At 44.9% G+C, this 68193-nt stretch overlaps 6 protein-coding genes and 1 long non-coding RNA gene across 11 annotated transcripts; 3 read left to right on the top strand and 4 right to left on the bottom strand.

Moving 5' to 3' along the window:
- Positions 1-5279: 5279 nt before the first annotated feature.
- On the top strand, positions 5280-7894 carry LOC115246938 (uncharacterized). Its single transcript, XR_003886037.1, has 3 exons — positions 5280-5503; positions 5611-5738; positions 6557-7894. It is a non-coding gene; the product is annotated as an uncharacterized lncRNA (long non-coding RNA).
- Positions 7895-28529: 20635 nt separating this feature from the next.
- On the bottom strand, positions 28530-34787 carry LOC101071294 (rac GTPase-activating protein 1-like). Its single transcript, XM_003973604.3, has 17 exons — positions 34411-34787; positions 33962-34070; positions 33508-33710; positions 33254-33408; positions 33019-33088; positions 32871-32924; positions 32333-32410; positions 32078-32192; positions 31860-31996; positions 31604-31768; positions 31418-31513; positions 31131-31329; positions 30932-31037; positions 30696-30828; positions 30498-30600; positions 30300-30408; positions 28530-30151 (listed from the first exon to the last, which is right to left on the bottom strand). Exons 2-17 carry the CDS (start codon positions 34044-34046, stop codon positions 30079-30081), a joined length of 1881 nt encoding a protein of 626 aa, XP_003973653.1. The 5' UTR covers positions 34047-34070; positions 34411-34787; the 3' UTR covers positions 28530-30078.
- A 610-nt stretch (positions 34788-35397) lies between these two features.
- Positions 35398-41197, bottom strand: minar1 (membrane integral NOTCH2 associated receptor 1). 2 transcript variants are annotated; one of them, XM_003973581.2, is made up of 4 exons: positions 40540-41197; positions 37906-39913; positions 37372-37590; positions 35398-37241 (listed from the first exon to the last, which is right to left on the bottom strand). In XM_003973581.2, exons 2-4 carry the CDS (start codon positions 39901-39903, stop codon positions 37047-37049), a joined length of 2412 nt encoding a protein of 803 aa, XP_003973630.2. In that variant the 5' UTR covers positions 39904-39913; positions 40540-41197; the 3' UTR covers positions 35398-37046. The 2 variants fall into 2 exon arrangements, with proteins under 2 accessions (XP_003973630.2, XP_029682347.1); XM_029826487.1 differs by having other exon boundaries at positions 37132-37241; positions 37372-37586; positions 37906-41197.
- Positions 41198-41331: 134 nt separating this feature from the next.
- Positions 41332-46834, bottom strand: evc (EvC ciliary complex subunit 1). Of its 3 annotated transcripts, XM_029825900.1 has the most exons (21): positions 46777-46794; positions 46345-46646; positions 46159-46269; positions 45944-46030; positions 45588-45811; positions 45394-45478; positions 45187-45279; positions 44797-44925; positions 44540-44701; positions 44239-44455; positions 43959-44107; positions 43774-43872; positions 43479-43691; positions 43305-43414; positions 42934-43135; positions 42637-42852; positions 42370-42505; positions 42207-42297; positions 41999-42125; positions 41793-41889; positions 41332-41713 (listed from the first exon to the last, which is right to left on the bottom strand). In XM_029825900.1, exons 2-21 carry the CDS (start codon positions 46522-46524, stop codon positions 41571-41573), a joined length of 2871 nt encoding a protein of 956 aa, XP_029681760.1. In that variant the 5' UTR covers positions 46525-46646; positions 46777-46794; the 3' UTR covers positions 41332-41570.
- A 235-nt stretch (positions 46835-47069) lies between these two features.
- Positions 47070-55303, top strand: evc2 (EvC ciliary complex subunit 2). Of its 2 annotated transcripts, XM_011614164.2 has the most exons (24): positions 47070-47322; positions 47412-47561; positions 47691-47763; positions 47863-48029; positions 48148-48204; positions 48283-48475; positions 48573-48673; positions 48748-48813; positions 48897-49031; positions 49201-49340; positions 49434-49758; positions 49907-50146; positions 50218-50393; positions 50557-50716; positions 50795-50971; positions 51043-51356; positions 51438-51612; positions 52088-52231; positions 52369-52596; positions 52680-52885; positions 52968-53055; positions 53153-53328; positions 54628-54729; positions 54863-55303. In XM_011614164.2, the coding sequence occupies exons 4-24, from the start codon at positions 47955-47957 to the stop codon at positions 55239-55241; spliced, it is 3657 nt and encodes a 1218-aa protein (XP_011612466.2). In that variant the 5' UTR covers positions 47070-47322; positions 47412-47561; positions 47691-47763; positions 47863-47954; the 3' UTR covers positions 55242-55303.
- A 351-nt stretch (positions 55304-55654) lies between these two features.
- Positions 55655-57459, top strand: cytl1 (cytokine like 1). The gene is made up of 4 exons (XM_003973603.3): positions 55655-56042; positions 56117-56161; positions 56581-56727; positions 56843-57459. Exons 1-4 carry the CDS (start codon positions 55902-55904, stop codon positions 56939-56941), a joined length of 432 nt encoding a protein of 143 aa, XP_003973652.2. The 5' UTR covers positions 55655-55901; the 3' UTR covers positions 56942-57459.
- A 3653-nt stretch (positions 57460-61112) lies between these two features.
- msx1a (muscle segment homeobox 1a) lies at positions 61113-63034 on the bottom strand. Its single transcript, XM_003979543.3, has 2 exons — positions 62464-63034; positions 61113-62306 (listed from the first exon to the last, which is right to left on the bottom strand). Exons 1-2 carry the CDS (start codon positions 62894-62896, stop codon positions 61888-61890), a joined length of 852 nt encoding a protein of 283 aa, XP_003979592.2. The 5' UTR covers positions 62897-63034; the 3' UTR covers positions 61113-61887.
- Between the last annotated feature and the right edge of the window lie 5159 nt (positions 63035-68193).

Below are 68193 nucleotides of genomic sequence, written 5' to 3'. Positions count from 1 at the left end.
CCGCATCACTAACGGACATCTCAGAAGCTAAGGGAGCGTCGTAATTTTAAAGCTCCCACAGTGGGACGGTATTGTTGCAGCCGATTGCATGTGCTGCGTGTGTGGGGGACTCTGGCCTCGAGGCTAATCTTCAGCATGCACGTGCACGTGCATAAGCACATATGTATTCCACACATGCCTCCCGCTCCTCACTAGCGGAGCGACAACATGACTACTGCATGCAGCCTCTCCATTATTTAACAGCATTAAAAGGGAAGAAGCGAGCGCACGTATGAGAGGTGAGGTAAGGCGACAGAAAGAAGACAGGACGAGACGTGGCCACATGTGTTGGTGTCTTATTACTGATGAAAAAGAAGGGAAAACCAGTCGGGCCGGTGCTGGAAAGGCCGTTCAGTCTGAAATGACTGACTAAACAGAAGCGGCATCACAATAAAGCACACAGGTGTTAGGTGGAGGAAGGTCTGAGTGTTAAAAGATGGAGGTGGGGTCTTTCTGAGAGACCCCTGTCTCCACATCTGATACCCCGTCTTAACTGGAAGAGGAGCTCCGGTGTTTTCCTCCCCTGATGCTGATCTCAGTGATTAAACGCTTGGTTGTTTTTAGGGGTTTTCTTACCTTTTGATAAACCGTTGCAGCTCCACCCTGAGGGCAACACTGTCTGTTTCCACCTACACCAGCATCCCAATTTAACGTGCAGGAGAAGTTGAGGATCGTGGGAGGTGGAAGTGGCACTTTGGAGCAGGAACGCATTCCAGATCTGATCAGAATTTAAGTTAAACATGTTTGTTATCATCCCCGGCTGCTGGTTGTTCCTACATGACAGCCATTACAGTCTTTATATTTCCATAGAATTCCCATAGAATGTGCTGCATTGTTTTTATATTGACTTTGACTCTTGGACAAATTTAAATTTAGGGTGAGACCTTGACGACGACCCTAAACAATAGTCACACAGTCTCTGCTAAAGTTATGGCGCAGAGAGTTTCTGAATATTCCCGCCCTGTTTATCATTTTTGCCTCATCACCACTCCCTCTCTTATCTCCATAAAACCACCACAAGCCATTTCTGCTGAACAATGCCCCCTAAAATAGGCTTTTGTGTCCCTGTAATTGTGCATAATTGAGAACACTGTACACAATATAGTGGTGTGATTTCGCTGTGGTCCCCTAGAATGGAAAAGTTTCGAGCATGAGAGGTTTAGATTGGATCGCAAAACTAAAACCTACTCCACAGCGCTGCAATTATGCAAATGCAATGGATGTTTCAATCAAATCATGTACATAAAGCACACTCATAATGATCTGAATTAATCACAAGGCATTTAAAAACTTACCACCCATGATTGAGTGCCTGAAGAACAGTTTGAGAGATATAATGAGGCACAGTTTGGCTACTATACTGGAAGAAAGGAAACAATGCTAGAAAATTAGCTAACAAGAAATACAATCTGCTCACACTGTATTACACTGTAAATTACTTCACCCGGAGCGTTCTGGACAGGTGTCGCTGTACAGCAACACTGTGTGCAAATCTCCTACTTGGACTTGGACTGCTGCAGCGTGGACACGTGAGCGCAGCGGCACTTATGCGGAAATAAATATGCGGCGGTTAAAACCCAATTAAACCGATTCAAGTTAGGAGAAAATGATTGTTCGTTGCCGTAAACTGGACTTTTCTTCTCAACACAACGTGGAGATAATGCAGTGTTTGTTGTCTTGAGCTCAAATGCAGCGTGTAAATAAGGTCTGCAGGAGTAATGGAGGAAAGGGTGAAGACCAGTGAGCTAATGGTAGCAGCAGTGACAGCGGGGCTGTCATGGCAACAGCAGATGTATTTCTTTGGTTTAGTGTTTAGTGCAAATGTCAAATTGGCTTTTTTTCCCCATCCGTGTGATGTGTTTGCTGAAGACGTGGAGAAACTATTGGGGGTCAAAGGTCGACACGTGTTTGAGGATTTGATGTCCAGGACCAGCTGAAATCTGAGAAACTGTGTTCAATCTGGGTTTCTTGGCGGCGAGGAAGTTCTCGTTTGATTTCCAGCTTTTGTTTTGCTTTTTTTTTTGCATTTTCCTCCATGAAGTCTTTGCATCACAGCTGACTGAGCAAGGAATATCGATTTCCCCATTTTCACCGGGCGATAATGAAAAGGAGATCGTATTTCACCTCTCTGACTTTCAGGGAGGGATTGAAGTAAACCTCGTTGCTTCTTTAATATCTCACAAGAGCTCCCCGTAACCAAATCTGGTGTCACGTTAAATCCGGTGTTGTATATCAGCGGCGTCTACCTGTTGTGCAGCGGATATTCCCCTGCTGTCACAACCTGCTAATTAGCATCAGTTCGGTTGAGGAAAACTCTGAATAATGTTGCCTCTGGCTCCAGTTTAGAATCCAAACACATGGGCTCAGCGTGGGGTGGATTCCGAGGTTTCAAGGCAGCAGCGACTCTTGTGACCTACGCACGACAGGGCAGCGTCTGACACTTCTCACCTTGTGAGACGCACGACGCCGCCATTTCAGATGAGGCGCCTTTCCTCCGCTAAATCCTTCGCCGCCGGGGCGACGCGCATTACCGGAGTCGCAACCCCCGACGCGTAATTTATGGGAAAGCAAAAATCCTCGGCGCACGCAGGTGTCGGGCTGCGCGTTCTAATCAAAAGACGCGCGGCGACAGAAGCAGCCGAATGAGGTTCTTGATGTTTTGTCAGTTGGAGTGTTGCTGGGAGACGTCGGGAGAGCTGCACGCTTTGGTCGTGTAGGTGCCTCTGTCAAAGGGAAAATACAGAGGAGAGGGATCCAGAAATACAGCGTGTGTGTGTGAGTGTGTGAGTGTGTGTGTGGGGGGGCGGTTATATAAGCACTGTTTTTGAAAAAGTTGGGGAACTTTTCTTTGTGAACACAGCGGAATGATGGACAGGTTAATGATTGTTTCAACACGACTAAGCTGCAGTTATGATGATGGCAGGAGCTGCTCGACAGCACCTTTTATAGGTCACCACCTATAACAAAAAGTGGAAATGACTCATTGATTTTCTTACAGGAACTGAGCACCATCAGGTGGAGCTGAGACCCGAACATTAACATCAGGACGCTGACGAAAGGGCTTTTTTTATTTCTTTTTTCTGTTGGTGGTTGGCTTCAATCAGCTTATTTTACTCTAAAGTATCCTTTTGAAGACGTGGTCAGTGGTAGGTCACATGGCAGTCACATGACTGGCTTTTTTCCCCCCAGTGTCCTTACTGGTTTATTGCTATTTACTGGAATTGCTGCTTCCATTGCTGAACAGACCTGATCACAGGCTCCTTTTTGGACCTGGATACAGAAGCTTCCTTAGATCTCCACCTCCCACCTGTATTTATACACCTTCAAACAGCATTGACTCACACGGCAGCAGAGCGGGGTGATTCTCTGGATTCAAGAAGGAAAACTGAAACTTTTAAAGAGTTTAAAACCATCCAACCTTCAGCTCAAGAACAGGGATGATGCATGGCTGGACTAGCTGAAAGCCTCTGCACAGCACCAGCGCCAGGCAGAGGAACAGTGACCGCCGACTGTTCTCGATGGATGAAACATTCAAATTTTCCATTCATCTTCATTTTTTACTCCCGGCATCAGGATATTAACGTCTAGTTCACACAACTGACTTTGGCCATTTGTGCTGTACCCGCTCAAGCATCCTGGTCATAAATATCTTTATCTCAGACAGCGATATAAATTAGAGCTTCCTGTCTGTTTGAAATGAAATGCACAATATTATTCCCCAGATTAATAGAGAGAATATTGACTCCAACGCAGTTCAAGCCTCCTGCAGTATTTACCCTCGCAGACATAAACCGACGAGCTCATACAGAAACGCTTCATTAAAAACATGGATTTAATCTCTCTGTAGGAACAAGTATTCTTAATACCAGCTGCCCTGGAATCAATGCGCTTAATAAATAGTAGCTTACAAAGGCTGACCCCGGGGTCTGAGCTGATGAGTGCATTTGTCTGAGCGAGGAGGCAAACAAAGGGAGAAGCTAATCTCACCATCATCATCGTCGCCAGGATCAGATAGAGGGAGCGAGTGAGAGACTCAGAGACAGACAGAGGAAATGAAGAAAGAAGACTATGGGTATTTCGGTCATTATTTACAACAACTCAAAGTAAAGAAAGAGGGATGGATGCTGGCGCGGTAGAGTGACCAAAGATAATACATTTTCTTTTCATGCTCAGTCATGTCAGAGGCAATATACGAAGACAGCGGTTTTCATCGAGGAGATCAAATCAACACATTATATCCTCAGTAAATGTTCAAATGAAAGTCGCTTTTATCTGCAATTCAACGGGAAATCAATGTAATTCAGCCACGAGCGACGGGGTGTCTGTTTTTACAGGCTGATGGTATCTCTGAAGGTGCCACATTTAAATATTTTATATTAGAACCATCCTGATGCACCTGCAAAGACCAGAACGTGCCGACGTGAGTGCAAACGTCTCCTCAGACGCGTTCTGGCAGCTTTTTAAAGGGGTTTCAGACAGATTTGTGTTCCTGCCTCCCCTCTGGATCAATCAATAGTTTTGTTAACAGATCAAATGACAACGTGTAATGTGTAATGAGGTCAGTGATGACCTGTGACAAACACACGGGGGAATATTACTCCATCCCATGTTCTCATAGTGTTTCACCGCCATCGATCCTGTCGCTCCTTCTCCAAATGAACCGATCCGATACACTCAGGACAAAATCCCTTTCCATATTAATTGGCCTCCAAGAGTGAGAGAACATGAATTTAAGAATTTTTTTTAGTAGAGCCGGAGACTGGGATGTGCTTTTCTGCCTGGCAACAGCAACGCTGAAGAAAATAAAAGATGTTTGTATTATTTAGGCTCTAACTGACCCATCAGCTGTGTTACCGAAGCTTTTAGTGATAGAAATTGTCATTTTTGTGGTGGAATTAAAGAACTACGGGATCCCAAAAATGCTGGAGAAAACGGAGAGGGAGGGTAGAAAACAGAAAGCAAGAAAACCGCAACAATTTTCATGCTTCCTTAATTTAGTAAAAAAAAGAATCCATTGCTGTGTTTTGACAGTTGTGTCGTGATGTTTGTCCCAGGATCAAAAGTCCCGATCAAAATCGTCCCACGTGTTGACAAAACTGTGAATTCTCCCTTTAACTTGCAGTTAACCACAGTTTTGCACCTCTTCGGAGGAGCCTTCAACACCCCGGAGTTCCCTCTTCTCGCTGCAGACATTTTTTTCCCATCAACTCCAGTTGATGATTGTGGGTTACTTTCTTTTTTGGCTCCGCCCACCGCGATCAGAACGTCTAATTGGCATCTGCCTCGGTCCTTCTACGGGCTGTGAGGCACTAACCAGTCAGTGACAACAAAAACAGGCTGCGACTCCTTTCTATATGATTCAGACCAGACACTGACAGCACCGAACGCAGCTCTCCTTCAAACGACCTGCAAATGATGCGGCAATTATGGCGGAACAAGCTGCTGCCGAGCCTTTCCTCATTATGTGAGTAGCAGACAACGTTGGTCTGACTCTGCATCCCGCCCTGATCTCCTCTGTGATGATTTTATGCAGGTTTCTCTGCAATCACTGCTGTGAATATGTATTTCCAGCACCTTTGAGCCGGCGGGGTAGCCCGCCGCGCCGCTGCAGCCCTCTGGAGATGGCCTACATGGCGCCCTCAGGTACTTCTTACATCGGCTCAGCCACCTGCCGCCTCCACCAGGTTCCTCGCTTCTGTGTGAGTAATCAAGCGCCTTCACAGGAACGACTTTGGCAACCGGGATAAATTTTTAAAAAAAATGAAATTGATTTTCAAAAGTTTAATATTTAGGAGAGGAGCGAGCACGGGGTCTTATTGAATAATGCATTTAGTTATTTGGAGTGAACGAGGCGGAGGGAGAGCCGGCCGTGCTGGAGGAAAGCACAACTCCAATGGGTTATATAATGAACGGCAGATCTTTTCCTCTGCCCTCTTGTTTGAATTTCATAACTCGGGATCACGCCTTGTTGCTTTTAGCTCAGGCACTTTCTCTGGCTTCAAACATGTCCACATTATTCATGCTACTTCGGCTGCACCTCCACCTCGTTTTCAATAACCTCGTTTAAAGTTATTTTTCTTTGAGAAAAGCAATTTTGGAGCGTACCAAACAGACGAGTTTCCTTCAACTTCACTGTCACGGTACAACTCATAGAAAAGAATCAGCATGGTGCAGCTGCTCGATGGTGTTTAATGGTAATTTAACATTGCAGATGATGAAATGTGATCCTGACATCTCATTTAGATCTTTCCTCCTGCTTAGACTGACAACTTCTCCTGGAATCAGCAGCAGTTAATGCTGAAATGAGAGCATGTTGACATACCTGTGGCCTTTGTGACTGCTGCTTAGCAACAGCTTTACCACAACAGGAGATGGAAAGAATAACTCTGAAAGCTGCAGATCCAAAACCATAAGTTGAAACTGAAAGCAGTGAAGAACATCACATTTTAGACTGTCTCCCGTGTCCTGTTACCTGCCCCTCTCTGATTTATTCCACCTTCTGTCTCCTCTGTGTCAGTTTCCAGGTGTTGTCCCAAAGCTCCGTTTCTCCATCTGACGGAAGTGTGTTTTTTTTTTAACCGCATTGTTTGGCGTTGCTTGTCTACAGACAGGCAGTCAAAACTGTCCTGCCTGATTGACGCTGGGTTGTCTGGCTCTTCTGAGGCTGCTGCTCCAAAGGCGTCGTGTTGGTTACCACAAGAAGCTGCTATAGGAAAGAATATCGAAGAAAAAACAATGTTGTGTCAAAGGCTGTTCACAGCAGGAAGAGAAAAACACAAACCTGGCGAACATGGCACTTGGTTGCCGGTAGCAACAGCAAGTGTTACTGTATATTGCGGTGTTTAACGATCATCCACTTCCTGTTTTATGATGCTGATGACTGTGAAATATAAAGGCAGATTTTTTAACTTGATCTCATCAAGAGTTTAAGACCGACAGAATGAAAAGGCTGAAAACTTTAAAACCCCAGGGTGTGCAAATGGTTGACTGTCACGGGGAAATTCAAAATGGCTCGTGCACGCGTGCCAGAATTCATTTTAAAATTCCTCTGTCGCTGAAGCACCAAATGAATCTGCTCCTGGCCACACGAAACCTCTGCTTGTGCAGCGCGAGCCAAGGAAAAAGGCTCAGATCATCAGCCAGTCGTCTGCTGGACGTCCCCGGTTGGGTTCTAAAGCAAGCGAAGCTGTATTCTACCACGCCTCTAAAGATTTGATGCATTTTCAGCTCTTAGGACGGACCAAACCCTATTAGAAAGTAGACTCAGAATATAATATAATAATAATATGTTCTTTCTACATATTCAGATGGATTTTAAATGGGTTTGGCTTTTCAAGATAATCTGCAGCTCTATAATAATCCTGTTAATAGAGAGAAGCGCAGAAGTAAACAGTGATTTCATGTTTTTCAACACCTTTTCTAATGCACGTGACTGTTCTACAACCTCTCGCCAGAAATCAGCTCACAAGTTAACAAGAAATAAACAAGTTGGAGGAAACAGTCTGGAACAGGCAATATTGGAGTGTAATTGTCCTCTTTGCAAAGCTCTCATTTCTCTGAAGAGCACGTTGTCATGTGAAGAGCGCTGGCTTTTGTTTCCCTGCGTGCAGTCCTCCTCGTTTTATCCTTTTAGTTCATCTCTCTGCTGATCCCACTGTGCAATCAGATATACAATTGTTACAGTTCCTCAGACAAAAACATGTTTTGAACGGCTTCTGCAGATGTGGTCCCTGAAAATTAAACAATTGTGTTCTAATTGCTTCTCTTCTTCTCCTCCTGCTGCAGCAGCTTTTTCTATCCTCCATATGAAAACAAAATTGGCAAACATAGAAAAGTGCTGTACTTTAACCTTTATCGCTCTATCCTGCCTTCGCCACAGCTATTGCCGTTTTCTGCCTTTCAGCGTGACATCGTAGATCAGGTTCCATGCGCATGTGTTCACGTGCATGGTAGAATCCATGACCATGTTAGCTCATCTTTGGCTCATTAGATCATATATTCTGAGGTTCATGTCATTTGTCTCTGTAATCCAGTGGGTGTAGTTAAGCTGAAGCCTGCAGGAAATCAATAAAAGCCTCAAGAAAGCATCTTTGGGGGCGGGGGGACACATGAGTCAACGCTTTGGTCATTTGTCTATTGTCTCTGTGCAGAAATGTCCATTAGTTTGTTAGTCGTGTATAAATTAAACCTAGCTGCTAATTGTTGACTCAGGTAATATATTCACGTGTATGCGTTTTTCGCCCCTCCTGAGTGGCTGTTGTAATGCCGCTGTGACACCAGGTGTCGCTGTTTCTACTCAGAGTGAATCTTTGACCTTTCAGCTGAACTGTTGGATGGACATTTGTCCTGCGCAGTTTTCACCACGGGGATGAAACAGCCGAAGCAGAAAACCTGTAAAAGTGGAGGTTAAATATGCCGTTACAACAGCATACTGGCAGCACTTCCCTGACTGCCTTCAGATGTGGTTGGTACATGATGTGTATTTTGACCTATCTGCCACCCAACCATAAATATTAATAATTTAAATAATAAATGGCCTGTAGTTTAAAGGCATCACAGAAGCCTGATATAACTCGATTTGAGTTAGAAATAGTGGAGAAGTTGGTCCTTGAACTCATCATAATAAATCTACAGTAAGCTGAAGCCTGGACACTGCTGGAGTGAAGGTAATTGCTATGCAGCAAAGATGCCAGAAAAATAATAAAAAAAAGAAAGTGAAAGAGCTGCAAAGACCTTGAACAGAGTGTCCTGAGTAACTTCCTGTCTTGGCTCAAAGCTCCTCTCAGTCTGGCTGATAAGGTTAAAGATAACGCGACAACAAGGATGTAAAGAGATGACTGAGCTAAGTCATGTACAAGTCAGGAACACACAGTGGTGATTACACATATGCATAAAACATCCCGTGCAATCATCTGCACGCTGGTAAAGTGTTGCTTTATCTGCCTTTGCACCTCATTTTGATGCATATAAAACAAATCCTGCTAAGTGGAGGCATACACTGAATGGCGATTAAAGGAGCTCTTTTTTCCCCAACCACGGGTGCGTCCATCTCATGTCGCCGTCTGCCTCCGCAGTTCTTGTATCTCTGCTTCTTGCAGGTAACGGGAGACAGGAAGAGCACATCCACACTGCTCTCCTCCCAGCTCGACTGTTCAGAAGGTCCCTGGTGGGTGCTGCTAGATAAAGTGAAGAGGAGGATATAAAGGAGACCAGCTGCCGATGGATTAGCAGCCGTGTTTACACAGTGGCTGATTTAGTCTGCTGCAGCCAGCCAAGAATGATTTATTGATACTGAGGGACTGAGAGAGTATTGGATGTAGAAGATGTAGGAGATATAGAGAGACGGAGAGAGGAGTGAGAAATGGTGAGCATGAGCAGAGAGAGAACCAAACAGCCCAACAGGAAGTGTGCATGTTAAGCATTTCCGCCTCCCTTTGAATTCCAGGACACACGTGGCGTATTTCTGGTGGCATGGTGGACAAAAAAGCCCAGTGCAGAAGAGGCTCCAAAAGGGAAGAGTGGAGGAAGCCAACCCAGATCTGTCATCACTACACCGTGAACATCATCGTTCGGTGCACCTTCAGGGTGCACTGAGCGCGATGGTGAGTGGTGTAAAGAAGAGTATGAACACTTCTCAGGGGTTCACCCTGCCATCTTGACATCTCACCGCCAGCTCGGCTCTTAAAACCTGCCAGAGAACGAGAGGCGAGTATTCACTGATCGAGGGAATCAGTAGCGCGGTAAAAGGTTGACTTTAGGAACGAGGAAAACAGCAGTTTTGGTTGGTAGAGCCCATGCTGAGAGTCAGAGAGAGCCAGAAGTACGACTTAATAAACCCATCTCAGATTGGAGAAGAGATATAAATATGCAATCACACATTAGCTACTTAATTAGAATAAAACTGCCTAATAAAAAAGTCAAATACTGCTAAAAGTGGCTGATCAGAGGTCTGCTGAGAGGGTTTGAGTAATGACTTTAATGTGAATAATCATGCATAAGTCAAATAGCAGGAAAGCTGCTCGCATGTAGGGGGACGATCAAACTGTGGAAGGACGTGTTTGAACTTTCTCTGGCTGCATTTACACTCAATAGCCAGGGAATTACTGCCCTTTACGGTACACACACAGCACATTTCATCACTACCAGTGAAATAACGTTCATCATCTCCAACAGCCCCTTCGGTGCGGCTGCACGGTTCCGGGGGGCTCCGGGGGGCCCCACCTCTCCCGCCTCTTTTTTAGCAAATTAGACCGTTTAATTAGGAAAAAGCTCATTTGGATCAAATCATTTACATGGTGCAAGGGTATTGTGATTGATGGCTGTTGCCTGGGGTGATCCTGCAGTGAGTAGATCTTCATGTGTTTCCCCCTAAAAGAGTCAATGACGTTATGGCCACAGAAAAGGAGAGAAACTTTATCCCTGATCTGATGTAGAAGCTACTCTAATACTTGATTGTGGGTTAAAAACCACTATTTTCACACAATTTGTCAAATATTTTCAGCCGGATTGTCCTCCGTGTTGTTTTATTTCATAATTGCATACAGTTCAGGCCCTGGAGAGATTCTCTGGAGCCTCTTGTGCTAAAAAAATCCACATTCAGCCGCCCACTATCAGGAAACAAGATTTCTTGATGCCACGGTTCCCTTTCAAAAAGCTTTATGTATCAGTGTTCCCGCTGAAACCCGTCTGCCGAGCTGGGTCCCGTAATGGGCCCATCTACTTTCTCATTGAGCCTTACAAATGATCCATTGATGAGGCTGCTCTTTGACCCCGACTGAACAAATGGGAGCTGCTGATGTTTGAAGGAAATGGGATAAAGAACAGGAACAAAAAGGATGGGGGAATATTAGAATTCATCCAGCGGCGCAATGAACAGCCTTTCAGAGCGAAGTTGTGCTCCGCAGCTGCACAACAAAGAGGCAAATGGTTTCCATGGCACCCCATGTGAGCGAGCCTCCCGGTCCTTTGCAGTTCTGGTTCTTTCAAGGAGCCTCCAGTAATTACAGCCAAAGTGAACCTCAAGATGTCAATAATCCACATGACTGTTCATCACAATGAATGTCATTAAATAACCGATTCTAAAGAAATAAATCATGTGATTCGCTTTCAACTGTGCAAACACGTTACATGTGAGACTTTTGCCTCACATTTCCCCTCTGCATCTAGCAGAGCATGTTTAACCTGGTGTAGCGGTGCATCTAAACCTACACGCTCGCAGCGATTCGGTCCTTTACAACCCTCACTTTGTCATTTTTTTAAATCTGTGAACTGGTAACAATAATAACACGGCTCAGATGCCACATGTAAATAGACTCTGACATCAACTCGGCCTTGTTTTCACGCTTCCTTGCCGCAGGATTAGGAATTACCGCTTCCCCGAATTGTGTCTGCCTCAAACTTAAACAAAGGGAACACGACGCGAACTTTGAACCTTGGGATACAGCGTGTGTTTACGTCAAGATGCTGCACATTCACGGCTCGGAGTTCTGAACCTGCCGTGATTTCAGAGTCACAGTCGTATTTTGGAGCGCGGCGAGTGGCTGCTCCTCTGTTCCGCCTTGTTGATTGCATTATTGGGGACGGACACAGAAGGAACAAAGCACATGTTTCCATCTCTGATGTCTCTTGTCGACTCAAAATGCCAAAGCCAGCGTGAGCGTGTCTGCAAATCTGCCCCCCTCCAAATCCAAACCACATACATCTGTGGTCCGAGCAGTGACAGTGAGGGACCGAGGAAGGGAAGTGTTTGAGGCTGCTGTCTGAGTCTCTTTTGGGTTTGTTTGGTAATGATTTGGGTGAGGATGAAGGGGACGAGAGGAGATAACAGCGTTTTGGCCTCTGTTTTAAGACCGATGTGAGCAAACGCTGGATTCTAACAGTTGAACAGCAATGAAAGCGTCTCGACTCATCGTTTGAGCGTAAAGTTGACTCCAGCTTCAAAAGCACTCATTTAAATTTTGCAGGTTAAAATTGAGAAACCCAGAAGAAATAAAGGAATATGTGAATCCTGTTTTTAAAAATATAATATATGTGCATAACTACCCAACTCCGACTAGAGAAATTAAAAATATTTTGGTTGCATTACATCTTAAAGATGAGAGATAAAAGCTTTAAAGGATTCTTAGTCCAGAATGGGAATGCGGCCGCTACACCATTAGCTCTGTTAGCTGAGAGGGCTGTTTGCAGGAGCTGTTTTAGCCAGAAATGATAAAGTAATTGCAGGTGATTTCACAGATTCTAATTAAAGTGTCATGTCCTGCGAATGGTCTACCTCGGCAAATGGAACTGAACCAGAATCAATTTCCAAAGAGTTCACTGAGTTTACGCCAAAGTCTTCAGTGAGGACAGCAGCATAAAGGATTAAACTGACATCTGATTCCTTCTTTCAATACAATTACCGGCCTGATGGAAGACGAGGGAAGAGCCACGTTTGTGAGGAAATGAATGAATTCGTGGAAAGAGTTTACTCCTTTACTGTTGAGAAACTTCGGCCTGTCAGTAGGTCACATGGTATAAGTCCCACAACTGTATTCTGGTAGTTTTATATAATTTTCCTATTATTTCTCTGTCTGATTCTCATGCTTGACTTGTGCAGAGGATCCCTGGGTGCTGAGAAGTATTGACTCCGTCTGAACCTCGGAGGTCAGGCGGTCTGCTCCGCTGAGCACCAAAGGCCGGCTGCAGTGTGGGTGGAGGAAGTGCAGAAAAAACCAAGTCCTGATTTTCTGGTCAGTTTGCTTCTCTTATCTCCTCAATAGTCTCATCACTGACAGCGACCTCAGTTCCTGTATAGTCGGCCGGGAGATCTTTGGGTGGCAGCTATCGGAAATCCTTCGGCTGATAAGTAGGAGCTTGTAACAGTCTGCCAGTTCACCAACTCTTCATAGATCTTCATTTTTCTGTCTCGTACTCGTCTTTTACACGGTATTGATCCGCGTGGTTAAGAGTCCTGGTGTGTTTGGTTGAAGTGCGCGAGGATGTTCTCTCCTCCTCAGCCTTCAGTTTTAACAAAGCTGTGCATTATTTTGTGAAAGTGAGGATGAAACAGGGAAAAATAAAAAATCCATAACCCTCTTTGGCCTCCATTCTCTACTAAAGGCACTATTTTCAAATGGACTTGGCCCCCAGCTCCTCCGGGACCACCGTGACTTTATTCCCAGGCATGCAACAGGTGCACTCTCTTCCCATCCCTCCCCTCTCTTGCACAGAGCTACAGGTGCCCCCCCCCCCCTGCATTGTTATTCATCAGCCATCCGTCTGTGAAGGTCAACAGTTTGAAGGAGGGCATGAGAGGGAAAAAGCCAATCGGAGGGGAGAGATGAGATGAGGTGTGATTGACTGGCTCGCGGAGGGAAGGAGGGGATGATGCAAATCCAATATGCACACCCTATAAGGAATCGGCAGATGAGATGGCCTTGTTGCCATGGCAACACACCTTCTGCGGTGGAATATTGGGTGTGACTTTGTTGATGCGAGTGCTACAAGATTTTGAATTGGGTTTGATCCCAAACCACATGACGCAGTCTCGTATGGAATGTGCAGCTACCTCTCTGCCTGCTGCACACTAATACTCTTCTTCTCGCGCCGTTTTGCCATTTTGGCAGTAAAATTTTGGTTTTTAGTGCTACATAACGGTGTATGGAAGACACCGACGCTGCAGATGCTTTTGCAGTTTCAACAGGGCCAAAAAGCAGAACAAACTCGTCTCTTATGGTTCCAGACTTGCTAAATATCCAACAGAATTCTTAGATTTGAGCTGCCATTTTTGTGACGCTCCTACGGGATGTAACAGGAAATTAATAAATTAGGGCCATCATTTTTTTCCTCGTACAAGGTTTAGCTGTTTAGGACGTATGTGTCCAGCTCTCATTCTTTTTATTTAGCAATGCGGCGGTGTTATAACTATAAAACACATTGGTCAATAATTATTAAATAAGTACTAAACAGATTGATATGTGATGATTTGGTCGAGTAAAGCACAATATCCTTAGATTGCTTCTATGTATGATGAAAGAAATTCAATATTTCATTCATTGTCCTATTTCACCAAAACTATAGCTGCATAAAATAAAGTAAATCTGAGTCAGACTCTGCATGACAGTAGGGAGAAAGGGTCTTCTCCTCCTCCTCCACTTCCCTTTTCCCCACATCTCTTCTCCTCTCTCCCTCTCTCATTTATTTCAATTTGTCATGCTTTACTTTTCCCCTAAGAGAGCACGCTTGTGGTGCACGGCCCCATATAGGCCGCGAAATTGTGTCTGCGCCTCGGCAGTAATGAGACATTTGCAGGGGAGAGTGATGCTTGCACATTAATACATATGGTGTTGCCAATCTGAGCCTCGGCTACAAGCAGCCGCCTCAGCCTGCTGCTCCAGAGGGCTGAGAGATGTTTCTTATCTCAAGGCAACTTTTCTTTCTTTCTTTCAGTGGGTCAAAGGTTTTCCTACCAGCGCGTGATGGTTGCGCTCTTCTGATGAGGTGATAACAGCACCAAGGAGCGAAGCGTGAGTTAAATATTAGCAATACTGCTGGCACTGACACAGTAATTAGGATTCTACTGCTTGTATAAATCTTATAATGGAAAACGACACCCTTCAACAATAGTTATGAAGTCATAGCTAGATTTGAAGTGAGGCTCAGTTGCTTTACTCCCACCTGATTATTGCAGGGATTATCTTTTTCATCTATGTAAACTCTCCAAATGTGTGCCACAAACTACAGATTTCATGCTTTGGCTTGACTTAAATTCCTCTCTACTGTCTCCAATTAATCTCCAATGCTAACTAAAGAGTTTAAGTATTTTTCTGCATGCCTAAATAAGTTACCGTGGCAACCCCTTGCCTTATCTTTGTAATTAAAAGCCCCTACAGTGTGTATGATTGCCGAGCAGCTACTTTGCCTTTTGTACGTCACCTTCACATCTGTGTTAAGATCTCAGCAGCTCAGTAAAGATACGGATGTTAAATTAATTAAAAAGGTTGTACCGTGACAGGTTGGGTTGCTAAAATTTCAGCAGTGTAGTTTGCATATTTCATCCGCACAGACAACCATAAATTCTCTGAACGCTGAACTGTTTCCATTGTTGTTGAGCATTAAATTCACTGCATTTTTCCATTTAAATCAAGATGCATTTAACTTAACTGCACTTCCTTCGGTACAATGCCAACACATTTCCCACTCTTCTTTCCTGAATTGAGAGGGGGGGGAAATCCAATAAATTTGACGTTTCCTTTTTTTCCCCTGTTTTTATCCAGGCTGTCTCTGGCTTCAGGCATACACACTTTTCATTACATTCATAGCTCCACTGAGACTTCGCAGACATTTTCAGAAGCAAGTGTGTGTTTGTGTGTTACAGAAGGGTTTGACATTGTAAGGCAGTGTGTGTGTGTGTGTGTGTTATTCAGAGATCAAACAAACTTCATTGTGGCTGCTCACATGTGTTTGATTTTGGCTGAAACTGGGCCGACTTCTCTGTTCTGAATGTGCGACGATGCTTCTGCAGGATCCAGTTTCCACATTTTGTTCCACAACAATTACTGTAAAATGGGAAATAGTTCATATGAAACAACCAGCGTGGAAGTGTGAATGAATATTATAGAGAAATTGCACTTTTATTCTAATGTTTAAAGCCTATTTCAGTGAAACGCTGCTGCTGCTAATAACATTATTATCCTCAAAGCTGAGGAGAATCCTAGCTACTAAAATTAAGGACATGCTTTATGGTAACCCCGACAAATAATTCAGGGCTTTTCCCTCCTGACAACAACTTAATGTTAAAGAAAAATAGCGCTACCGGCAAGGTCACAGGAATTCCTGTAGAGATTATCAACATCAGCAGCAAATCTATAACAACGGCATCTTTACAGCGCACCGCTAAATCACACCGCGCCCGGAGAGCACGGGGAGAGAAGAAACCACTTTCTATATTAGTGGTACAGCATTAAAGGCAAAAATTTGTCTCTGCAGAAGATGAAGGCGGCAGCAGCAGAGGGCAAGGCCAGCGGAGTTGTTCCGCTCAGAAGAGGTTGTCTTATAGCGAAGGAACAGCAACAAAGCAGCATCAATAGAAAGAAGAAAAGGGCAGAGACAGAGGTTAAATTAGCATTTGATAAAAGACACCAGAAATGAGCTTGTAAGACATTTACTCCCTCACATGAATAATGCGCTGCTAGTGGGACTAGCCTGTATGATCATCACTCGCGTCAATCCTGTAACCTCGAGCCATAGCATAACTTATGTTCTATAGCTCATACATTTGCATTATAGGTTTCCAGAACCAATTTAAAAATGGCTCAAATCCTTCCTAGTAAGTCCATTCATTTAGGCTGTGCAAGCAGCATGACGGACTTATGACATAACCATCTTGGCTAATGTAATTAGTCTATAGTTATAAAAAGAAAGGCCGTAATGAATTGTTTAATTCTGTGCCGAGAGTAATCCGTTTTCCTGCATAAAAGTTCTATTATCTCACTGTAACACATCCTCTCAGAGAGGGAGACGATGTCGGACTTCCCTGCTGAGCATTCTCATTGTACGTATGCAGTGATGAATAAATCCTGCTTTTACAAATACAGCTGTACAAAGTTCTAATGATGTAGCTGCCACACAATGATGCACGTTTGCAAAGCTGTCTTGTTGGACACGTCGGCCTGATCTTCCCTTCAGGTGATGGGAAGTGAGGGCCTCAGGTTCCTTACAAGGGGGGGATATAGACTCTGCTGTCTGCTGGAGGGTGAAATGAGCCCAGGTAGAGCATACTGAGCAGCGAGACCAGATAGAAGGTTCTCCAACCTTTAGCCCTCCCGCATGTTTTCCAGCTGATAAATTGAATATCTGGTTTGGGAGTATGGAGCAGGGACGCTCTGTCAGTTTTATGAGTTGGGAGGTGCACGGCGTGTGTGTGGGGTGGAAATGCTAATAGTGGCGATGTGGGTGACAGCTTGAAATCCACTGATTCGCTTGCAGCTTGGCCGATCATGAATGGCTGAAAAACTATCAATAAAGCTCCAACTGTATCAAGAATTAAACACACTCACACCATTAAATCAAGAATCAGCACACTATAAATGGCCTCTGCAGCGGGCCAGCATGTTGAACCGACCCCACATGGACGAGAAGAACAAAAACTAGATGCATCACCTCCTCATAAGAGGACAAAAAAACAAATTTTACCAGATTGATTTACTTTCAAATGGAGTACTCACACATAGTGGAAAACGACACTTGTTTCCTACTTTCTTATCCCCCCCCCCCCCTTCCTGCACTGCTTTGCAAATTAACTGGAGTGTTTGTGACAGCTTGATGCTGGCAGAAGCAACAGCAAGCAGAGCTTTGGATTGCAAATGTTCCCTGAGGGGGCCGGCTCTGGTTTGATATACTTAATAAACTTCAAATCCGACAGACTGGCAGAGGCAGTAAGGCGCTGCTTATTCCTCTCATTTCCCACAGTGAGATATAGTGCCTGGTGGAAATAGGAACAGGGAAACTTTACACTCTTTTATAGAGCTGATCTGAAAAGAAAGGTGTGTGTGTGTGTGTGTGTGTGTGTGTGTGTGTGATTGTATTTGCTACATATTGAGTACCAAAGGGCATCATTCTACTATCAAAGTGAGGGCATGTTTGCAAAGGGGGACCATTGTGCCTGGTCCCCAGGACTTTACAGTACTGGTGTAGGGTTAAGATGTGGTTTAAAGTTTGAGGCTAGACCGGGTCAGGTTAGGGTTAGGGTTGGTTGGGGAGAGTCAGAAATACAGGTACAGGTGTGTGGAGGTAGGTGTGTGCGGTCCAGAGAAACAGTGTTCCTTTTAGAAAAGCAGAAAAAGACACCAGCGAGTCTTCAATAATAATAGCGCCTTCTCCTGGGGTGAGGTGTGTGTTGGGATGTTTGGGCCTGTTCTGCAATGTGGTGGTAGCTAAGTTGTGCCATTGCTTGATTTATGAATACAACAATACAACAACTTGAAAAATGTGAAACCTGAACCTGCTCACAAACAGTATTGAATTAATTATTGTAAGTATTGAGAATATCTTGGCAAAATATCCCAATATCTGTAGAGGTTTTTATTATTTACAACACACACAGTCGAACAGCACAGGAATTTAAAACAACTGCATCCTCTGGCTGTTGGCGTCAGGCTTCATCTTCTGGCTGCCTGAGATACCAGCACGGCCCATTCCTGGAATAAGTTGAAAATTTACCAGCCCAGCAGAGTAATCCTGCACAATCTCTCCGTTTAATCCTCCCCTAGTAAATTAAAGCAAGAAATTGAATTAGAAGCTTTTCTTGTCCAATAATACAGATTAAGAATAAAGTGGCTGATAGAGTGCAAATAGAGTGGTCTCCTCTCCTCCGTTCTGACGTATTGTCAGAAGTCTAATCTCTCACGTACGAGCGGTGTTTGATGTCTAATTAATGAGAATGCACACGAGTGAACATCCTGGTGAAACCTCTTTATCTACAGAAGGGAAATGTTCACAGCTACCTCCTGTCAAAGTGCCTATTATCTGCATTTTCCAACGATGCCTGGCTATTTTCAGACTTAAAGGGTAGATAAGTGGTGATATCAGGGAGGAACACAACGTTGGCAAGTCGAAACTTTGCCTTAAAAGAGTCATTAAAAAAACAATCTTAGGAAAGTTTTCACGCCTGCATTATTCTGTATGTCCATATTAAAAAGTATTCATGAGATTTCCCAAAAGACTGAAGCAGAGGCTCCCAAGAATCTGTTTCATCTGTTGGAGGCAAACTGGGCCACCGGAACCCGTAGCCCCCGTGTCCCCTCTTAATTAACTTAACATCTTTGAATCATGCAATTTACTGCAGGGAGATTACTGATTAACACCTCAGTGACGGCTCCGGCATCAGGGAGCTCTTGTAAAGGTTTTGCTAGTTAAATGCCATTTATGACCCGATAATCCCAGATTAAACTGGAATCTCAAGACATCGTCGTACGGCCACCTCCCATCGGGTAAAATAGTAAAAGGAGGCACTAACACGAGGGACGAGAGTGGTAGAATTCTAGGAGGGAAGGAGAAGAGTGCGGGTTAAATAGATGAGGAAGGGTTGACAAGGAGGAGAGGAAGGAGGACACAAGAGTCCAACAAGGACAAGGACAGACAGGCGAAAACATAAAACTGACTCACAAATCTCAGCCCTGACAACAGGTCAGACCCTGATGCCACAGAGCTGTTCTGAATAATCAGCTGCTCAGGCTGCCTGAGTTTTTTATCTCCTCCTTCTCATCCTCCTTCCTCCTGGATACAGATTAATATCCTCTTTACCGTCACAATCTTTGAAAGCAGAATTTCAAACGAGGAAGTGACCTTTCTGCTCGCCGCTGCAGAGCCGCTGCAGTGAGAATGTGTCTGAAGTCCGGGTGACGTGAGCCTGGTAATTGTGAACCTCTCTCCCCTTTTTCTCCGCCGGCTGTTGTGCGGGGAACAGCCGAGCGTGTGCTGAGGTTGTGAGAAGCCCTATACCATTCCCTCTAATAAGCCCCAGTGGGACCCGCATGTACACTGCTGCAAATACTTGCAAGCAGTCTGCAAAATGAGAGCGCTAGCTACTTTTTCTCTCTCCCTCCTTTTTGCAAGGGCTTAACAAGGTAAGTGTGAACATTCCTGGTTATAGAATAATGACCTAATATAGATCCCTGCTCTGTGACAGGTTATTGCCAAGCACGGCGGGGTTACACTAAGATGTCACATTCAATTACGGTTCGGCTCCCGGTGTGGCAGAATGTTTCCTGGTGCGGGAGCTGAACTGGCAGGACTTTGTGTCGACTCGTGCGATGCCAGTGACCTCATCTCCTCGTCCCGACTTTGTCTAACTCAGATTAAAAGGTAGAACATACTGATAAGATTGAATACCTGAAAGATGGATAGAAAAAGCTCAGAGATGCAATTATTTTCCACATTCACATGGGGGAACTTGACTTCTCTGACTTCTCCATCTGCTGGCATGTCACCCCCCCCCCCCCCCCCCCCCACGACAGCTTGTTGTGCTCTGCAATCTTGGTGCCTGACAAAGGAGCCCAGAATGTCATCAGGTGCTGAAGATGGAGGCGCTGGTCTCCAGTAATTAATTTTCCGGCAGGCTTGGCCACAGAGCCCCAGAACCTCTTCCTTTCATTTTCTATCAGGTTCAAGAATCTTGCCCCCTTTTCCAGCTGGTGGTTCTGCTGCAGGGGTCTCCAGTCTTATCGGTACCCAGGTCTTATCTCCGGCTTGTCCCTGCAACCTCACTGCAGAAAGATTAGCTCTGCACCTTCTTGTCACCTCCCGATTTTTTTCTCCTTTTGGCGGAGATGGAACATAAGCTAAGATTAAGTTGGTACTGTGGGTGTGTTAACCATGTCCCTCCAGAGGACTGCGGTGGCTGGATAAAGGTCAAACAAGTTCCATTTAAGCCTTTACTTTTACAAAGTAATTACACTGGTGAAAGAAAGGAGGGGAAAACTCACTAAGGAAGTCTTGATGCTGTCTTCTACACACTGTTTATCTCTATTTATGATCTATTCTCTGTAGTTGAACATTAGACGGTCAATAATCTGAAGTCCTGATAGATCCTCGACATCAGGGATCTAATTAACACAGGGCAGGTGGATTCTGTCTCCGGCTTTTGTGCTTCGGTGTGGGTCAGTCGCTGGCTCAAAGCTGTCACGGGAGGGAAAATAAAAAAGGGCACAAAGTTGAGGGCTCGCGTGAGGGGACCTTCTGGAAGAGATCAGAAGTTCAGCCAATTAGCCGCTGAAAGGATGATGCTGAACTTTGACCACATGTGCTGTACTTTCATTCGACAGAGAGATCTCGTTTTGTTCATTAGGGCCGGCGTGGCACACTCTCCGCTGTCTACAGCCCGCAATTACACAAGCATCAGAGACAGGGCGAGGGCACAAACGCTCCAATTACTATTTCACTTCAGTGTTTTGACATTAAGCAGCGAGAGATAGAGGAGGGAGCGTTTTGGGGGAGATAAATAGTTCCTCTTCATCCTTAGAATTTCTGCAGTCAGAATGAAGTTTAACAACATTGGAGCCAAAGCGCCTGATGATCCTAAAGCCACAGCAGACAACTTTAGATTGAACAAGTGAGCTTATTCTACAGCGTGAGCAGGTCTGACCGGACTGTCCTGGTATTTTACATGTACAGCCACGGTGCCCCCTCGCTCCTCCACTTACATCTGACCTGACACGTGTTTGAGTTGGCTTGTCATGACTGAAACAGGCAGAAAAGCCTTTGTTTGTGCAGCCTGTGTGTCACGCGTGTGTCGTGAGCACACACGGATGTGCACCAACCTGTCATCTGTATTTGAACTGGGATTCTCCCATCCCGCTTGACCATCTGCGGGCATTCCCGCCGCCCTCGGCGGGACTTGGACAGCACGCCGTGGGCTTAGCGTGTCTATGGTGTTTGCACGGGAGGAGAATGTGAAATCTGCCACGGCCTGTTTATTTCAGCGTCAAGAGTCGTCTTGAAGCAAGGAATCGAATCGAAACTTGAGGTGTGACGCAAACTTAGCGGTAATTACATGAGAGAAGTAAACTTTCCCAGGTGGAAGGAGCCTAATGTCAGTTGTGGAATCTTGTGGCTGAAAGGGAAAAAGCTGCTCTTTGCTCTGATACTGTGACAGCAGGGTTAACAGGCTGGGAAGCAGGCTGCATCTTCAATGAGATGTGTAGCAGTGATGCTCTCCCGTGTTTATTTACACGGTGCAGAGGCTGAATTCCTAAACCTGGCACGGGAATCTCTCCAGTACGGTTTACTCGAGAGGTAAGAACCTCCTCATATCTCATCTCGGATGGCTGTGGATGGAATTTTTGCGTGAACGTTTCTTCACTCTTGCTTCTGCGCTTCTCTCGTAATGGAAAATCCTGAAATGAAGATGTTAAATGAAATGTTTTACCTCCCGAAGCACCTCAGATGTGACCAATTATTGGACAGCCAGAAGTGTTACTGGGCAGCGGCTGAAGCGTGTCCACTCTAAAATGAGCACGGCCATCACTTCTCTCGCTCCTAAACCAAGGATCCTGCTGAGAGCTCATTATTCTGAACAGAGAAAACATAGAAGCCGCCCAAAAATCATCCACATTTGCTTTTAAACTGACTTGAAGGAGAGAATATACATTCCCTGTAACATTAGATTATTAGGACATTAAAGTGAGAACAGAGATGTGTGTTCAGGCCTACAGCAGCGATGGCGTCGGCTGTCTGGTCCACAACCACATCAAAGTGGGTGCAGAGAAAATGATGCTTTTAACAGGAAGGATGGCTACCAGAATATTCACTTTTCACTGCAGCCTGTTGCCTTTGTCATTGTCGTGTAGCTTTTTTTTCTCAGTTAAAAAACCTTTCTTGCAGTAAGCGTTTGAAAAAAAAGGCAAAATCGATGATTTTCAGGTGGAGTTGGTTGTATTTCTCAGCTCGTGTTAAATGTGTGGAGCCGGAGAGGCTGGATTTTCTCACAGTTGCATCAGTACATTTGGTGATGAAATGAAAGGCTGGAAGAAAAAAATGCAAGTGTAAACAGGTGGAAACTTCTCATTCTGACATGTGCACACACACACACACACCTCATTGGTGTTAGGAGTATTGAACTACAAAGATCATTTAAATTATTATTCCTGAAGTGACAAAAGGAAAGACCTCCGGCAGCAGAAGCTGTGAGAAGCAGAGCAGACACAGGTGCGTAACCCCTGCTGGGACCAAGGGTCACCGAGCCGAGCGGGCGGGTTCGCTTCTATTTTAAGAGGCAACAGGCGGCGAGTGATTGACAGGGGAGAGCAGGGAAGGAGGATATGAAGGAGTGTGTGATCGGTGCAGCGGGAACACAGGTGTCACTCACGGAGGCTAATTGAAACAAAGCAGCGGATTTAATGAGAAGTGATGAATGTGCCGCAGCACCCACCTCTGTCAGGTTGGCTCTGACAAAACCATCCTGCAGAACAAAGACCGTCCTATGAGGAACGGTACCGGACAAGGCAGAATCCAGCCAGACACGTGCTGTTCCCAGGCTGATAAACAGGCTGCGTGTAACTCCTGCACCATTGTGTATATGTGTATATATAGTAGCTTGTTTTGTTGCCATTAAATGACATCAGTATGTATGAGCAGTAAGCAGCCAGTGCGTCCTCGCTGTGTCTTAGTCCCATCAAGACCAGTAGGTGGAGAGCTCTGGAGCACAATTGGGAGGGAGCACACAAAAGTGGATGTAAGGTTGCCAGATTTATGTGGCTGGTGAGGGCAACTAGCACTAATTCACCTGATTCTCCTGTGTATCCTAAATTGAACTTGTGCAGCCTTTGTGCTTGGAGCAGGAAGTTTCCCATACTCTACCTTTACAAAGCCCCCCCCCCCCTCCTTCCTCCTTATTCCCTGTTGTGGTCTTTGTGGCTTTATCTGGGTCTGGCCCCTTTATGTAGATGAACTTTCCCTGTTCTAGAAAATTACCTGAATAACCCTAATCAGAGACCAGGTAGAGGAACTCTAATCATGATGCTGCTCTTAACATAAACTCTCTGCACCCCACGCACTGAACGGCACTTTTGTAGGCTGCTTCGATACAAGAGAACTGTGAACTGTGAGGGGATTCATGGCAGAAACCTCATTTTGTGATTAGAATCATGCAACAGAGCTTTGCTAAATAACAACCCCGGTGTGCAGGGGCTCATTTAGGTAAATGTTTGGTATATGTATCCATCACAGATGTTATATTCAACCTCGGCTCACCGCAGGGATCCCAACCGGCACACCGGAGAGATAATGATGCTTTTTATATTTCACCTTAGAAAACAACACGCGTTTGAAAGGAGACGCGTAGGCTAACTGACTGTTGCAATCAAGACCACTAAAGAGGCAGTGACTCGAGTTAAAGTTAGAGAAAATAAAAGAAAATACCGCATCAAATACCCAGGTTTTTTTTCCAAATAGGACCACATGTATAGATCTTTTTACTGGTGCCCATCCATTTAAGATTTCCTCAGTCAGAAGGTCCTGAGCCAGACTGCCGGCGAGTTTGATGCCACAACAGAAGAACTCGCTGTTTTCAGATTTCTCAGCAGGAAGCTAACAGGGCTGAGTCGGCTCAGCGTTGGCAGCATTTCAATTAAACAATTACTTGGTGTGTAAAAGCACACTTGATATATTTTTCTGAAATAGAAAATAATAAATTTAGACTATTTAAATTTATAGTTTCTGGATTTAAAAAAAAACAAAAAACGAGTTGAATCTGTATTTATCCTGACTGCTGGACTGTGAGGACATGGTCAGGGAGCCGCTGATGGCGCCCTGTGGTACCCACCTCTGGGACCCTGGCAGTGGATCTGCTTGAAAGACCACAGAACCTGACTGACATTGCAAAAGTACCACCTTGTATCATGAATCCAGCCCTGATATGCTTCAGCAGACATGGCTTCCATTTTGGGGGGGGGGGGGGGATGGTTTACATTCAGATATATCTCACCGGCAACTGGGAAAGGTGATGTGGATGGGACATTTATTCGCCTTTATAGCCCTTTATTCATCGACGCTTGATCGCTAACTGAAAAGCAACAGGTGTTGCAATGACAGGAGCAAAAAAAAGATGTTCCATTAATGTGGAATTCGATAAAGCACAGGAATAACCTGCAGTTTAAAATGAACAGAGGCAAGAGTGTATCAGATTGTATTATTAGGCCATAAACAGACATCCAACCAGGAGCCATGGGTAAAAAATATACCCTACTTTGCCCCCACACAGGGAGGTCAGAAGAAGACTGGCAATCACTTGGCTGCCTGCTGTATTTACCGACAGATATCATACATATGCAGAAGGACGAGCAAATATATGCAAAGAAATGTCAACCTTAAAATGAAGATGAAACCAGGAGCATGAGCAGTGAGGCAGACACACGCTCCCAAGCCTGTTTATGTCACATTTCTGAATGAGCTGCGATCCACCCACTGGAATCTTTTGCCCAGGGGTGAAATCCAGGAGAAGAAGATGTTACCTGTCATGGCAGCTAACAGCCAAACTTCATATTAGAGCTTCAGTGGTGCAAGTGATACAAACGCTGATGAAACTGTGCCACTCCCAGATCTTCCACAGGGGCACCACAGAACGGTTTGGAGATGGGGGAAATTATTGGGTGTGTTCTTTCAGAGGATGGCATCCAAACCGATACGGGGTGCAACAGTGCTTTCTAGTGGCCGACTGGATAATTGCATGATTAGGAAAAAAGACGGTTTCGTTATTTTTGCTGGGGTTTCGTGACTTAATAACTAATCTTTCCAAAGGAAATCATTTCTGACCCGTTTTCATTTCTGTGGGTATGAATTGAGATGAAGCTTGTTTTTCGTGTTTTTAGATATCGATGTCGATGACTGGATGGAGGCAGTTCGGTAATGGACCGCTGCAAGTGACGCTCATGAAAAGAGACTACAGAAGAGATTACACTTGCAGGGGGCACTTTAGAAGTCATATGCGTTAATACACATTATTCACGGTCACCCATGCGGGGAAGAACAATTCCAAGCTCGAAGGAAAAGGTGGATATACGTAGTCACCAGAGAACAGCCATCCATGCACTTTTGACACCAGGCTGAGTGTCGATTCGCTCTCATTCCCACGACGCCACATTTGAACATTTAAATGGGTGTTTTGCCAACTCCAAAGTTGTTTCACACCATTGCAAGTTTTCAGTTGAATCTAGGCCAGAGGAGCCCAGAGCAGAGCGCGAAATGTGGGTCAAATTGAGCCGCGCAGCATCTTTTACCCGCTCTGAGGAGTTCCAGAAGGGCCTGTGACTGCAGCTTTGTTTGATCACTGCTGGCACAACGTGCAACAGTCAGTCACGTGAGCTAAAATGAGAATAAACGTCAGGAGTTTGCATTGATCTTGAAACAATTCAACGATTAGAGTGGCATTTTATGGAGAAAGTGGCGCTTCCCAGAGGACCACTGGTGTGAGATGACTGAGGGTTTTCTCTGGAGCGCCACCTTGAGGTCACCTCTAAACTCTGCTGATGCTGATTCCAAACACCACAACACTCGGAGAGGTGATGATGTCTGCTCACAGGGAAAATATCACTGGCTCTGCCCCTCTGTACACAGATGGTCTTGAAATGAAGTGGCTACGGCATTTATGGCGACCTCGGGCAGGGTTATAATGACTTTGCTGACCTCATAACATTTAGCAGCATCAATATTTTGATCTGACAACGGACAAAGTGCGTTTCGCTGTCCTCTCACATTAACCGTTTGGTGTCTCGGTTAGACGCCTGCGTTCTCTTCTGCACCACATCATGGAAGTTAAAGACGAGCGACCAGACTTTCGTCTTCTGGGGAGAAAATGAGCCAGACGCGGCCTGTTGTCTCTCATTAGTGACATGCAGCTCCTTCATTTAAACAGACAGACTGCTCTGACTGTGCGTGACAGCTGGAGACCAGCACTTAAGGAGAATAAAACAAATCAGAGCTTTTTTTTTAACGATGATTTGTTTAATTCGGGGGAGGATGAGGAGACGCTCTAACTCTAACTGTGTGTGTGTGTGTGTGACTAGCTATACGCCATTCCAAATCTGTTTATTCTGCACAATTTGGCATCAAACACAACAGAGTGCTGAGCGCTGGCTGCTGCTTGTGGTGCCCCATTAAAAATGGAATTTATTGCAGCCTTAAGAGCAAGCCCGGGCCCCGCGTTCTGCGCTCCCCCTCTGAGACGCACTTTTTCTCCCCCGGTACTGTTGGTGCAGGGCGCCTCCTGCAGCAGCTGTCAGGCAAGCCATCAGAATGGCTCATTACAGGCCGAAACGGAGGCATGATGTGGCTGGCGTGCCCACCTGCCTGTCAGCACATCACCGCTCATGTGCTGCTTATACATCGAGCCGTCAATCAAGGCAGAACAAGCGGAAAGTTGAGCTGGTGCAGTGTCCAGCACCCCCGGATGTGGGAAATTCCTTAAAACCTTGCGTGATAATTAGGCCACAATGACTTAAAAACTTTTCAGCTGTTTAGTTCACACTTGTAACCAGATTGAAGAGCGAAGAACGTGAACTCGGGGGCCACATCGTGCTGCATAAATCTCCTCAACCAATGATAAATTCATATTTAATGGCCACGGCTATCGTCTGCGAAGGAGGAGCATTCTTTCATTATTGCCTCTTTCCCCCGCTGCTTGGTCGAGATAATTGATTTCTCTGTGGTAACAAGGTATCGACCACGCACGGTAGCAGGCTGAGAAGATGGTTCGATTCAAAGGAGGGGTGGAGAGACGGAGCAGAGGGCAGAAAAGAAAAATGGAGAGAATCAGGGATGGAGCTGGAAAAGAAGAAATAAAGCGAGCGAAAGCAAATGCACCAAAAGCCAACATGCCAGGCAATTATTTGCAGTTTGGGGAAAAAAAACTGCCTGGCTTTAGGTGGGTGTAAATTGGACAAAAACTTGTTTTTTAGGGCTTTTATAATCCTTGTGCTGGACATAGTTTGGTATGACAGTGTTGTATGTTTAATTCACCAAATGGAAAGCATATTGATCGCAATCTGTCCCATAATTCTCTGAAAACAGTGTCACCAGCAAATCTGGACGGCCGCTTTTCCGAACACATGCTCGGCCGCTAAGAGAGCACCGGTCCCGCTTCCTCCTGCTCATTCATGCGTGACAAACTGCCCGTTTTTATGTGATCCCAGGGGTGGATTTTCAGCTGGGTTCAATAAACATCCAAACGTTTCCAGTTGGTTCTCCAAATAAACAGAACGCCCCCCGGCAAGTCACAAAATATGCAAACAAGCAAACAACAAATTCAGGGCACTTAACGAGATTTTGTGCGATGCTTAACGCATCGATCCCGCACGCGAGGATCCGACATCTCGGGCGATGACGTCACCGGCCCTGACCTCACACGGGGGTCGCCGCGCGTGCACGCAGGCCGCAGTATCAATCACTCGATAATAACTGAATTAAACAATCTATTGATTCTCGAGCTTCCGCAGCGGTTCCTCCTGCCTGTAGTCGACTGTATAAATAGAGCTCAACAGTGCTGCTGCTGTTGTATGTTTACCAGCTTACATTCTAATTTATTTAAGAGCTCTTAATTGGACTAGTAACTCATTTGGCCTATTCTGGTCCCACAGCAGAGTAAAGCTCCATCACTGTACACCGGTGCATGCTGGGATGCGGCGCTGCCGAGACCCAGTGCACACAAGCATCTGTTTGATGTCTGCCGCAGCCGGGCGCGTGCTGCACTCGCGCAGCATAGATAAACACGCCATTTCCCCGGCGAGAGGACAGATCAACACACGGGGGACCCCATTTCAGGCTAATGAACTATTAATGCTGATTTGAAATTCAAACATTTTTTGGGAGGGGGGGGGCTCCGCGAAGCTCCTCCACACGTGGGAGAATGTGGACGGACTCCGGCAGCTGTGCTCCACGCGCAACGGTCCTCGTGAGCGGTTGGATTGAATGAGGTCATATAATATGTATGTCAATGGGCTCAGGCCGGCTTAGCAGCCTGCTAATGGCGAACCTATAAGATGAACAAATGACCCATGATTTATTTCCTAATAATGTTAGACCTCACAGCCTGCCCACTCAACCCAATAGATTATGGAAATATCTATAATGACTATTGGAACAATGAGCTAAATTGCATTATCATTCAGCGCCATGTCGGCCTTGGAATAACTGGCGCTGCGTTTCTGCTCTCCAATAAAGATGTGGGATGACAATGTCCCACCTTCAATACGCGCCAGGAAAATGGTGTTAAACATAAAGACGGCTTCAGTTCCATATTTCAAGATGAATTAAACTCACCAAGGTAAATAAAGCAGTTGTTTTATTTTCAGCTCAGTCATGATCTTTTTTCTCTCATCCACGATGTGACAGGGAAACAATCCTTAACATTTTTCCCGCAGATTATCTGGTGACATTTTCAGCATCAACTACCTGCTATTTCATTAGAAAAATAATAGATATAATGAAATATACATACAGCATACGGAGGTATATAAAAAAATGTGATTAGGATTTTTTTTAAGGTATTACAACTTCAAACACACGTGCAAAACACTTATCTCTTCAATAGGTAAAACAGATTTAAACGAGTAAATACTGTGAATTAGTATTTGGCAACGTTACCAGTGATATGAATGAGATTCAGCAAAACAGACATTTAGTGGTAAAGGAAAGCAATAGTGTGCATGAAAATCGCTTTTCACATTAAGAAAACGCAGATGTAATTCAGGAGGTGTTTTGTTTGGGGAGTTCCAGACCCTTGACTAAAAAAAATATAGCAGCGATTTGCACACGGGATTAACTTATAGTAATTCCAATGATGTGTTAATGTGCCCGTGTAATGATTGTCAAAAAACTGCCTGCGTGCATCATTGACAGTAGACTCTTCAATAAGCTTGTGCATCGAAACTGGCGCAACGATGCCCTCTAGTGGCGATCTCTCCCAAGTCGAGAAAACTGGCTGCAGGAAGCAGCGCAAAGTGTACAAGTCAAACATCCCATTTAAAATTCAATTTGACATAAAAGTAGGGTTTAAGTAAATAAAGTGTCATGATTGGTTTACGTCACTGCGAGCAATCAGCAGATAGATAACCAAATGGCTAAAAACAAAGATTTCAGTTTGAGCCAAACTGCATAGGAAACAAAATGTCAAAAATGGAAACCTGGTCTATTCAACACATTTGAACAGCCTTGATGCTGCAGTTACAACCACAGGTGCAAAGACTGACCAGAATAACCTTAAACACAAACATATAATATTACAGAGAAGACAATAATGACCATCACACAAAGGTCTCCACTGTTTCGGTTAATAATAAAATCAGTATGAGATGATATCTAAAATTTATTTGAATTTGAATAATTAAATGTAAGTGCAGAGTAAGATATCTGATTAGTTTTTTTGGATTCAGTACAAGATTAAAGTGAATTATTAGTTATATGGTTAAATTTGCACAGCTGTTTTCCCACATGATTATCTAAAGGCAGATATTGTACTTTAAGTTACCTGTGGGTAAAACACAGGAAGGTATTTTCTTTGGTCATTGCCTGTTACTTCAGCTGCGGAGAAGGGAAGAAGTTGGCCTGATCGTGGGACGCTGCCGTTGCTTTCTTGCTCCCAAATCTGAAAACAGGAAGTGCCAGACAGAAAGTTTGATTTCCATGAGAACCTTTGTAGTGAAATAATCAGCAGTCTGCAGGTTACAGCTGCATCTGGCGCACGCTTTACGTTCAATCCTCCACCGTGCGCGTCAGATTAAAAGCAGACTTACAGGGTGGTGCTGGAGAAGGTGTGCATGACACGCTGGGACAGCGAGCTGGACGAAGGCGTTTTCACCATCTTCTGCTGCTCTGGAGTTGTCAGTGGGCCCAAAATGCTCACTAAAATTTGATAAGTTCTTGGTTTACAACAGCAGACAAAGTGAGTATGACAATATTCTACATCACATGTCAATGTCACCCTGATTTACCTTTTTGATCTGGAGTCTGGGGAACATTGTCCATGCTAATATTATCTGGATAAGCAAACTGGTCCCAGTACTTGCTGGGAATACTGAGCAAGCGCTCGATAACCTACAGTAGAAGGTGGGGGAAAAAACCCAGCATTTTAAATTAAAGTTGTAACGTCTGTTTTGTACTCCTCAGAGGAGCCCCGGCCTTCACTTTACCTTCGGTTGTCTGCTCGTGTCGTTCAGGATGGTCATGGGGTCTGGGTCAGGAACAGCATGGCCCACCAGAGTGGGACCAAACACCCTGGCCAGGTTTCTCACATCCATCTTAGTGTCGATGCTCTGTGAGACTCTGAAGGGAGGTAGATGGAGATAATGACAACATCATTACGGGCTTTTAAAGTGGAGACATTCTGGCTTTAGCTCACTGAGGCGAATACAGGAACTAAACTTACTTCTGCAGATGGATCATCAGACAGGCTAAAGTGTCTCTGTTGGGTCGAGGCAGCTCACTGATGGCTCGATACATCATGGCCAGACTGTTGCCATCATCCATGATTTCTTTAAAGGAAAAAAAAAGACATATTAATAATAAGTGCCAGGATAGAAGCCCCACATACAGACACGCTAATGCTCTGTGTCATTAGGTCTCACCAGCTGCTTCAAAAAAGGCTTTGTTGAGCTGGAAGGTGAGCAGTGGCTCTGGGAGTCTCCTGAAGAAATCCTTTAGGACACCCGTTATGACATTGATATCCTCTATTTTGCTTAGCGAAGGTAAAGTTTTTCCTCTCACTAACTTCTCCTTCAGCTGTTTCACCAGGCGCTCGGAGCCAGAGAGTCTGTAGAGACCCACCTGCACCAGAGGAACGGGATCAAGAAATGAGCTCCTACAAGACTGAAGGGAATGGAGGTCAGGTACGAGACCAGCGTCTTCTTCTCACCTCATGGAGGCCTCTCTGCTCGATCTCCTTTATGCAATAAATAACCAAAGCAGGTATTTGGGGGGAGGTCACTGGAGCAAAGTCGGCCAGGGTGACCTGTTCAACACAACACAACCATTTAGTTTCCCATGAAATGAAAGGCCTAAAATTAGGATGCAGAGAAGTAGCTGAAATGCTGAGCTGCACCTCCGTTGTCTTCATGGGAGTGCTAATAGCGATGGGATTACAGGGCATGGGGCAGCGGTCACGGCACTCTGGGTGGGTCACCACCCGACAGTCCTGGCAGCGAAGACACATCTTTCCAAACTTTGTTCTCCTCCCACAAGCCACACAAAACTCAGACTTGATCACCTTAACAGAGGAAACACCACGTTCAGTACATGATCCGAGTAGCTGAACTATAAAAACTATTACAAAGGTTAATTCTAGACCCCAGTCTTACTGTTTTGGGGATAAAGTGGTGTTTTTTGCCTCCTCCAGGTGTTTGGAGGTGAAGTGGTTCTGAGACTGGTGTGCTGGGAGCCTCACTGGCTGTCTCGGACTGGTCAGTCGTGGTCGTGTCAGCCCATGTTTGGGCGGCTGTAAGGATAAACAAGCAAGTACAAATGTTTTGTTGTAAGGCTTTAAAATAAATGTATAGATATTTTAAGAAAATGTTACCGCTCTTTCTGCTCCGTGTCCAGTACGGCACAGTTTCAATGGTGGAGACGGCTTCAAGAGCACGACCGTTCACAGGCAGGGTGATGGTAGTTTTAGTCACAATGGACTCGTTCATCTGGACATTTGATTAAAAATAGGCATTTATTATTCTTAGAGGTGTACTTATTCTTGGCCATATTTGTGTCATTTGTAAAAAGAAATCTGAATTCAACTTAAAACATTCGGTACTTTTTCAAATGTATAATTCAGCGTTACCCTTTCGGCTGTGCGTCCAGTGGAGCGAGGTTTCTTCAGTGCTTGAGGAGGGACCTCTGGAAGTCGTCTCGATGAGCGCTGGGGTCAAAAATGATCGTCAAAGGTAACTTTTTAGACACCTATTCTTCTCTCATACATGTATTTCTTAGAAACTATGAGGAAAAATATAAAAAATCTCTATATAAAATACGTAAAACTATGTGCGCTGATTATGCTAATAAGTGATGATCACGTTAGAGGTAAAACATGATTTTTAAACACTTGGAAATGCAGCTTATGAAATAACTGAGAATGTAAATAGCTTCAAGCAGGTGATCAACTAATCAACAAACACTGGTGGGTTTAATTAAATTAGTTAATTGAACATATTTAGCAAACATTATCAAAAAATATAGACATAGGGTCAGAAAATCTCCAGAGTGGCTGAATAATTTTAAAAGCCTGCCCAAATGTCCATCCTTACATCCCACATATTGGGTATATTCATGAAAATGTACAACTCAATGCATTTTATTCATATATCAAAGATTTTACTCACTCTTTTCTGACGTTTTCTTAGCCTCACTGTCCTCATGACAGAGGAATCCCAGTCCTGCAGTCAAAGTTCACAATCACAATAATACTGATCCGCAAGCAGCAGATCTAGTCAAATATTCAGTAATTCCTCAAGAACTCAGTTGGTTTACCAGTGAGTCGTCCGTTTGGTCATAGCTGATGTCCGACAGCAAAGAAGTCGATTCATCGATGGTGGTTAACCTGGAAAACAAAAAATCAGGTTATCCTCAATAGGATGGAGCCCTTAAAAGATGATTGTAAAACATTCACACCAGCTGTAAGCAAAAAATTGATTTTATATAGTTAGTTGGTCTTTTACAACATCAAATGTGCGCGTTTATTAAAATTGCATGATGAGTATCTGACCTTCGACTGGAGTTGAGGTTGTTTTTAGCAGCCTGTGCAGCCTCTGAGTGGCTACTGAGGAAGGCCAGGGCTGAGCGCTGCTCTTCACTCAGGTGAACGCTGTTGCCGCTGCTGTCAGAAGTCAGCAGCTCCTTGATAAGCTGCAGCTGTCGTTCCTTTTTCGTCCATAAAACCCAGAGCAAAACCATTTGTAATGAGACCTGTTATTTCCATATGTCCTTAAAAGTGTGCCTCTGATACAGTGTTATACCCACTAGTTTCTCATAGACTGCCTCTGCCTTTTGACGTCGGCGGATCTCCACATCGACCTGGTTGCGAGCGTGCTTTAATTTAACTTCCAAGGCCCCTCGCTCTGTCTCCACCTTAGCCAGCACCTTTTTACAGGAAACCAGATCCTCATCTGTCCGCATCCACTTTTTACGGCAGTCTTCAAAGTTCACTGCCATCTGGATGAACTCTGCATTTTAAAATAGATGAGATCATTTCAGAAGTTTAGACAGATGATTAATGCATTATAAAACATAAACGTAGCACTTTCGACATCACACACATCATGTTTGTTTGTACCTTAACACAACATGACCTCAATTGTGTCATGCACAGTCCTTAACAGTTAGAACCCGCTCTAACTAGACTAAAACACCCAGTGTCTGCTGCACTGTCACACAGAGCTGGCAAATAGCAAAGCAAAGCGTGGAAGTAACTTACGTGGTTCAATGCTCTCATTCAGACCATCCACATGGGCTCTGAGCAGCTGAAACTGGTTGTACAGGTTCATCACAGGCGACTCCATTGTGTATTACTGCAGCTTGATTAGCTAAAGTTGACATGTAGTTCAATTAGTACAAGGAAAAGTTTGATGATCCTCTTCAAGATTTGTTGACAGAACAGTGAATATTTGGTGCCTTTCGATATGTCAGCACAGTATCACCAAAGCACGAACGTTTATGGGCTGCATGTCGGGATAACGCAAACAACTATGCGTGATGATGACGGTATTTAGAACGCATTCGTATTCTAAATAAGGAATACCAGACCTAAAGGCTGAGTATTTGTTGAATTTATGTACATGCTAACGTTAGCTCAACATTGTTGATCTAACGTACCCACTTCACCCCAACGGTGTTCAGAGCAAAAACAAAAAGTGAGACACCTACCCTAACAATGTTTCGGCTTCGTTAGTGGTGTTGACATGTAAAAACACCCACTTTCGTCGTGAAAGGCAAAGGATCGATCGAGAATCTAGAGTAATAGAAGGCAATGTCACACCTCCCTGATAAACCTGTGTGTTCTTCAAACTTCAAAATCAGCGCCGGTTTTTCTTCTTCGTTGGTTTCCTGCGGAAGGTGACCGCTCGGCCGCCACCCATCGTTGAGATCTGTAACTGCATGGGTGCGCCGACGGTTTTCAAATCAAGTTCTTTCTGTGCCAAAATATGAAGCCCTACAACAACAACAACAATACCATCAACAATAATAACAATGTCATTATAGACATGTAAACGTATAGCATGTTTTGGCTAATTACTTAAATGCACTGAATAGCACTCTGCCCTACAGCTTTTTGAAGTTCAATACTTTCATTATGTGGGTTGCCTTTATTGATTTTACTATCGAAGCCCATAATTAATTTAAAATTTACTCAACCTTTATCCATGTCTAGAATTTCAAAAGGCCTTAAATTATCCAATATGGTGTTGTAAATCTTATCCACATATAATGCCATCAATCAGATATGGATGGCATATCTGGGTGAGGCAGCTCTCCGGTGCATCATCTAATGGGTATAAGTCAGACAGACAAACTCAGACACTAAATCCGTTTCTTGTTAAAACATGGATGTGCCATTAACACATTAAGAATTTTTTTTTTTTTAAAAGCACTTAACAGTAGCTTCTAAATAACTTGCCTGTACTATCATATATATATGCAGGTCCATTAGTTGACTTGAAAATAATAGAATTTGTCAGTCAGTCAGTGCCCCCTGTCCTAATCAATTATTACAGTATCTGTATCTGAATATATCCTCCAGCTGCTTATTAATGTCTTATCTTAACTTCCACAAGCTATTTATGCTATCTCCAGGAAAATAAGTGATTACAAAACAGAGCCATTACCAAGAAATCTGTTTTAAACCATATTTTATTTGACAGACAACATAATCCAATGCACCCCAACAATCATATAAAATGTTGCACACTAATAGATTGTATGAGAATGTCTGTCCATGTTTCCAAGCTGTTTTTAAGACACAATATTTACCTGAAGAATGAGTTCACAGATTTTAGCTGTCTTTCTAAAAGTTGCATGGATATGTCAAGTCTGTAGTTTTCAAAGTCTGTAGTTTTTAAGTGCATTTGGGAGTGAACAGATTATCGAGAGGCTCTAATGCACCAAAGTTTTAAAGAAAGCTCCGGCAGATTGTGCTGACTACAGGGCCAAGACCCAAACAGTGGAACCGCCTGAAGCGTAATGGATTCATAAACATCCTCAAGGGAAACTGGCAGATATACATTTACTTAAGAGGCTCCAATAGGTAGAACACACCCTCTTTACATCCTGTGAGTGTTTGTGCTCAGAAAGCAAATCATTACAATCTGGATATAAAGGAAACAAGAGTTTGGTGTAGCATTTCTTTAACTTTGGCTCATTCACAGGGGTCTTAAATCAGGTAAAGTGCATAGACACACCAACACAATCAACAGTTTTGTTTTATTTTGGGATATATTGAGCCTTGAAATAAACTGTGTTCTCTTTGAAACTGTGGAACATTACTGCATATTGTAAAGTTTAGCTCTGATTTTGTCCAGATTGCAATATCATTGTATAATAGCAGTGAGGTCTCAACAGGATTTGCATTTTTAAAGTGTGCTTGTTTTTAGTGTTCGTCAGACACAGGTTCTTTAGAAAATGAATTAATGTTGCTTTAGTCAACAAGGTGTTTTTACAACATGGAATGTGATGCTGCTTTTATCACCTATGAGTGTCAGGTAAATTTGTTCATCCTTAGTGATCCTGCAAGGAGGAGGAGAAGCTCTGGAGCACATAATGTGCACCAGGGCAGCCTAAACATCCCATTAATTGGATCACAAGTGGAATATCCCCCTCAGAGTGGTTACTGGAAAGGCTCTTCCCTTCACCCCTTCAATAACAACAAGATTTCTATGGTCCATTTTTGAAACCTGACACTTGGTAAACACTCAGATTCCAACATGTTCATAAGTAGATGAAACAAGTCATTTCATCCTGGCTTTGGAAAAATGGGGAGGGGGTGTTAGAAAAATACATTTATTGAAGCAAGATGGGTGTTTGTCCTAAGAAAAGGCAAGATTTTCCCAGATAAAACTGCAGCACTCGCACTGTTTATAGTATACCTGTATTTTAAAAAAGAGATGTAAAGCTCAGATCTCTCAAATATATTCAAATAATTCCCACTGTTTCACAGAGAAGGCAGTGCTAAAGGCTGAAGCTAAAGTAGAAATCTTGCTTTTTCAACTCACTGGAGTTCCCAAAAGCAAAACCTGTGAATTAAATAACAGCAACAGATAAAGCATGATGATTCACTGTCAGCGCACAAGGAAGTGACTGAAGTCAAAGTGCCAATCGTCTTGATTTATTATTTAAAACAATGATCCTGCATGCAGAGAACTGTAGAGTTGAGAACTACAGAGGCTCCAGCTGTCTCGGTCTCGCACTGACAAACATCCATGAGACAGCGTGCAGCCGATACTGTAGCTGCTAGAAGCTAAGAGAGTCAAAACAGGCAACGGTGTGGGCTTTTCCTGGAACGCTCTTCATGACCCCACAGTGCAAATGAGAATAACAGTGATGAGAATGATGGCCACGGCAGTAACGATGAGTGCAAGCAGTTTGCAGACCTTGACCCGGCAAAGGGCGGCCTCTTTCCGCCGGAGAAGGCCACCGTAGCCTGGGGTGTAGATGTCTTCCATCCAGAACTCCATGTTGTTGGGGTTCAGAGACTCTTCAGCCTGAGCAGCATCGTGACAAACATTTTAAAACATATTTATATACATATATAAAATCAATCCAAGCCAGTTTTTTCCAAGCTATAAATGATTTTGATACGATGTGGTCTATGTTTGGACCAGTAAAGCTTACTTGTAAACCAACAGGTGTGACCCGTGACTCTCTGTCGTCTACAGTCCATATGGGCCTCCCCCTCCCCTCGACCATCCTTGGGTCCACCATCTTCCCAGAGATGAGCCCACCTGACATTTTGCTTTCTTTTTGGTGGAACAGAGATGAGTTAAACACCTGTTCCACCAGGTTGGAGGACTTTTGGGAGATAAGGTTAGCTGTGCTGCCTGTCTGGTCTGTCTGAAAAGAAAACGGAGGTTTCCTTTTTAATGTAAACCTGACAACACATGCACAGCTTAAAAGTTCAGGCAAATTTTATCGCAAGAGTAATGAAAAATCTGCCAGTTCTTCTATGCAGCCCACACCACTACATCATTTACTGTTAGGGTTTAACCAAACCGCTAAGTGATCTCCACGGGTTGTTAACCAGCCACGTGTGTGGTCTTGGGTCTCTCCAACAGAACACCAACATACTGGTAAGACTAAAGACATGGTGATTAAATGTTAAGAGAAAAACTAAAAAGGAATCCGATAGAAAAATTTGAATTACTCTACCTGTCCTTGTGAAGATTTTTCATCTTTGCTTTTAGAGAAAGACACCGTCCAGTCTCTTGCAGAGGTAGAGACGTTTGCCAGTTTGTCATCAGAGACAATTTTCTCCTCCAGCTGCGTCTTGGAAGCACGGCGAGACGAAGCGTCCTTCTTTCCTTCTTTCCTGCCCTTTGAATCGGCCTGACTTTTGCTGCTCTCTGTTTTCTCCCCAGGAGTGTTCCATCGGTTCCAGTCCAGACTGCTGGTGCTGGTCCCTGGGAACAGACGCCCCGATGACAGAGGCTGCGGCTCGGATGAATCAGAAGGCGTTAAAGGGTGGCTCATAAATGAGGAGACCCCACTGAGAGGCTCCAGCCATCGCCCAGTGGTGTTCTCCCCTCCCCCACTAATGGGCTGTTGGATCTTTTCATCCAGTCGTTGCAGAGCAGAAAGCACCTGGGAAATCTCAGACTTTACATCATTTAGTGAATCCAACTGTCTTTCTATCTGGTTCATACGCAGCAGCAGCTTACAGACGCTAGCTTTGAGCCCATCATCGCTGCTTTCCAGAGAGTGGAAAAGCCTTTGTAGTTGTCCGAGGCGGCCGCGTCTGGCCTCGTGGGTGTCCTGATTCACACCTCCGATGCCATCAGTGGCGTGCAGGACTCCTGTGGAGCCGCACATGCTTATGTCATCTAAGAAACGAAAGATGGCGCTGATATCGTCATCTGCGAAATCGGGATCATCTAACGAGGTCATGAAGGACAGGCGATCGGCGTGGACCAGGCCACGGAGTCGGCGGGGGTCTGGAGGATCCGTCTGAGTTCCCTGCGCCTTAAATATTTCACCTGTACTTGGCAATCCACTGTCCTCACTCTCACCCTCGCAGGATTCCCTCACACTGCTGATAGCAGGGGATGACCGTCTGGGAGGTTCCCCGCCTTGTGACTCCATCCCAAATCCAGCGGTGCCCCGACCTATCCGATCTTCTAGACTATGACTCTTGTTACTCCAGACCAACTTCTGGTTCTTTGGAGGTTTCAGATGCTGAGGGGACCACTCTGGGATCGCCCCAGGTCCAAAATAAGTTGAGTCCTGCAGATCATCCAGGCTCTCATGTTTAGTCCGTTGCTCTGGCGACTGGTGAACCATTATCGGTGACGGATAAGGATTTGGGATCGCATCGAAACTGTGATGGTTAAAGGCTTTCTGACCCTTACCGGGACTGGGAGACTCGTTGTTGATGGTGACTTGTGGTATCAGAGGTGGTTGATTGTGAAAGTCCTTCCGAAAGATGTTCCTCCTCTGGTTGACGGATGATGCCTGGTCAGTCTCAAACACATCCATGTGCACTGACTCTCCACTCGACTCGCTGTCCGTCTCCAGAGGCAGGTAAATGTTCTTCATGTTTTCGCTGAGGACTTGACCAGTCGAGTACAAATGTGTCGTGTGAGGCAAATCGAAAGACACAGCCCTCGCCCTGATTGGAGGGGAGGAGACGAGGGAGATTGGATCGGGAGGAAGACTACCTCGCTTGCGGACTGAGTAATTTGATCTTGGAAACAACAAGTGCTGGTCAATAGGTCTGTCGCTGGAGTCAGAGTGGGTGCGTGTCTTTTCTGGACCATAAATATTCATTTGGTGGATTCCAGGCAAAGGAGGGCCTGGGAATTGGTCGACAGGGAGGACCGTTTGAGCTCTGGTTGGTTGGATGCTATCATAAGCCACGCCCATCATTTGAATAAGATTGAATATAGTTACAATGTCGGCAGCGACGCCTATAGGCGACAGCCCCTGACCTCTGGCACTAACCCTGTCTCTGAAGAGAGTGGCTGGGAAACACGGGTCCCGGCTGGCAGCAGCAAATAACAAACTCCTGAGCTCAAGAAGGTGCTCCAAGTCAAAGCGGGTACTGACCAAGCGGCAGAGGTCTTGGAAGGAGAGCAGCTGACGCATACTGGCCAGTTCCTCCAGAATTCCCAGGAGGACATCAGGATATTCCTGCTGCTGCAGGTTATCCATGGCTGATCACCTGAGGACACAGCAGGTAGCCCAAAAGGTATCACGTTAGGGCCATCCAAAAAACAGAATTACAGAACGACTACAGCCGACCAATAAGATTGTTAATGTGCTCACTTTTGTTAAAGTGTGTAAAATAGCTTCTTTTTATGTTGCCACGTGACTTTGGTTTGTGAGTTGTCTGCTTAATGCATATTAATGCAATATAAATGACATTTTTAAAAGGTTAGCTTCCCTTGAATGTTGTCAGTTTCAGATTTTCTGTAGCAGTCGACTTCTTGAGTTTGCCCTCAGATGGAGAAAGCCCTTTGAGTGTGACTCCGGAAAGTGACCTTGTTTTTGCACCCTAAAATAACCTACAATCATCTGACTGCTGACGCCATCACACCGCTTCTTTACCTTTGCAATTCATTGACATTTTCTAACAGCTGCAGCATGCATTGATTTAAACAAATATATCAAAATTATTTCCATGCACCTGAGAATTAAACCGTCTCACGAAGACATAACGGTGTGCCATGCGCATCGGCTGTTGTATTTGATGGAGAATAATGCCGTGGAGGAAATGAAATATGGGTTGCAGATTTTATTTAAAGGTACAGCCAGAGCTCAGCTGCTCCTCAGAGTATTTCCACTTACCTGAATTTACAGGACGGACATGACATTTACAGCTTCATTCACAGAAAATGAAAACTCTATAACATCCATATCTATGGCAACGGCGTCATATTGCATAGATCCGGAGCGACTCGTGCTGCCATTCTTCTCGCGCGGGCTTCTGTCTTGGTAGCAGCGATGAGAGGACAGTTGAACCAGAAGAGAAAATTAGAAATCAGGTCATCTTCCCACAAGTCCCTGCAGTCCCCTAAGGGACCTTAAAATACATCCGAACGGTTCCCCCCTCTCCAAAGATCAGCTACGGCAGAGCAGAGTGCTGCAACACCTCTAATTGAAGCGTTGGAGGACTGACAAAACACTCCTGGCTGGACTCTCACGTGGATGAATGGGTCAGCTCCACAAGCACGCTTTCACAGGACTCCAGAGCGATCACTCCTGCCGTTGACCCTATGTATAAAGGTCAGTTTAAAAATTGATGTTAGCAAATTGATACTCCTAAGACTTGAAACTGACAGTAAACCATAAAGTGTAGGCTAAATTGACTGCTCCCCTCCCAGACTTTTCACCATTACTTTGCATTAACATCCATAACGGATTCCACTTGAAACCCCATTAGAGGAAAGGAGACGGGCTTTCACTGCTGAGTACTAGCACTCTGATACAATCACAGCGGACGTCTCTTGATTCAGCTAACAACTCACACAACTGCACATCCATCAGCCAATTCACCAGGAATCAATGGGGTGAGAAGTGATGGGGCTGTAGCTATAATGTATTACCAACAGGACTCAAAGGTGAAAAAGAAGATCAAGCTTTCAGAAAATAAACTGTATTTTAAATCAATTTGATGATACATGAAACAGACTTCAAACTTTTAAAAATGAGGTTAAGACTTGAGTTACAGAAGAGTACCGACAGATATGGGGGCATTATTATATTAACAAAGTAAATGTTGAATTAAAAACCAGTCTGCCAGATAAAATACAAAGTTGCCCCTCAATAAAAGCAGCTGGGATTAAGTTACATGAAATTAAGATTTCCGATGAGAAATACTAATTTCGAGATTCTCCTTCTCGCTTCTTGGGTTTTGTTTTCAACACTTGAGTGACAACAGTGGGAGTCAGCGAAGGATTCAAGGCCGGATCCAGTGCTGGGTTGAGGGCGAGCAGATCCAGAACTGCAACGCCATCATTACCTGCAGGAGAATGACATGATGAAGCACTGAGACACACTCGCATGTCCATGTTCTTACTGTAGGCAGTGAAAGTGCTGACCAGTGTTGTCCTCCTCACAGCTTTCGTCTGGATCTAAACTGTGCACAGAAACCCGAGCCAAGGCTGCCAGCTCCTTTATGAAGCTTTCTTCTTCCTCCTAATGGACATAGAAACACAGCGCTGAGAGGAAATACCACTGCAGGCCTGTAAGTCATGTGATGGCCCATTTACACGGTAAAAGCAAAGAGGGCAGGAAACAAACTAACCAGCAGCTGTGCTTTAATTCTCTCCATAGTCTGACCCTGGGCAACTTTCTTTTTCCTCAGTTCCTCAAATATTGTCTCCTGTTCTAGATCACACTGCTCCAGCACCTTTCTCTTGTGGTTTTCCACCCTGGTAATCATAAAAAACACCAATCTGCTTCACTCATAATACACGTTGTACATCCCAACGTTATGTGCTGACTGTTGTTACCGATGTTGGAACTCAGCAGAGGTGGGTTTCTTGCTCCAGTTCAGCAGCTCCCTGAGCAACGATGTGTGCTGCCCATGCTGGTCGTGTTCATCTTACCCCACAGAAATAAAGCTTAAAGAAAGAAATATCCCATCTGATGGAGGACTGAAGGTCATGACCTTACCTTGGCTTTTGCTGGACCAACTGTGACGCAAAGGTTTGGTCACATCCTGCAGGTTGGAATGGTAGCTTTGAACCAATGCGGTGAGGGAATCTTTGGTTACATACACGCTCTCCGAGACAGCCTCAGTCAGGTGGCGCTTTTTAAAAAAAACAGGCTTTGTATAAACCTGATGATACTGACAACTGATGCAAATGCTGGAGTATCCAAAAAGCTATTTTACAGGACTTAACAGACTCCTCCTTGCAAAGACACAGCAGAAACTCGAACCTTAAAGCTGGTGTCCTGTTTGAGAGCAGATTGTGATTCAGTCTCCATCTGTTGCTGGATGGAGTGGCTCAAGGCGTTGCCTAGCACCAGCTGTGCGTGGTTCTGAAGAAGTTCTGTCCCTGTTTCCAGCTCAGACAGGAATTCTTGCTGGTAGCTGTGGCTCACCAGGAGGCTCTCTGGGCCCAGGTGCTTCTCTGCCAGGCTGGCAATGTTGTTCTATGATCGATATGGGGAATGTGCTTAATATGTGATAAACTTCATCTACGACACTGTGAATTTTAGAGTTCCTTCTCCCACCTTGAGAGCTGAGTCGGCACATGACTGGATGTGCTCGGGGTCTTCAATTATTACAGCTCTGAAATCAGTCTGAGCGAGTGCCTTCAGCTTAGACAGCCTCATTTCCTGCAGCAGGTGCAGACAAAAGTGTCTGACCACAAAGGACCTCTGCACTGCTGCCAAAAGGTGCTCATGTTTCTCCTCGATCAAACGACCCACTTGGCTGAAAGAAGATTGTGTTGCATTGCATCAAGGAAATTCCCTGACATTGATTTGCTTCACCACAGAACACAAGCGTGTGATGTAGACACACACAACAAAGTGTGATGTCATTGTTGGAGTGGGCTTGTTACTAATGGTAATAGCATTTGAGAGGGGCTGTGTAAATTCACCTGCTGAGTGTATAGCTCTGTCTGGTTACCATTGCCTTCAGAATCTTGGCCTGCTGAACCTTCAGATGTTTGAGACAGTTCTGCACCAGAGCCATCTCCTCGCTCCACACCTACAAAACAACAAAAAAAACATCAAGGTCTAATCTTCCTGAGGGTTTACTAGCTGTTCGCTACCTTCCCCTCTTCGTTCAGCTGAGCTGTCATCGCCTCTAGTTGCTGCTTCATGTCCTCTTCTGCTTGCTGTAAGTGCTCAGCCAGGCCCTGCTCCAAAGTCCCCCACAGCTCCTCACAGCACTGAGCAGACAGGTTTGACTGAGCTGGGACTGAGCTGATAAATACGCCCTTGGCTAGCTCTCCGAACCTCTTGGACCAGGACATACGGAGCTTCTGTAGATAACAAAAAAGCATCCTGTAATGATCATTCTCTATCCACGCCATACAAGATAAGGCACTGGCCCATTTTTCTAACCTTCCAGTGGTCACAGAGGTTTTCAGCCATTCTGCTGTCCTGCTGGAGCTCCAGTTCTCTAATCTGCTGCCTGTGTTTCATCAGTAGATCTTCGTAGGCCTGGAAGAAAGGTTAAACTGATGGTCCACTGTTGATGTACAGTAGTTCGTGACGTCAGCAGATATGGAGAGCTGAGGGATTCTGACCTTCGTGAACTGCTGCAGGTCACACTCAGCCTTTCTATTTTCAAGGACTTGGCTCTTCTCCTTTGACTGGCTCCTCAAAAGCTTCTTTCTCTTTGACTCCATCCTGCTACATTTTTCATTCAGCAGCTCTTTGGTCTTTCTTGTGCATTCTGAAAGGTGGTAATTAACACTGCAGATTACTCAAGACTATGAAGCGTTTAGTCTGTCCATTTGCCTTGATCAAGACTTTCACTGAATTCCTTAAATCAGTGAGAGGGAAGTTCATTCCAATCTACCTTACCCTCATTGCATGTTTGAAGGGCTTCATTGAGAGTCGTCTGCACCTCTGAAAGTATTGTTTCCATGTCACTAAAAGTCAACGCATCATCGCTCGTTAGCTGCTCCATCATTGTAACTATTAATCCCAGCCTCAGAGACACTTCCTGCTTCAGTAATGCAGGCTGGGACTGAAGAAGCCCCATCAGCTCCTCCCACCACAGCAACCTCTGCTGAATCCTCTACGCATGGGAAATCACACGGGTCACAATTCATTTTTTTAATGAGTAAAGTTCTTCTTGTGACAAAACTAACTGCTTCTGTACCTTTAGATCAGCTTCCTGTATGTTCTTCAGGCATTTCTCCACCAATAAAAGTGCCTGAATGGTAGAAATAATCATTTCTTGGGCTTCAGCTGGAGAGACGACACTGGTTTTCTTCAAAATATGTTGGCACAAGTCTTCCACCTGCTTGCTAAAACGTTTTGACTAAAAAAAAATATATATATAAATATTAAAATAAGATGTGTGTTTTAATGAAAAAAAGAGATTAGCATCAAGTCTGCGTAACATTTGGCTTTTACCACTTGTAGGCCACTTTCAAGAAGGTCTTTGTGAGTTCTCTCTATTTCCTCCAAAGTACAGGACAAATCATCGTTCTTTTCACCGGCATTGAGTCCAGAAGACAAAGCTTTCTTTAGCTCACTCAGCTGCTACAATTAAAACAAGTGCATTTAAATCATTTACAAGCTACATTTCAAAACAACTTTTGACTGACAATGAACAACTATCATTTTTAAAACAGTGATACACTTCTATCTATCTCAAAAAGCTGACTACACTCAAAAAGGGACCGCAGGACGTGAGCCCCTGCAACTGTTCTCCAATGAAAGAACAAGTGAATTGATAATGGAAAAGAAAGAAATAAAGAAGGACAATAAAACGCACAAATAGAGATTTTGTAAAAGCTGTACCTTTTCTTGCATTTGAAGAAGATTCTTGGAGCAGTCCACATTATTTTTGGGAAATTGACGGTTTAAAATCATTTTCAAAACCTGAAGAAAAAGCTGTTGCAGGAAAAAAGGGATATATATATATATTTTTTTTTTTAAGTATAAACTATTTGAGCACATACATGACAAATAGTTCATGTCAACATTATAGGGAATTAAAGAACTAACCAGACATTTGTCTTCATGAAGCTGGAAACAATGTTGTTGTATCTCTTGCAAGGCCAAACAATAAAGACTGATTCTACCTTCAAAACTGCAAAGACAAGAAGCTCACCACCAGAATTCTATCTGCTGTGCATCCATTCAGGGCGCACGTTAGCTGCAGGAACTTGATCTTAATATTTCTGAAGCACTGCTTTTACCTTGACTGTGTCAGCGTGTGAGGGTAGTGAGAGACTCTTGTGAAGCTCTGGTTCTGCAGGCATTTAGGCACCAGCGACGAAGAGACAAACTGACTGCTGTCATCATTATCCTGCTCTTGACTCAGAGACTCTCCATCCGAGGGTGCGGAGGAGTCCTCATTAGGCAGGGCTGGCAACTTTGAGCGCTCACATAGCGATGGATTGGAGGCTCCATCTGCTAAAGGCTGACAGGTTACAGGCAGCATTGCGGTGTAATACCAGCAGACAGTCAGACGTTATTTGCACAAATGATGGCAGAGGTTTAAGTCTGCGGTATAATATATGTATGCATGCAGTGCAGGCTGTGGCACACTTACTCTATATTTTTGGTTGATGGGATAAACCACCTTTGCTCTTGTTGCAAATGCAGCAACATCACTGTTCATGGGTGTCGGCCTCTTCTCCTGGAATATTGGGGAGGGAATGAATTAGATGCTTTGTTCTCAGAGGTAGACACTGCAAACCATTGCAGCCTGCAACTTCATAGTTGAAGTAACTAGTGAAGACTTTATCTGAGGTTTAACATGAATACTTTATCGTCGGTCCCGCTTGCAGGCCCTTTTCTGCTGTTGCTCACGCAGTCACTTGGGTTGTTGTCCACCGCCCCATCATCTGGATCGAGCAGGCGCCTGGCGTTGTAACCCTGTCAAGATGCCAGGGGATAAACACACCCGGAGCTGGAATGCGATGGAATGCAAGCCTTGTGTTACTCGCTTACTTGTCTCGTCAACAGCAGATGTTTCAGACAGTAGATGTAGAGAAGAGCCGCGGCCAATAGCCCCGAAAGCCCTCCGCAAACTGTGGCCACGGTCAGCAGCCCCGTGTAGATGTGAAGAGACTCGGCGAAACTGACCAGCACGTCAGTGCCGCACTCCGTTATCGGCTCTCGGTTGGACATTCTTCCATTAAAATGGGAAACATACCGATAAAAGGAGGTTTCAGCTGCAGCATTGAGCTAACATCCAAGTTAGCTCAAACCCCTCCAGCTCGTTAGAAGCAGCCCAGAGGAGATAGTCCCACCTAAGTTTGTGGGTATCAAACGATTTTTCCATGTTAAATGTGGTACAGAAGGAGATACCACTGACCTAACGTCGATAAAACTTTTCCATTAAAGTTTTCCCCATAGATACGGATTGTAAATATTTTTTACCTTCGAGTGGGCAGATTTTTGAAAAGTCGAAAGTGGGGTAAAAACAGTAAAGTAACGAGAATAAGACCTGGAAATATGAAAAATATTCTTTCAGTATAAAACCACAACAATGCTTAATAAATTGACAATTTATCAATTTTACCCCACATATGAATTAAATTAAGGGGACATTTCATGCAGTACTGAAATGTTCCATTTTTTGTGTTATATTATTGTATATTTTCAATTCCCTTCTTCGGGCGTTTATTTTGAAAGCAAGATGCGGAAATAACTACACGTACTTTTCTTGTTTTGACGCTCATCGGTTCAATTATTCGTTTTCCCAAAAGTTTGGAAGTGTTTCCGAACTCGATCTTCGGCGGTGATGCCTGTGGATTTTGTACTCCGATATTTTTTAAACCTTTTGAAAAACTTGGCGTGCAAGTAACATGCTCTTGTTCGTCCGGTACTGGTCCATTTGCTGTTTTTCAAAGAAGGAAAAGGGACTTGAACGACGGCCACATCCAGAAGCAATGCAGCCCGTTAGCTAGCGGCTCCCGCCCGGTGGTGAGGCTGGCACACCGACCTTACGAATGCTTCTCGGACACTTAAACGCCAACAATGTCGCGGTATTGTGCTTGGTGGTGTCTGTTCAGGTGCTATGTTGGCTACCACCTCTTTTACTTTTGGACTGGCGTCACAATGTAACCGGTGTTTTGGAGCACATCCCGGGACCTTCGGAGTGTTGCGATGCTGCGGGTCGGGACGCACCAAACCGGGCGACATCTCCTCTGTCGGACGTGCAGGTATGGAAATACAGCAGGATTTATAGTTGGACAGTCGGGTTGTTGAAGTTTGGCTGAGTTTACATACTCGTGGCGTGACTATATTCTGCTGGTTGGTCATTGATGGATAACGTTTCTTCCATTTACCAGAGTTGCTCCAGAGTCCAAATTACGCAACATCATCACGAAAAATCAGCAGAGTGCTCATTGCTTCGGAAGGATGGTAAGTTCTTCATCTCCTGCTAAACACCTATCAGTAATTGGGAGGAAGCACACAATGGTCAACTCAAATCCGAATCCTACATCTTGTAATAAACCTCAGGTACGATAGCGAGGAAGGATTCTGCACTTTCTCCAGTCTCTTCAGCGGCTGTTGATCCATGGCAACACTCCTTTTCCAAATCATTGGGCTTCATGTCCAAAATCTTACACCTCCAAAGCCGCAGAAGGACCGTGACCAGACATAATTCAGGGCTCTCTCTTCCTCAGGTGCGAGCAATGCTAATGCCGTGCATGGCCTTTCTTTTAGCTCTTCAGTTGTTCATAGGTGCCGTAGTGTCTTGGAAGGATGGTGTGTGGGGTGATGCTCTCTTGAATCGTTCTGCAGGTTCAAAGCGTGGCGCCATCTTTTGCGTTTGGCATCAAGTTTCATAAGTGTGCGCAGGTACGCCACTCTGACCTTTTATATTCTGCACCCTCCAGGAAGAGTTGTATGTTCTCAGTTAATACTGTTTGTCTCCAGCTGAAGCTCGGCAGCGAGCCTCCGCAGCTGACATTTTACTTGATGATAGACAACTCGGGCCCTGCGGGGGGCAGCGGCACCAACCTGTCTCAAGTGGCTATTCGGGATTCCACCTCTGGAATAGTTCCCATAAGAACTGAAGGCAGGGTGGTGGAAAGAGGCTACCAGACGTTTGCCATTGATTCACTGTCAGGTAAGTGCAGAAGTGAAAATGTCACGGGTTTAACTTTTATCTTCTTGCTCCATCTGGACTAAATTTTAATCTCTTTATTGACCTTTTTTTCCCCCAGCTGGATCCCAAGTTATTGTCAATTACACCGCTCAAATAAGGAGTCATAAGATTGAAGTTCTGGACCTTCCGGCTTTCCTTACCTTTTCTAATGCCTCACAGGTATTTATTTCTTTATGTATTTTTGAACTGAGTGGAAACGGTACAAAGGCAACTGTGTTTTCTCAACTTCATAGAATGATGTCAGCATGTTTGGACCGTTGACGACTAATCTAACCCTGAGAGTGAACTCAACTGACAGGGTAAACGGCGTTCTGTCAATGGAAACACACCGCCATCTTTTCATGTTTTTTTCATGTTTTGTTCTTTTGTGCTCACGTTTTAGATTCATCCCAACCACAGTGCTCATTTTGCTGGATTTGTTGTGGGATTCTTTGTCACGATAGTCCTGCTGTCTCTGGGCTTTCTGGCCATGAATCTAACAGGTTCCAGAACCAGACTGAACCTTCTTCAACAGAGAGTATAAAATAATGGCTTTTATTCTCATCAAATAACAAAATAAAACAGTATTTCCCCCCCTGTTAGGTGCAAATATCCAGTAGGTTAAATTGAAATATTATGTGTCATGTTGTCAAAGAGTAGTAGTGTAAGAGTTGTAACTAAAATTATTGTGCGCGTGTGTAATTCAGAGAAAAAGAGAAGATTCAGACCCAGATGATGCCGATTGCAACATAGACGAGACTATAAAAGAGGAGGCTGCATTTGAAGACAAGATTGTGGATACGATGGTACTGGAGGAGCCCCAGAACATGTATCAGAGTTTAGAGAAGTAAGGAGATTTGAAATGAGGATTAAAAGAATTCACTCATTGACTAATATGATGTACCAGGGATGGGTGTTAACTCTGATTTTAACCCACAAGCCTTGAAATGTCTACACTGCTGCGCGCCACCAACAACATGGAGGCTACCCGGATTCAGATCTACAAGGATGTGATGTCTTCATTGCTTGGCGGCCTGCTGTCCCAGGGTCACGCCAGCATCCAGACCCAGCAGAGGCTGCTCAGTGTGCTCTACGGGCAGCTGCTGGGCATGGAGGGCCGTCTGAAGGAGGAGAGAGCGGCTCGCATGGCCGCACTGGCCAATCAGTGCAACCTGGAGTCCCGGGAAGAAATGGAAGCTGAGCATCACAGAGAAACTGCAGAGAAGGCTCAAGCTGAGCTGCTGTACAAACAGGCAGACCAACAGGTGATACACGCTCTCAGCCCCTTTTTATAACCTATAAATGTATTAATTTTTGTGTTTTTTGGATAAAATATTGAAGTTCTCTCAGTGAATGTGTGAGCGTATCAGAATACTGTTTGTTTGCTTGTAAAACTATTGAAACGTGTCCCAGGAGCTCCTCCGCTGCAGTGTCCTCCTGGAGAAGCTGCACAAGCTGAGACAGAGTCGGCTCCAGGCCAAGCTGTTGGTGCAGCATGAAGAAGCCTCAGCGAAGGTCCAGAGGCAGATCATTGAGTGGCGCCGGGTGGAACTGCACAAAATCTTCTCTGAAGAACTGGAGGAGGCCACCCGGATGGGTGAAATGGAGAGGAGCACAGCCAAGAGTCTTCAGCACGAATATTTTGACTGTCAAGTGAGATTTGTACATGTGACAGATGCATAAAGAATATGAACCATTTTAAACATTACTTATTTCCTCTCCAGGATCATCTAGAGGAAGTCCTGGATGTGGTTCTTGCCAATCAGCGTTATGTGTTGGCTGAGCGCCATGCCCAGAGGAAGTTCTTGGTTCACAGCCTTCACAGCCTCAACAGCCTCATTTCTGACACCTTCTCCATTACTTCTAATAATTTAGACAACTGGTTTTGTCAAATCAGGAGGTGTGTATTAAACTTCTCTGTAAATTAAATTATTTTTTTTTAATAGAACTTCTAATGATCAAAACTTCAAAGCAAAATTAAATGATCCTATAGAAACGAAAGTTATCTTGAGTTTTACACGCTTTAATTACATATACTAGATGTTCTGTGCTTCGGCCACTAGGGGGAGTACTTTACCCGTAGAGAAGGTTGACCAGCTTCAGGACGAAGCCCAGAAAGAGCTGGTGATGGTGAGGCAGAGACTGGATGAGGCACTGAGCCTAGAGAAGAGATCCATGCGTTGTGGACTAATCAAGAAGAGGCGTGAGCTCATCTCTGCCATGGTGAAGAGACATTTAATCGAACCTGACATGAATATTCGAATTCCTAAATTCACCTGCGACTATTTTTGACTCCTGTAGTTGCGGGTGCACAAGCAGAGGCAGAATGAGTTGTCAGGAATGTGCAAGAGCCTGGAGGGAAAGATGGAAGTCGCCCGACACCTACAGCGCTGGCAGAACCTGCTGACCGCTCACAGCTTGGAGCTAGCAGAACTCATCAACAACTTGGATGAAGAGGCCGCCGCTGATATCCGCAAGGTGCCACGCTTCACCACAACTAGGCTCACGAGTTGAAATGACTTCATATGCCTGTCATCTCTGCATTAAAGGTGACCATGCGTGTGATCCAAAATGCTGTAAATGAAGTTAAAGCCATTCAGCCCTCCGCTGCCCAGGACCTGCTCGCAGTTCTTCCTCCAGGGAGTCCTCACACCCTGCTGCAGATAGAACCCGAAGCAGGAGGACCAGGACAAGCACAGGGACAGGGAGTGAGTAGCCTCCTGCAGGGTCAGGAAAGGCTGCACCAAGAGGGCAAAGCGGCCTTGCAGACACTCAGCTGCACCAGAGAGGCTCTGCAGGAAGCTATGGAGAGAGAGCTCCAGGAGCAGAGAGAGCACAGAGCACACAGCAGAGCTTTCTTCAGGTCGGTGACACGGTCGCACTTTTATCAGACGAGTGTTGCCGCACATCCGTCTACAATTTATCTGCTACTTTTCTGTCCCAGTTGTTTGTGTTCGTCCCAGTTGTCTCTGTGTGAAGAAGACCGTCTCAGGATGAAACTGGAGTTTCTAAAGTGCCTCTCGGTGATGGACCGGTGTCTGGTGCTGCCTCACGCTGTCTCCAGAAAGAAACTGCACACCACCCTGGCGGCGGAGAGGAAGGAAAATGTGGAGCAAATGGTGAATCACACATCATGGTGTTGAAACGCCATCACTGCTGAGTGTAGCATCTGGTTATAGGCTGCTTCCTTTTCCAAATTCCTCCAGCATCACATTTGTGCTGCCTTAACATTTGTTGTGTTCCAGTTTTTATGTACACTAGCTTCTTTGCAGTCTTAGTTCTATTACTATAAGTCTTACTCCGTTTTACACATATTGTCTGAGACAATGCGGAAATCTCTTATTTTGAAAATGCATTCATATAAATGCTTTTCTGTCTGTTCATTTTGTAAAACTAATTTAGGCCAGGAGAGAAATATCACCCAAATCTCAAGAAAATGTATGAATGAACTAAAAAGTAATCATTTATCTTTGAAGTTGTTTAATTGCACAGCAGTTGTCTGCGCACATGGCATCAACGGTGCAGTCACAACACTGGGACAGCTTGCTCATCGACTCTCCTCCATCTGCTGTTTGGATATTATGGTCTCTGCAGAGAGATGTCCAGTTCAAATGGAAAACCAGGGAGAAGCGACTGAAAGCGGCACCAGCTGACCTGCTGCTGTTCCAGAAAAGCCTCGAGGGCAGAATTCAACTCTTTGAGGAGGAAAAGGAGATGGAGAGCATCATCATGAATAAAGTAGTTGTTCTTCTTACGCTAAGCCACTTAATAAGTGCAGTGAATTTCTGGGGGGAAAGAGGAGGCCAGTGTTTATCAGCAGGAATGTGATAACACCATGAAGTGTGACTGAGACGCATCAGCCTGTATCATGTCAGGTACAGGAGGAGATGCAGAGGGAGAGGGAGGAGGACCTGCGCTCTCGTGCCAATAGCTTGGCGATGCAGATGGCAGCGCTTCATTACCAGAAAGCTGAGAGGAGGACCAAAGTGCTGGAGACCTCCAGGGCCACACTCACTCTGTACAGCCTGCTCATACAGAACCTCAGAGAGCGGAAGAGCCTGGACAGGCAACATATGGCCCAGTGCATCCAGAACCACTGCTTGGTAGGCGGTGCTTGAATCTCGGGTTTAACACCTGTGGTAGGTTGACTTTAATTGAACTGATCAGAGTGTAAATGGACTCACAGGCTCTCGAGGAAGCAGAACAGCAGCTCCAGAGAGAGAGGGCAGAGCTGCAAGGCCTTTTAACAGCTCAGGCTGGACCGAGGGCAACAGACTCTGGAGGGGAGGAGGAGGAGAGGCTGTTCCACGTGCAGCGAGACTGCCGGATGGCGTCCATCATCCAGGACGCCCTCTACAAGCGGGAACAGGTGCTCGCTCTCCTGGCTGAGAGGTGAGCTGTCACAACAACGTTGTCTCTGGATTGTCGAGCTCTGTGGATGTTGGTGGAACCTGACTCATGATGACGTCTTCAGACTGCAGGAAAGGACTTCTCACACTCAAGCCATGGAAGATCTGAGAGAACAAACGAGGCTCACGCAGCTGGAAACAAACTGTGACCAGGTCTGAATGAACTGGGTGTTGTTTTCAACCAACATCCAAGCAGTCAGAAGACGGAGTCGTGCTTCGCTCCTGCTCTACTGTCTGTTCTGCTTCTCAGGATCTGGTGTTTACGTCTCAGCTGGTGAAGCAGGGTCGGGTGTCTGCCGAGCTCCTCCTGGAGGCTCTGCGCCTCCTCCTTCCCGTCCTGCCGGAGAGCGAGCTCCTCTCCATCACTGATGCCCTCTGTTCCAAGCAGCCCCCCGGTTCATCACCAGCAGAGCAGGAGCAAACGGAGTAAGAAACATTTACATGGAAACATGCCTGATATTAATTATTCCAAACGACACTTCTTGTGCCATAGCTATCTGTCCACAGAGCTCTACGTCGTAAACATTTTATTCTATATCTTAGAAATTCAAATTTACTATACTAGATTTGTTAGTTTGCTATATGAGATATTTACTTGACATGCAAAGGTCAAAGGTTATAGTTCTTCCTCTACTATATCCTGCACTAACAGACAGTCAGTGTCAGCACTTTTTAAAGCATTTTAATTTCAGTCTGTTTCTTTGCAAGTTAAAAAAATCAAAGGCCAGAATACGGCTGAAACAACCAACTCACACCAGTTGTTGTAATGTAATCCAAGCAGCGCTGTTTGAACTGTGCTCCATATGGGACGTTTTCCCACCGCTCGGATGGAGAGATAAACGATTCCACTCATTTTATTCACTCTGCTCGGTACACTCAAACATTGTCCGGCTTAAATCCCTCCGAGTTTATTATTGCACCAGTGATTAATGTCTCAGGAGGTCTCTTTGGATGCCAGCCACTTGGAAAAGAACAGCCGTATTGAAGCAGTTTTTTGGCATTTTCTTTGCAGGTTAGAGTTTAACCCCTTATTGATCCTTTTAAAACATGTTTTAAACCTCCATCATGCAAATTTAAATGAATATTATAAGTATATGTCCACATTTTTGCCAAACTGGGTTACCCACTAACCACTTGGAGCGTTGAAACTATTAATATCAATAGAATTTGGTTTAAAATACCTGTAAAACCTTCTCAGCCGGCTTCAGTTCGAAGGGAAAAGGTTTCTAAATCAAATGGTTGGCATTGCTTTGCTGATTTAACGCTCGCCAGCACCTGATGAAACCCGCTAAATGCAAAGAGATAGCACATGTGGGCCAGTCCTATGGAACACATCTGTTTCCCTCCTGCTTACAGATGTTCTACTTTATGTTTTTACTGTTTCACTGTACCGATGACAGCTGTGCACGATAGCTGTTGCTTTGCTCCTCCCTTTCTTGTGAACGCAATATCTCAGGAATGCTTTTTTTTTTGAGGGGAATTCCTTGACTTTTACCACAAAAGTCCCCTTGGACTTACTCATGACCTGATTAGATTATGCAGGTCAGAAGTCACTGACCTGAAGAGGATGAGAGCTTCTCTGCTGCATCATTCAAGAGTACTAAAGGGATCAATAAAGTACTCTTGAATCTTGAATCATCATCATCATCCATATTTGAAGTCCCCCCCCCCACCCACCCACCCACCACCACCTAGTTTATTGTACATTAATGACTGTTTGTGCAGGTTTGCTGAGAAGGTGAACAGACTGATTCCTGGTAAACTGAGGGCAGATGTGGTCCGCAGTCACATGCCAGAGATTTTCCCCTGCGTGGTGGACGGCGCGAGGTGAGATCTGCTGCGTCAGAAATGTGCTTGTTCATGGCTTTCATAGCTGAGCTACAGTGAGGCGTGTATAGTTGAAGCACTTTAACACTCCAGCTCCTCTAACAACAGCCCCTTTGTCCTCCAACGTTCAAAGACTCCAGGAAAGGAGGCAAAGCCTGATGGGAAAACTGCTGCCCCGATCTTGTTTCCCAGTTCTGAGGAATGTGCCACCACTGCTGGTGGAAGGCAAAGGAAGGGATGGCGGTGCAAGTGCGGATCGCTCCGCCACAGTCGCGCAGCAGCTACGCAGCAGCAGCACTGCGGGCGTGGGAGCCAGAGTGGAGGCAGAAAATGAGGTTGGAACGCCTGGCTCGGCCGGCCTCGAGCAGAGCTTCCCTGCGACCGCAGGAAAGCTGTTTGTGTTCCGAGACCCACCTCTGTCATGTGACCTCGAGGAGCCTCCGAGAAGAAAAAAGAAAAAGAACTTCCTCAATCTAAAGAAAAGCTCAGTGGCGCCAACAGACCTACCTTAAGAATCTACGGCATGTTTTTGTTTTGCAAGTTATACAAGTAATTAAATATATTCATAAAGGTACCTGTTCATGTAGCAAATCTTTTGGTTTTTTTTTTTTTAATTAAATGTGTGTACCATCTGTTTTTGGCATTTCTTTTTTTTAAGTAAAGGCAGCTGAAATGTTTCCAGACTCATTTCCTTTTTACAAATTGGAACGTGATTTACAAGCCTATATAAACCCTTTAGTCTTTTATATTCTTGTTATGGGGACAGAGTAAAAACTGCTTTCAGTGTGCAATTGCGACTCGTTTTATGAATGTAAAAACATTAAATATCGGTGTTTTTTTTTTTAATTGAAAATCTGCAACAGTTTAAACGCTGATTAAAATAGATGTAAAGTTCTCCTCTTGCTGCTGCTGGCATGTCAGAGTTGTGTAAGGGGAAATTTTGCAGAGCTGCGAGCAGGCGGAGTAAAAAAAAAACATCTCCTGGTATGTGGAGCTTCCAAAACAACCATGTTTTCCTGCGGCCTTTAAACGCGTCATCGTCGGTCCTTTCCCCCGACCCCCACCCCTCGACCACTCCACCTCTGGATCCAGAGCCGGTCCTGCTCGCCACTGTGCGCGGACCCTCATCGGGACCCCCTGCTGCAGCGGGCTGATCAGCGCGTCTCGGAACCATGAAGCTCGCGGCTCTTCTGGGTCTCTGCTGCGTCCTGCGCCTGTCGGGCTGCGCGCCCCCGACCTGCTACTCCAGAGCGCTCGGCCTCAGCAAAGAAGTCATGACCCTGCTGGACAAGATCCACACGTCCGAGCGCACGGTGAGCATCAAGCACACGCACACGCACACGCGGGCACGTGTATAATGTGTTTCACGCGCCCTGTTCAATTCCAGAAAACGTGTGCCGAAGTTCTACCCACCATCTTCCTTGACGTGCACGTAAGTCTGAACACATGGGTGAATGTGCATGTAACAGATATTAAGCTTTATTATTTTAGCCAGTGACATCAAGCTGCAAAAATAGATGGATGATTATTAGTTATGAGTCGCCTAGAGACAGTGAGCTTTGGGATATCATGAAGCATCTTTCATTTAAATTGAATTAAATGTAATCCCCAGAATTAGGACTGATAAGTCTTTATAGGCCTTAAGTTAATCATTCTTTTGAGAATAAATCAGTTGCAGAGCAACAATCTAAAATTATTGATAAATTATTCATGAGTTTTTACGGTCAGCTCAAAAAAAGGTTTGCGTCCCTCATTTGCACCAATACCCTCGTGTGAATTATCAGAGCAAACGTGAAGTGTTGTTGGTGTAATCAGTCATGGATAAATGCTGCCACACCTCCGATTCCATAGAACTCGTGCGTCACCAGCAAACTGCGGGACTTTCTGTACGTGGTGCTGAACCACCCGGACCAGTCGTGCAGGAAGCGTCCCCGGATGATGCTGCTGAAACGGAAAGTGCAGAACTTGTACACCATCATCACCAGGCTTTGCTACCGGGTAAGAACCTCTCATACATGGCTGCTGTGTCCCTGCGTGCAAGTCAGTGTGTACATATGTGTGTGTCTGTGTGTGTGTGTGTGTGTGTGTGTGTGTGTGTGTGTGTGTGTGGCAGGACCTGGTGTTTTTCATGGACGACTGTGAGGCCATTGATACTGGACACGGCACTCCTCACTACACAGAGGACAGGCTACAGCTGTTGGAGGAAAGATGAGCAGGAATGGTTTAATACATCACACACACACACACACATGCACGGTGGTAAAGGACAGCACACCGACGTGCATCAGCACACGCAGGGCCTGTCCTCACCCACCTCCTGCTGCAGACACGTTAGCCAACTTTGGTGGCTGCATTCCAGCCTGGTGTGCAGAAGTTTCCACAGGAAATTTGCTGGATACCAACCATACCAAGTCTCTCAATAATAAACCTAATATGAGAGGCTTGTGAGCGCGGCCTAAGTGCTGCTCGCTGATCAAAGCGTCAGGCACCATTACGAGAAATATGTCATGTTGCCCTAACCTCAGCTCTGCATACATGTGTTAAAGGAGCAGCAAGCAGCTTTTTTCTTTTTCTTTTTTTTTGATAGCATTGTGGTTACCACTGTGACTTCTTTCTACTACTGTTTTCATCTTTCACTTGTTTTCTTTGTGGGTTCTTCAATATGGTACAAACTGTAATGCATTCTTTATAACCGTACATGTTTATGTAATAAAAGCATTTTACATATCATCTGTGTCTGATAGATTTTATTGTAGCCATTATTTTAAAGTATATCAATATGCTCAAGACAAATATTGTTCCATTTATGTCATTATTTTTAGACCCGGGTAAGTTGTTTGGGTTGGTTGGTTGGTTGGTTGAAATTTGTTGTGGAAGAAATTTTAAGCCTGTTTGTGCTGCTAGAGGAAATTGATACTGACAATCAGGTAAGATTAAGATTGATTGTTTTTTCCATTGTTCCTAGTTTTCTTTAGCATTTGCGTTGTCTGTCTATGGCACAGTTGGTCCACTGTGGTCAGCTTCCATGGATTTAATCTTCCGAGTGCGTCTGCTGCCCCCTGCTGGTCATTTATGGTGAGTACTTTCTATCATCTACTATCCCCCAACACACGCACACGCCACAAAACGTGTGTGTGTGTGTGTGTGTGTATGTGTGTGTGTGTGTGTGTGTGTGTGAGTGAATAAAACGTGAATAAAAAGTTGAGTCATCGTATCTCAGCGGTGTTTCACCGCTTTTTTGTTGTTTTTTAAAATTTTATTTTATTGTTTTTGCTACATGGTGCTGCGGTTTGTCTGCTTCCACTCGCCTCGCTGACCATTATCACTGGCATCGTTTCTGGCTGTTGGGTGCATTTGTTGGTCATCCAATCAAACAGGGGTGTTAAATGTTTTATGCTGCATTTATAAAGACCCAATTCACAAAACTGACATAGGTCCATCATTCCAACATGTAAAATGTTTCGTCTAACTACTGATCTGGAATATTCTAACCTTGGTGCCTGCTGCTTTCTGTTTGATCTCGGTGGTTTTTTTAAGCACCAGGAACCTATCACACCGCTAATTAAGCAACCAGCCCCGTAAAATCTGAAATATTCTGCAGCCGCTTGTGTCTGTGGAGAAACGAGCCCGCAGCGAGGCTGTAAAGTTGCCCCGATGGTTGATCGTCATTAAAGAATCTATTTTCTTCCATTAAGTCAAATTAAAAGCAGAACACAAACTGCAGTTTGGCCTGGCTGTCTAACCGTTTTAATGCGCTGTGACGCTGCACCCAAAAGGCTGAATTCTGCCCAATAAACCTCTGAACAACTTAGCCGAACGGTGACAGTAATCACTCTCTGCTTTGTTGAAATAAACGGCCTAGTAAATGACAGATCACTCAACTATTTACATGAAGTGATTCAGCCTGTGACTTATTCTGGTTTATGGGCTTTCCGGGCAATTTTCCATCACATTTAACACTTTTATTGCGCCTTCAAAGATATGTTGCCTCATTAGTCCACATAAGAGAACGTTGCTCTTATTTTCCAATATTGGCAAAACGCTTCGGGCTGGAAATTACGGTGGGATAAAGCTTTATTAACCTAAGATTCAAAACATCACATATCTAAAACAAATAGACATTAAAACTCATTATTGTTGCACTCATTTACGAGGCAAAGTCGTTATTTGCTGGGTTGATGAGGGAGACGATTGCCCGAAATCTTGGCAACCAGAAACAGATACAATGGCGCCCTCTAGTGGACACAGCACGAACACCAGGTGGTCTGTATATCAGTACTTAATAACACTTCATCTCAACAAAGCGTGTTCAATCTAGTCATGTAGAAAAGTAACACTCATTTAAATTACTATAAATAACAATTATCCAAAAGATGAATTCTATGTCTTAACCACAAAAATAGATGTGATTGCTCTTTTCCTGCTGCATTATCTTCAATCATGATTATTTTTGCTTCAGGTTTAATTCAAACTTCTAGTAGAGGCAAAGGCCCCTAAAATTAGGGAATTAAAATATGCTTCTTTTTTTTTTTTACGTGAATAAGTGACAGCAGACTGACAGAAACATTTTAAAAGAATAATTTAGATTTGATTTTATGCATTTATGCAATAATTTGTGCTTGCAGACATTTTAAAAATATTTTACAGACAGTTTAGAGATCCAACAAGAAAGTGTTGATCATACTTCAGGGCTTACACTTTTGATTGCCCATCTTACCATTTTGTCTTTTTTAAAGGTTTGTTTTAACTGTTTTTCTTAGTCTAGCTCCAAACAGAAGGTGGTGGTGTCGTATATTCATATTTTTATTTAGGAAGTAATGCTCATCTTGTTTAATGGTTTCTAGGGAAGAATTATAGATTTGAATAATGCTCATTCAGAACAGGCCTTAATCAGTTTTTTGTAAATTTAGGTAAAATAGAATGTATATTTGTTTTTATAGATAATTTAGTTTTGTTCAAACGTGATTATTTCATTACCAACACATCTAGAAGCCCCATAAATGATCTGAGATGAGCCAGTTTTAAGTTTGATCTGGTTTTACTGTAATATACAGGTTTACAACAGCAATCGTCATAATCTAGATCCCCTTAAATAAAAGCATTCCGTTTCTTCCTAAAATCGGATCCGTGACGTGACCTTTACGCGTATTTGGAACAAAAGTCTGCGTGTTTAAACAGCCACAGACTCCTGCGCTTCAATCGTCATTCATCTTTTATGTAGGCGACAATAATAACCCATTTACCTTCGGATCAGGAGTGGTTTACAGCCCCCTCTGTGATCTTTTGGCTGATATAAACACTGACATTTGTCTTTTCTCCTTGGCTCCCGGCAAAATAGACAAAAGCAGAGAGCTGGGTTCCCATCGCTGGGCGAAGTCTCCTTTGAGCTTATTTCCAAATATTGTTTCTTCCTATAAAATGGCTCAGAAGGTGTCAAAGTCTGAGGGGGGAACAGCTTTTTGTTTGTCTAAATCTGCATGTTCCAGTTCGGCAGTGGCGCAGGTGACAGACGGCTTTTTGAATGAACCAGCCCGTCGTTGCTGTTTAGGACAGCAGCCTGTCAGCGTGCGGCAGGAAATCACAGCGCCGTTGCCCGTCCCAGTCCCTGGTTGACATTTTAGGAATGATAAAAGTTCCGCCTTGCCTGGAGCTACAGCCACGCTGGAGCCGGCCTCTGTCTGCGGCAGATTGCCTTTGCTCATTACAGCAATTATTTCGCTGCAGTTTAACCCCTGCCTGAATGGCAGAGAAGGCAGCAGAAAGCCTTTAAAACTCCTCTCGGAGTGCTCTGTAATTTTACCCCCATGTGATCCCTGTTCTGTCATTGAAGTGTCCGTAATAGTAGAACAAAACCAGAACTCTAGCTCATCTATTTGCTTTACGCACTGCAGTCAGTTAATCTGGCACACCCTCTCCTCTCCATAATGGGGGTGTCACCGGACTCATTTTACACCCTAAATACACCGTAATTACACTCTGGGGGCTTGTTTACACGCAGTTTAACCCACAGAAACGATTTGCCATATTTATCGTTTAGGCGTCTGCACAGCTCAGTCCAGCTCCGTCTTCCTCGGCTCCACAAAACGCTCCTGGCGCCAACCAAGTCTGGTCCCGAGCAATGGACACCAGCTGGAGCCATACATTCCAGCAAACATCGGGAGGTTTGCGTGGCATTATTAAAGGCGCAGTGAAATACCTGCAGGATGGCGACGGTGTCGTCAGTGTCCGCTGACCAATTCAGCTTTAAAACCTTATTTCATATGTTTTAGGGCGTTGACAGGCCTGAAATATTATATTTTCAACCCTTGTCCCGCACGAAACCGTTTTCCGTAGAATATCCTTTGGAACTGGTTTGTTTTGGTGTCAGTGCGAGTCACAACGGATTCATGGAAAAGAATAAACAATTTATTAAGTTATATCACAAATATATTCATAATATAAATGAGGATATTCTTCAAATATACAGTATTTTACAGTACACATTTCCCTTCCGAAGGGAATCATTCCAACAACAGACAGTGCTGTTTTAAAGACAAATGCTGTGGTTCCCCAAATTCTCAAAGAGCACGTACTGGATTCATTTACCCATATTTACGCATTATTATGAATGCAAAAAAAAAAAAGGTTGGCGTTTGCAGCGACAGCAGCCTCTGAATGAGCCCAAAAAACTGCTGGCGCAAAAGGTCCAGCTGCGTTTTAGTCTGTGAGCTGCTCCAGCAGCCGTCTGAGCCGGACTGGGAGCCGGACTGGGAGCCGACATGGAGGCGGCGGTGACGCACAGCCCAACGTCCACGCGTGACTGTCCGTGGGCCGTGGGGCCGCTCCCCGCCTCTTCACCGCAAAGTAAAGTCCGCAGAAGAGTCATGAACTCTAACTCGGATTGATCAGCTGAGTTGAGCTTCCTGCTGCCGGTGTGGTGTTTTTAATTTCACGTCCACGGACACCAGATTTCAGATAAGTGACCGGGGGACATTGGGCTGTTTTCGCCGGGGGAAAACTCGGAATGTCTTCAGGGGAAAAGGCCCTTTTGGAGGTCATGGCCGCACGGAAAAAAGTAACACTGATCACGCAGCGAAGAGGGTCCCTTAAGACGGCGCAGCCTCGTCTCGACTGTCACAGGGCCTCTTACGTAAACCCCGTCTGACCCCTCCGTCCTTCTCAGGCCAGGTGGTACATACTGTATCCGACGTGAGCAGCGTACAGTCCCACGGGGGAAACCGGCAGCGTGTGCCTCTGGAAAGGGTGCGACCCCGCATAGGACGCGGGGACGTGCGCACCAAGAGGAAAAGAAATCCCGAAAGCGGGGGGCAACATGGGCTTTGCGGCCATTTTCAGTTTTTCCAGTTCTGCCTCCTGCAGCCGCTTGGCCTTGGCCCTTCTGTTCTGGAACCAGATTTTCACCTGGGTTTCCGTCAAGTTTAAGGAGCTGGAGAACTCTGCGCGCTCTGCAATGGAGAGGTACTGTTTCTGGCGGAACTTCCTCTCCAAGGCCAGCAGCTGGGACGTGGTGAAGGGGGTTCGGGGCTTTCTGTTCGTCTTGTGTTTTCGGAGAGGACACGCAGGCGGACTCAGTCGCCCTGTAAAATGTCACCCAAAACCTTCAATAAGATTAAATCATGCGCAAACAAGAGAACGTTAACGTTATCTAATGCGTAGAAAGCAGAGTTTACGTGTTTAAATATCCAACCTATTGATTATTTATGTTGAGACAGCGGCTTCAGTTGGCAAACTTACGCGGAGGAGTCGAGGAGAACCGAGGACTTTGTATCCATGAAGTCCTCTCTTTACTGTCCGGACTGTCCGGTTTGATCAACACGTCTTCTGGCACGTTCATGATGTCGCCCACGGAAAAGGGACTCATGGCAAAACCAGGAACCGAAGTATCCACAGCACCGAGCGCGCCCATCCTCGGGCTCTTCCCCATCACCTGGGACGTCCCGGGCACGGACGTAGCACCGGCGGGTGACGCGACCTCTCTGCTGGGTTTCCTGTCAGCCATGAGAGCCTCGACGCTGAAAGGCAGGATCGCAACTTTTGGCTTGCCGGTCTCCTCCGCGGGACTCAGGCTGGTCTGCATGTCGCCTCTGCCGACGAGGACCGAACGCGCAGGAAGGTCTTCGGTTTTCAAACCAGCCATCAAAGCTGACATGGCGGTCGATGGGGCCATGCAGTTCCGCCTGGCACGAATGAGGTGACTTGTTGACTCTGGTGGGTGCAGTGGAAAGACTCTCACAGGGTTTGTGCCGCGCAGCCGCTTGTCACGATATCCTCATGTTTATGTGACCAAACCGGAGCTGAGGGCTGTAATAAGGCAGGCGTGGGGAGGGCAACAGCCAATCAGCAGCGAGATGGGCCTGTCCCGCACACAACTCCGAGGAGGAGAGAGATAGTGGGGAAAGTTCACAATAGTTGCTTTTTTAAACAACCCACTAGACACAAATAAAGGCAACTCGCGACGTAGCCTGTTTAATCGAGATCCAATCCCTTAAATTCCGCCTCAGCAATGTCATTTTCTAATCCGATCATAAGCTTTGTGCCACGTTTCCCAACATTGTTTGCCCAAATATTTAACTTCATTCACGAGGACTCATCTGTAATAATTGACTTTGTGCGTGTTTGTGAAGAGCCTCTTGAATGTTGCGCACTTTACTGCCCTCTCTTTACGCGAAGGACCTCTTGCGGGGCGCTGTTTATTGATGGCTGCGGGGCTCTAATCAGATTGAAACACACAGGCCTTCGCAGTCATTTAGGGGTAATTACCGGGCTTGGGGAGGGATCACGAGGATTTTTCCCCCCTTTGACTACATCCATTAAAGTCAAAAATTATGTGGAGTCAGGAGGAGGAGGGAGCGGAGCCAGGGAGAGATTTAAGCCAGGGCTGTCGTTGATTTACCTGGCTGCACCACTCTGCCTTCTCATTATGTGCTGTCCATAAAAGTGGGGATTTCTATTATGTCACCGACTCTGAGTCACGATGCCATTACCCCTCGGGATGGGAGAAAAAGTAAAGATCAAGTTTGATTTCACCTACAAGGACGTTGATTCATAATCTAATTTTTTAAAAGCACTCCACAATTGCTGGAGCGCACGTTGACAATGGATCCCTTTTTTTGCCTTTTAGATCTCAGGAGAGCGTCTGTGTCACCAATTGCCAAGTATAAACACTCTGTCACGATTTGTCAGTCTCCCTAATGGGCAGACAAGTTATGTTGTTTTTAGGCGCCAGCAGCGCGCACATCAAAGAGCTCGACTTTTCTAAGACTATTGAAACAGTTGAACCCGCACCGGGAGCGCAGCACCGCCTCCTCCTCCACCCTGCCTTAGGCCAGGGACACTGAGCCATTCAGCCTGAACATTTCTCTTTCTCTCAGCACATCGCACGCCACAAACACCCATTCAGGCGAGCGCCATAGTCCGGTGTAATAGCAGGCTGCTCGGAGGGAAAAGGTCAGCGGCCACTGGCTGCTCCCAGCGTGGCTCGACTCAAAAGGATTCCTCGGTGCGAGTGTTTCCCAAGATACGCGCCAGATCTCAGAGCTGCAGAGGTGTTGCGTGTGGATTTGAGGGGCGGTGTGGGGAGTGTGAGACACCACCTCAGACGGCTATAGAGTGACTGCGTTTCTGTGGCTTTTATTACATTGTTTTCTTCTAAAGAGAGAAAAGCTAAAAAAAAAAAAAAAAAAAGAGAAGTTGACAACATTTCGGACAAATGAGCAGCAGATTCTGCAGTAAAGGTCATGAGTTCAAGGCTGTATTGAATTTTTTAATTCTTCTTGGTGTGTGTGTGTGTGTGTGTGTGCGTGTACGATATTTAAATACTTTTTTAACCTCGGGTACACGTTTGACGCGCGCACTGGCTCCACGGTTCTAGCGCGCCAGCGGTGCGTTTGGTTACACTTAAAGTCACTTTCTTACCTGCAGTGGGTGTCTTTCTCCGGGACTTTGAAGTCCCCGGAGCCTCTGGGCTCCCCTGTCCACCTCGGGGGCCCCCTGTCCGCCCCCCACCCACCCTGTGACCCCTGCGTCTTAAAACAAGTGTAAAAAAAAAAAAACCAAATGAGGTGCATTAACCGCAGGAAGGTGCCGCAGCGACGCGCGGTGTCCCCTCAGCCTGCTGTTGCCCTGACGACGGTGAAATTACTCTTCCCTTTCATTCACCGTGCGGTCTGATTTGATGGATGGCGCCACAATGTGATCACGGTGAGATCGAACTGGTGATTGGTTGTTTATTTGTCTTGTGATCAGAGGGAGCAGCCGCGCTGGAAAACAAAGTTGCTGGTAATTAGCATCCCAAACAGCGGCCTTTGGGAAGCCTGGCGCACCGTGGAGACACCATTACCATACCGTTTTATTTAAATCCCGAGGCTGCAGACGAGGACCGAGCGGAGCTGCCGAACAACTGGTAGGCCCATCGGGCCTTTATTTCACTTTATAAACTATTTTGATTCCCAGTCAGGAGGCAGGGACTTTCCACAAAGGCCCATTGTTGCTTCCTCTGAAAGTTGTCTTTGCTCCTTTCACGCAGGCTCCGTCTCTGCGGAGTGTAAACGCATTCAAGGCTGCGTGGATGTCAAAAGGCATTTTCAGGCAAAACATTAACACTTGTTACAAGTTAATAACTCCTTTATTACTAATGGCATGCGAGTCAGCACAGCTCCTCGGGGTTCTGGAATCCACGTCCGCGTAATGTTTTCTGATCTCTGGATCTTTGTGGCTAATGTTTAATGGAAAAGCCTGTTCTTCTATTGGAAGAGTCAGAGGGATAAAAGACAACAGCCTCGGGTCCGACTCAAACCGTCCAAATTATACATAATGTATCCTATTTCAAAGCAATTAGCGCAATCGGGCGGATCGCTGCACTTTGTTGCAATAAGTGACGAAACCTGCGGGGTAGTTGCGTCACAGCCGCCTCACCTGTCGGTGGTGGCCCCGTCCCGTCAGACCAGCAGGTGTGTCCAAAACTCTCCGCGCGCTCCCCAGATTTAATCCCCACACGTAAATGATTCTTCACATTTTAAAATCTACTTTGGCAGAGCCGCGACTGGTGTTGATGTGATGTTTTCATGGTGGTGACGTGAGCTTTGGTGGCTTTTACGCGTTGATCGGGCAGTTTGTGACAATAATTCAAATAAAACCACTCACGTGTTTGGGAATATCGGCTAAAACACGCAGAGCTGCGCGCACAGCAGCAGTCGGACCTCTCTCCACCGGACTCCAAATGAGAGGGCGCGCTGGATGAATGCTTTTCAACTTTGTGCAATCAAACTGGGAGGAGGAGGAGGAGGAGGGGGAAGAGGTTTTCCTCACTTTCCCCCCCTACAGTCACCCTTTTACCGGGTGGCAGGCGGGATGAATGCGCCACGGCAATGATTTAAACCCTCCTGCGGTTTGACAAAAATGTTGTCGATGTTGTTGATGGAAGGAGCTGGGGGGAAGGGGGGTGGGGGGGCTTAAATGGAAATATTTGCTTCATCAGGTAATCGTTCTGACAGCATGGCAAATTTAGTCGCTGAATTATTGTTTTATTTCTATATTTTTTATCTTTTTTTTTTTTTTTCATCAGAAATGCTTTTAAATTTGATGTTTAGAGACGTGGGCGGGCTGGTTCCGGTGCTGAACCCTCAGCACACACACACACACACACACACACACACACACACACCCGAGACCACAGCACATTAAGAGTCATAATCACCAACACGGTTATTGTTTGTGTCTTTATTATTATTATTATTATTATTATTATTATTATTATTATTATTATTATTATTATTATTATTATGGGAGGGTGGGCACATCCTGACTTTTAAATAGAGACGCACATGCGCACCTGAGTTGTACCCCTGACCTCTCCGTGACTTCATAACGTTATCATGGGTGCAGCATCGTCCATTCTTCTTCCCCTTTTCTCTCTCCCCCTTTTTAAACTGATAATACTGCAAATTAAAAAAAATTACAACATTCCTTCGTTCCATTAAAGGACATCTCAATTACCAGAGGTATTGGTGTGAAATTGAATTATCGTCTCTTTATTTCTTTCAGGCCATTAAACAGGAAGCACAGTCTAATCATTTGAAAGTCACTGGCCCGGCTAATATGGTATAGACCAAATAAATGCACTGATTAACAAATGACAAATCAGGGGATTTATTTTGATAAGTCCATCATTGGTGCTTTTCAAGCGCCGAGTGCTCTTGTCGATTAGGAACTAAATTGTGTCTTCAATGAAATGCTTAATAAGCGAATAACGAGCAAGAGGCTACTTACTCATAATTGGGCACACGGGGATTTAAAATGCGTTTAATGACGAGGAAAATGACGCGCAGCGTCCAAACGCTGACACCCGCACTTCCCCGCACTGCAAACAAATTAGAGGAATAATGAAAACATGTTTTTAGAATAGAAACGCTGCTGCGAATTTATATTCTTTCTATATGGAATAAGCAGGCCTACATTAAAGCTTCTACTAATAACGTATTATTATTATTATTATTATTATTATTATTAAAATAAGGTGAATACGTTGCAATTTTAGATATTTAATTTATATTTAATATAAGGTCTTAAAAGTGTGATTTCTTTTCTGAAGCAATTTGAAAATAAAGATAGAATTTTAAATTAAATAATGATAAAACTTAAATTCTGAATGTGAGCAGAGATCCTGTTTCATCTGGAGATTCCATTAATATTTTCCATCTCCCATTAAACAGGGTTTCCCTGAAAAACTTTAATAATTTCCTATTTCCATCGAGATAGGCTAGAATAACAACTGTAGTTACTGTAATTGTGCTGGAAATGGATTCTGTGAGAACGGACATCAGATAAAAGGACAAAAAAAGAGGTTCTGAAATGCAATCATGAGGATTTATTCATCATTTTATAATATCATCACAAAATCTCCGCATTGCCCTTCCAGTGACTCCGCGGACATAAACCATCCTTCAGAAAAACCTTAAGCTCATCATTTTGGCTCATTCCCTCCTGCTTTAGATCTGGCCAAACAAAAGCAAATCAAAACAACAAAGCGGGTGGGGGGGGGAGAGACGGCATCGGGGTTCGTCTGCACTCCGACGGCTGCCCCGTCCTCCGGATCGCAGGGTAGCAGACGTGGCTCCATCCTAATCTCACAAGTCTCAACAGTCTGCAACTCCAGTTTATCCAGAGGGGGTCGAGCCTCTCTCCGCCACCCCATCACCGTCCCCGCTAACCCTCCCCGTCCTGCCTCTGCCTCCACCCACTGTCACTGACCTTTTTCTGACTCCACCTAAGTGATTCCTCAGTAAATGTGGGCAAAGCCTGACGTGATGAGGAGTGGAAAAATCAAAAAGTCCTCACTTTAATGCTCGTGAAGGCTTTGACAGCCCCCCCCCCCAAACATAAGCCCATATGTTCCATATTGAGGACCATCCATTGATTGCAGGCCCCTAAAATGTCACCATTTTCTCATTCAGTGTTAATTTGAAG

Source organism: Takifugu rubripes, chromosome 19 (genome assembly GCF_901000725.2).
Source record: "Takifugu rubripes chromosome 19, fTakRub1.2, whole genome shotgun sequence".
Lineage (NCBI taxonomy): Eukaryota > Metazoa > Chordata > Actinopteri > Tetraodontiformes > Tetraodontidae > Takifugu > Takifugu rubripes.
Note: the sequence above shows the minus strand (reverse complement) of the source record. Positions and strands in the feature narration are given on the sequence as shown.

What these genes read in the sequence shown, in the direction of transcription:
- cytl1 (XM_003973603.3), top strand. Translation starts at nt 55,902, where the DNA reads ATGAAGCTCGCGGCTCTTCTGGGTCTCTGCTGCGTCCTGCGCCTGTCG. An exon ending in TCCACACGTCCGAGCGCACG is followed by an intron (nt 56,043 to 56,116) that starts GTGAGCATCAAG and finishes GTTCAATTCCAG; the next exon opens with AAAACGTGTGCCGAAGTTCT. An exon ending in CCATCTTCCTTGACGTGCAC is followed by an intron (nt 56,162 to 56,580) that starts GTAAGTCTGAAC and finishes CCGATTCCATAG; the next exon opens with AACTCGTGCGTCACCAGCAA.
- LOC101071294 (XM_003973604.3), bottom strand. Translation starts at nt 34,046, where the DNA reads ATGGAGTCGCCTGTGATGAACCTGTACAACCAGTTTCAGCTGCTCAGA. An exon ending in AGGCAGTCTATGAGAAACTA is followed by an intron (nt 33,409 to 33,507) that starts GTGGGTATAACA and finishes TGGACGAAAAAG; the next exon opens with GAACGACAGCTGCAGCTTAT. An exon ending in ACACGAGCAGACAACCGAAG is followed by an intron (nt 30,601 to 30,695) that starts GTAAAGTGAAGG and finishes CTTCTACTGTAG; the next exon opens with GTTATCGAGCGCTTGCTCAG.
- evc (XM_029825900.1), bottom strand. Translation starts at nt 46,524, where the DNA reads ATGTCCAACCGAGAGCCGATAACGGAGTGCGGCACTGACGTGCTGGTC. An exon ending in ATCTGCTGTTGACGAGACAA is followed by an intron (nt 46,270 to 46,344) that starts GTAAGCGAGTAA and finishes GCATCTTGACAG; the next exon opens with GGTTACAACGCCAGGCGCCT. An exon ending in CAGAGCTATACACTCAGCAG is followed by an intron (nt 43,136 to 43,304) that starts GTGAATTTACAC and finishes ATCTTCTTTCAG; the next exon opens with CCAAGTGGGTCGTTTGATCG.
- minar1 (XM_003973581.2), bottom strand. Translation starts at nt 39,903, where the DNA reads ATGGATAACCTGCAGCAGCAGGAATATCCTGATGTCCTCCTGGGAATT. An exon ending in AAAAATCTTCACAAGGACAG is followed by an intron (nt 37,591 to 37,905) that starts GTAGAGTAATTC and finishes TTTTCTTTTCAG; the next exon opens with ACAGACCAGACAGGCAGCAC. An exon ending in TCACACCTGTTGGTTTACAA is followed by an intron (nt 37,242 to 37,371) that starts GTAAGCTTTACT and finishes GATGCTGCTCAG; the next exon opens with GCTGAAGAGTCTCTGAACCC.
- msx1a (XM_003979543.3), bottom strand. Translation starts at nt 62,896, where the DNA reads ATGGCCCCATCGACCGCCATGTCAGCTTTGATGGCTGGTTTGAAAACC. An exon ending in GTTCTCCTCGACTCCTCCGC is followed by an intron (nt 62,307 to 62,463) that starts GTAAGTTTGCCA and finishes GACATTTTACAG; the next exon opens with GGCGACTGAGTCCGCCTGCG.
- evc2 (XM_011614164.2), top strand. Translation starts at nt 47,955, where the DNA reads ATGTCCAAAATCTTACACCTCCAAAGCCGCAGAAGGACCGTGACCAGA. An exon ending in AGTTTCATAAGTGTGCGCAG is followed by an intron (nt 48,205 to 48,282) that starts GTACGCCACTCT and finishes GTTTGTCTCCAG; the next exon opens with CTGAAGCTCGGCAGCGAGCC. An exon ending in TGCCATTGATTCACTGTCAG is followed by an intron (nt 48,476 to 48,572) that starts GTAAGTGCAGAA and finishes TTTTTCCCCCAG; the next exon opens with CTGGATCCCAAGTTATTGTC.